This window comes from Benincasa hispida, chromosome 2 (genome assembly GCF_009727055.1).
Source record: "Benincasa hispida cultivar B227 chromosome 2, ASM972705v1, whole genome shotgun sequence".
NCBI classification, from domain to species: Eukaryota; Viridiplantae; Streptophyta; class Magnoliopsida; order Cucurbitales; family Cucurbitaceae; genus Benincasa; species Benincasa hispida.
The window spans coordinates 42,427,038-42,499,126 of NC_052350.1; the positions used below are offsets into that span (position 1 = coordinate 42,427,038).

The following is a 72,089-nucleotide window of genomic DNA, read 5'->3' on the forward strand; positions in this document are numbered from 1 at the left end:
GCATGAATTCCAACGCATGGTCGCATGCATTATTCCACCTAAGGTCCTTTTCTTGTTATCTTTTATCCATTATCCTTTTGAAATTCTCCTTGTCCGATTGCGTTCCTTTGCGATACATCTATGATGGTAAGTATAATTCACTGCATCCACTAACTAAGCATCGCAAGGCTCACCTCACTTTTAATAACTTCTTCAAATTTTCAAAGTCATAAGTTTATTTTGCGCAAACCTTTGCTCACCATTTGTTAACGTATTCCTGTTGATTTTGTTTTTAACTTTGCGGTGGGAACGCTACCAACCTCTAAGTTTGGGGGTGGCAGCGATCCCGGAGAATTGCGTTCATTACATTACAATCATTTCCCAAAAAAAAAAAACTGTCAACAACCCCATTGTCAACGCAATAGGGAAACCCATGTTGATAAAAGTTAAAGTTGTGAAAGGCACTTACCCATAGTTGGATGTCTGCATGACACACGTGGGGGCAAGCCAAAACGAAGGTAAGTCGCCAAGATCAACGCATAAGTGCAACTTCTCTATTGAGCGCAAGCCAAATTAAGCAAGATAAGAGTTGAGTTGAATATGGAATGCAACCGAATTTGGATGCCCGCATGACACACGTGGGGGTAAGCCAAAAGGAAGAGCGTAACCAGGTTCAACGCCGCATTCGAATAAGTAATCGCAAAGTTTTGAATTGTTTTGAATGAACGCATTCTCAAAAGCTAAATGCAAAGTTGCGGGGAATGAATAAAAAGTTTTTTAGCAAAGGCTTGCCGGATTTAAACATAAAAAATATCTTTTTGAAGAAGAACCCAAAGTGGAAGAGAGCGTTGCGGCTATGGTCAGAGGTATGAGTAAATTATATTCTGAAAAGCTAGTCATCGCAAAGGAAAGCCAGAAGGTGAGTTAGAATTTCTTGAGTATAATGCATGCTTGAGGACATGCATGATTCTAAGTTTGGGGGTATGATGACGAGCAGAAATACACATCATCTTAGGCCTTATATTTAGAATTATGAGGGCTGTTAAGCAGAATATGCGACAATTATGTTAGGAATTTATGAGAAAATGAGTTTTCTTCGTTCAGCATTAAGAATCTCGGCTAACCCACTATTATGCGTTATTATGCATTCAATTGTTTATCTTTGTAGCTAACGCAGGAAGCAGATGCATACGTGGAAGTCGGGCTATCACGAAGATGATCGCATAGCTCGAGCATGAATATTGCATCCATTAATCACATGCGGTGATCGCATACCACAGTCGTATAGGTGTTGCGACTGTCGGGGAATGCATCCATCGCATAGGCATTGCGGTCATTGCATTAAGAAAGGCAGTCTTAACGTCCATTTGCCAAATCTCATAATCATAATAAGCGATAATGGACAGGAGGATGTGGATCGACTTCAACATGGCAACAGGCGAGAAAGTCTCCTCATAGTCGACTCTCTTCACCTTGGTATAACCTTTCGCCACAAGTTGAGCCTTAAAGATTTGCACCTTCCCATCGACACCCCGTTTCCTTTCGTAAATCCATTTGCAACCTATAGGTCTTTCCCCATCAGGCTGATATAAAAGATCCCACACTGAGTTGAAGTACATCGACTCCATCTCGAGATCCATGGCTTTGACCCAATCATCCCGGTCAACATCCTTCATTTCCTTCTGATAAGACAACGGATCCTCAACGTCGCTATCAGCTACCATAGCCAGGATTTCTGTGAAACCCATATAGCGAACAGGTGAGTTCGCAACCCTCCCACTACGTCGAGGTTTCCTCAACTCTTGAGGTGGAACTGACCTACTAGATGAACTATCATCAACAACTCTTGCTGATAAAGCATGCCCTTCAACAACTCTTGTTGAAGTTTCAGTAGTTTCGTTGGAAAGCTCACGTAACATGATTTTACTGCATGGACTGTGCTCCCTAATATGATCCTCCTCTAGGAAGGTAGCGTTCATAGACACAAACACTTTGTTTTCTGTGGGATCATAAAATAAACCCCCTCGTGTACCTTTAGGGTAGCCTACAAAGAGGCACAACCTCGATTGTGATTCCAATTTCTTTGGATTAGCCTCAAGCACATGTGCTAGACAACCCCATATGCAGAAGTGACGCAAACTAGCTTTACGCCCGTTCAACAACTCTAGAGGTTTTCTTGCAACACTCTTGGAAGGAACACAGTTGAGTATATACACTGTAGTCTCCACTGCAGAACCCCAAAACGAGTCCGGTAAGAAAGTGTAACTCATCATCGATCGAACTATATCCAACATGGTTTTGTTTCTCCTCTTCACTACACCATTCTGCTGAGGTGTACCCGACACTAAGAGTTGGCAAATGATTCCATGTTCTATCATATAGTCCTAGAACCCCGAATCCAAAAACTCTTCACCTCGATCCGATCGAAGTGTTTTAATCTGTTTATCCAATGCATTTTCAACTTTAGCCTTGAACTCTCTGAACTTTTCAAAGGATTCAGACTTCCGTTGCATTAAATAAACATACCCATATCTAGAGTAATCATCAATAAAGGTGATGAAATACTCATAGCCACCCCTGACTCACACATTCATCGGACCACAAAGGTCAGAATGTACTAACTCTAGAGGCTCTTTGGCTCGATAACCTTTTTCAATAAAAGATCTTTTAGTCATCTTACCCTCAAGGCAAGAATCACACACCAGCAAAGAATTTTCTTCTAACTCACTTAGAAGCTCATTCTTCACCAACCTCTCAATCCTACTGAGATTGATGTGCCCCAATTGAAAGTGCCAAAGTTGGGCATTTTCTTTTGGAGAAACCTTTTGTCGCTTATTTTGAGTTATGACAATTCTAAACATCTCAATGTTATGGAGGGAACTCGTTGCTAACGGCCTTAGCACATACAAGTTATTTTCCAAATATGCTGTATAGATTTCAACTCCATCTTTATGAATAAACACTTTATTCAATTGAAATTAAAGAGTATATTTACACTGTAACAAGCACTTTACAGAAATTAAGTTACTTTTCAATTAGAAACTATATAAACATCATGTAAAACAAGAAATTTCTTCTGTAAAGTCAATTGGACTCCTTTCACTGCCACACCTGAGACAACGTGCCCGGTGCCTACTCGGATCATCATCTTACTAGCCTCCAGCTATCGTTAGGATCCGATCCTCTGACAAGAAGAACAAACATGATTAGTGGCACCAGAGTCAATAACCCAGGCAGAATCATCATTCTCCACTAAACAAGTTTCCAAAAGTAGTAAATCATATTTACCTTGTTTTGCTTTAGCCTTGGCCGCCTTCTTCTCCTTCAACCAGCGAGGACAATTCCTTTTCCAGTGCCCATCCTGGTTACAGTGGAAACACTTTCCCTTGTCAACCGGCGCTGGATGCCTATCCTGCTAGGCGACAGGCTGTGGGTTAGAAGGTGCCTTCCCCTTCCCCTTACCACCTTTCTTCTTCTTCCACTTGATAATGTTAGAAGTAGAAGGTGCAGACTATCCTTGAGATCGAACCTCGATGGAACATCTTTGAAGACGAAGCAGTTTTTCCCGATAAAATGCGAGACCCTTTCGATCCTTCACTCTTGCGGCTTGAGAAATTGAAGAAGAAATTCGAAGTAGTGTACTGGCACACATTCGAATGAGATCCTTCCTGAACGAAACATTTTCCTCACCTCACCTTTTCTTCTTACTTTTCAATAAGGATTTGAATGTCTGCAACTCGTTGAGGAGAGTTTTAAGGGTATAGTACAATTTATTCAGAATTGCATTACTGACAAAGTGCAGGAAGTTATCTGGCAACGAATACAGGACTATGCTAACCTGGCTGCCCTCGTCGATCCTAGACCCATTCATCTCCGTCATATTGAAGTGGACCATCATGTTAAGCACATGTTCACGAACAGAGGTGCCTTCCTCCATTTTGGAGTTGAAGAGGCATTTGAGAGCCTCGTGCTTGAGTTGTCCAGACGGTTGTCCAAACATCCCCCGTAGGGACTCCATGATCTCATGCGTTAAGACTGGCCAAGATATAGGCTCGGGCCTTCTCATTCGCCTGTGTCCAACGCTCATAGACCTCCTGAACATTTCGAGCAGCGTTAGGAGGTGGAATAGAAGGACACTTCTCCATAAGGACAAACATGAGATCATCGATGATTAATATGGTTGTGATCGTGTGTTTCAACTAGCGTAGTTCTCACCAGTCAGTTTATCGACGCTAAGTAGAGCTAATGTGACGGTGGCCATAAATATGTTGCTAAAAACATAACAAACTTAATAAGTCTACGCAAAACCACATTTTAACACCAATTTTAGTTTTAGCAAAATAGTTTCCAAGTATCTTAAGTGAAAAAGACTTCTATTTCGCAATGATGCCCCAGCGAGGAAGGACAAATGTCACTGGTGGGTTGATCAGATGCCCCTTCAAAGAGATGAGACACTCTCAACCATTAAGCAGAAATAACTCTTGTAACTGCACCTAACAGTCACTATTCGTTCGATTCAGAACTGTTAACCCTTAACAATTCCGCGTAAGTGTAACCCCTCGTTTTCGGCCCTAGAGCCCCGCCCTAATGCGCTCACCATAGGGGAAAAGCATATTAAGACAAGAGACTAAAGCGACCTTATCCTATATAGGAGATCAGATAAAGAAACGTGCAAAACTGCCATCCTATAGGGGGCACTCCCAGGGTGCCTCGAGGCGATGTACAGAAACTTTATCCAACCTAACAAGAGAGACCGTGGGAGATGCTGTCACAAGTCCCCCACCCACTTACTATGAACATTCTCTCCATCCACCTTGATATTGACCTACCCAAACACCATCCTTTAGGGGACACTCTCATGGTGCCACGAGGTCGAAGATAGATCTCACGATGTGGACAATAAAATGATAAAAAAAAAAAGTTTAAATGAAGTATCTGATACCCCAAGTACCTCCTACTGAATGTTCTACTAGGGGTTCAATAACTTAAACCATCTGGCTACTAATTTTAATCTAAGTCAGTTTAATTTGCTAAAAAACAACTCTTGTCTTTGAAATTAAACAAGTTCAAGTAGTCACATAAACACTTTAATGAACTATATTCAAATTTCCATGCATGCATCAAATCTATCTAATTCACCTTTCCAGGTAGGTTCCCAAGTAGGGGTGTTCCGTTTCCGTCACCTTAAATATCCCAGCCTAGATAGAATCCGCCTTAGAAAAAGGTCCCATATAGATAGATTTGCTACACTTTAACCTTGTATTAGTCAATTTAATCATATTAAACTTATTAAAAGATTAAGCCCTGGGTTTCTAATCTTATTAGAACCGTGATCTTAGGTCTATCTTCACCAAAACCATGATTCAAACCTAAGTTTGCATGCTTGTCTTTCTTATAGATTTTAGTTCTAATTTCCTTATAACTCTTATAAAAGAAACAACTAAAACCATACACGTTGCCACACAACTAGGTATTTATAACACTTATAAATTTAACCTATGTGTCATGCTTTATGCAATGTCCATTCATTACTATATATAACTTTTATATACATGTAACGAACCAAGAAAACATGCTTCCATACACCAATAACCTCCCACTCAATTGGTTATTAGAGAAAAAGATTTAATTAATCAATAATTAATATTATTATAAATATAAATGATAACCAACTTACCATAATATATTTATAACCTATAGTTTTTAATANTTCTAATTTCCTTATAACTCTTATAAAAGAAACAACTAAAACCATACACATTGCCACACAACTAGGTATTTATAACACTTATAAATTTAACCTATGTGTCATGCTTCATGCAATGTCCATTCATTACTATATATAACTTTTATATACATGTAACGAACCAAGCAAACATGCTTCCATACACCAATAACCTCCCACTCAATTGGTTATTAGAGAAAAATATTTAATTATTCAATAATTAATATTATTATAAATATAAATGATAACCAACTTACCATAATATATTTATAACCTATAGTTTTTAATATTTCATCTCATGAAACATATAAACCATAGTTCTTTTTCTATTCCATGGTGCTTAATGTAAATCTAATTTATATCAATCCTCCACTAGATGTATCTCATACATTATACCACTCATATCATATATAATCAAATTACCTCTTGTCAATTTGAACATTTCAAATCAACACCAAGAACTGATCCTCAACTGAATCCATTGAATCGTCAGGATCTACCATCTATAGTAGTTTACAACACTTGCAAACCTCTACAAAGCGGGTCATATCCGTAGTGTCACAAGGGTTGCAATCATCACAAGATTGTGGCTACACGATGATAACCATAATAGTGGATGAACGCAAAGTTGGTGGAATGGAAACATTAATGCATATCTCGAGAGAATCAAAAGATGATGTTGACATTTCACCTACCATGCCGTTAGCAGCAGAGATTCAGAAAATGACCAACGCACCGCGAATGTCAGAATCAGAGTAGATCCATTAATGTTGTCGACGATCAACCTCTATACATAGAAGCCGATGAGCAGAATTTCAGATCATCCAAGTTTCTACCTTCGGGTGGATTCTTGTGATCCAGACCAAAGCGTTAGAAGAAAGCTTGAGAGTTCTTCATCTCCTTCATCCATTCTGAGTGATGACCGGAGCCTTCGCCAGAGTTAGATCTCGGGAGAGTCGGCTCCATCGCCCTTCCATGGCACCACCGGCAGCCTTGACACACATCTGCTAGAAGTAAAACATTGCTTCCAGCTAGCCTTTTCCATTTCTCTTCTTTTCTTATATTGTATTGTATTACATTTTGGCTTAAGAAATTAATACATTTTGTGATCAATGCATTTCTATATTTCCTTCGATTCCATCTCCATATTCCTTTACTTTGCATCCTTAACATTCATTGCATCACTTAGTGAGATTGCTAGAGTATCACATACTTAATCATACGACATAGGAATATGAAGCATGTAGCAAACTACCGGGAGGTGTGCATTGCGTGAGTGTTGTGAGAACCTTATTTGCTTAGTGTGAAGCTATAGCAACGCCTGTCTATAGGCCGACGCAACGCTTGTCTATGAGTAAAGTCAACAACAACTAACTGCCCGGGAGGGTAAGTGGTTGGTCGTATTAAGTAATGTAAGCAAGTATTCACTAGAGATAGGAATAATCTTACGTCAGCCAAGTTTATGCGGTTACCTTGTCTTATGAGTGCATCATTCATCATTTAGGCATACTTGGAAAAGTAGTCTAAAAACCAAATCTAAGTATCGGGAGAGAGAATTGGATCGCATAAGCAAGAATGGGGAACTTAGGAATAAGCTATGTTTGCTATTACATAGCGTATACACCCTACGGATAGGATATTGCATGTGTCCAGAAGTAGGATACGGTGGTATGCGGTCATCTTGTTTATGTGTGGAAGCACATGAGCAGGAAAAGAGACTTAGAAATAAGGCCTCTCGACACGGCGCATATACATCGCATGCGTCCTAGAAATAGGCTCAAGTATGTGTAGCACGATCGCATAGCCTTGCGTTGGCTGGGGTTGCCCTTGCGGTCAAGCTTAGGGTTGCGATGAAGACATCCTCACATTTTATCTATTCTTCATGCATTTTACTACGCGTCAACAGTTGTCGTGTCTCTACCTCTCATTCATACTTCCAATGCTTTGTCTGTTAGTTAGAAGTAGGAGCAGTTTGTAGCTTAAAACCCTCCATCATTCTTTTATTCATCCACCACAAACAAGTTACAAGTCTCTGAGTTCGACCTCGGATCACCCGAGAAACTTGTGTTTGCATTATACTTGGCGTTAGTGCAAGAAAACTTGTGACAGGAGCGCATAGTTATCGCATATTTTCATTCCAACGCATGACCACCGACGCATGATAATAGGCTTATTGAGTCGACAATCTGGCCACTCAAACCTATACAAATCAAAGCATCTTCTTCATAAGCAGAAGTTCACAACTCACTCAGGATTCAGGTCATACCACCTATGGTCATCCTAGTGAAATGTAAGTCTCTATTATTAACAGCGTTATATAATTAAACTATTCATTTCGTTGTCCAAACTTATACAAACTCTTTTGTATAGAACACCCCCGCTCACATGTCTCTACACGAATGATCAAGATCAGATCATTTGTTGCACTTTACAACAATTGTAACATCTACAATTGGTTCACTAATTTTTGTCACCAGTCAGCTATTCACATACTGTTGGAGCTTCAAGCCATAGGTCCATAAGGTCCCTTTGGTAGCTCAATGGATTCAAGTTGAGAATTAGTTTTTGGGTTAGTTTGAAGTGTTCAAATTGACAAGAGGGAGTTCGATTATATATGATATGATTGAACTGGTCAATTATATATGATATGGTTGACATGATGTATGAGATACATTAATTTGAGAAAAAGGATATAAATATGATTTATATCTAGTGGAGGAGAAAAGGACCATGGTTTATATGTTGCATTTAATGTGATATTAAACTATAGGTTATAAATATAATATGATTATCTTTATTTTTTAATTAAAAAATTATGGGATAATTATTGGCGATTTTTTCTCCGTAACCGAATGAGATAGTGGGTGATTGCATTCAGTTTTTGTAACTGAAGGATAAAATGAAAATGGTTTTCATTTTGCAAAGGAATCAGATATTCACTCACCATTTGAGTACACTACCTATCGCGTAGCAAACTAAAACATACACGACAACTCAAAGTTTACTAAACGATCGTGTACACGCACGCATTTCCTAAACGATCGCATAGAATTTACTCAACGGTCTAGCTTTTTCTAAGCGATCGTATGCCCGAGCATTTTACTAAACGATCGTCTATACGACCAGCCCCTGTTTACTACATGATCGTGTACCTTTACCTAAACGATCAAGCATCCGTCTATACGATAGACTTCCGATATCTCCCACTTGCTTGGTCGTGGTAAACGATCGTTCCTTCCTCTTTCCCTCTACCAAATCCAGCAGAGCCCACACCTCCTGGATTTTCACTCCAAGAATACCGAGGTTTCCAAGTGGTGGTGTCTTCCCTACTGCCTTGTTCGTGAGGAGTCTGTTCGTGGGTAGACGATGGTGAGATTTGGTGGACGATAGCTTAGACGATCTCAGCGATAGCGAGATTGTAAGGTGAAGAAGAGTTCTTCAACTAGTATGTATCTTGCTCTTTTATTGATTAAAGTTTCAAAACATGTTGAAATTTGTTGTTAAATGCATAACTTGTTTATTTGATTGATAATGCGGAATTTATGTCACAATGAGTTTGGAACGATCATGCTTCCACTCAGAGGTGCTCTTTGTTTACTACACTTTTGTAATACAAAAATGTCTCCAAGACAACTTTAGAGGGATTAATGTTCACAGTGCAATCTCCATTGCACATTCTAACCAGAGCATGGAAATGATGTCTAACTTATAAATGATGTGACTATGTCTAACAAAATACTCACCATTAATATGACCAAGTCTAACAAGGTCATCTTCGTCCTTTTTAAAGCACAATTTTATTGAAATTGTATCAAATGCTTAATAAAGTTGATATAATCTCATTTCCTATCAATTAGGCGTAGTACTAAAATTTCTATACTTTTATGATCTAATCATAATATGTCTTGATAGACTTGCCAAATTGATTTGAACTTTAGTCTAATTTCTTTGAGCTCTTCAAAGAAAAGATTTAAGTTACATTAGATAAATATACTCACACATTAAATATTCATCAATTAGATTGATACATAATTACGATGCTTATTTGGCTTTTTCATTTACCTGACCACTTGGATCAAAATGTATAAGTCAAATGTGTTTTTTTGGTCTTTGTGACATTATCCAATAAGGTCCAATGACAATTCTACATGAATGCAAGGTCTTTAAATAGTTAAAGTAATTTAACTCTAACTCTTAGAGAATTACATGTATTAGTCATTTTATTAAAATTGATGATAATCAACTTTAATTGCCAAAGACAAGTATATTTTAAAAGAAAATAATTTATCTTTCTATTCCATATTCAATAATTCTGAATTTATTGTGTAGTATTTGTATGTGTTAAACATTTTAACATATAATAATTCTACTTACTTAAGGTTGAACATATTTTCAAACAACTTTTGGAAATACGCCTTGTTACATAAAACATTCATACCTTATGAATTAATTAGTAATAAAGTCTCTAGGGATTGAATTTCTCTTATGGTGATAAAAGCATCATTTTCAACATAAGTAACAATTATGACATCTCATGTCTCCCACACACACTAATTGAGATAGACTTCCCGGTACCAACATACGAAAATCATTTTACACCATTAAGTATATTCCAAGGAATTACAATCTAATTGTAATGAAGAAAGAAAAATTGATAGTGAATTCTCATTCAACTATCTAGGTGCAAATCTTAATTCTCCACCAAGAATCCAGTAAATCATATTCACTTTCATTCTTATTTTTCTTTCCATCAAGGTATTTCCAAAATTCCTCAAAGTGTGACTCCCCAAGCTAATTTGGAAATAGTTTCCTCATATAACTCTAGTCACATGGTTTATATTCTTGGATCATAATACTTATTCTTGAGATTATTTAGATAATTATCTAAATTAAGCTTGTATTGACTTCAACATCTCATATGTTGTTGTCTTGTCCTTTGTCTTCGAAGCTTCACATCAAATATGTCAATTAGGAGATAAATATAAGTTCTCTCCAATTGTGATTCATCAATCATATGGTTCATGAACAATTCATGAATTGGCAACAGGACTTTGAGAACATTTCTCAATGAAAGACAAATTCAAAATTTACACTGCCATTAAAATAATGTCAATAGTACTTTTCCAAGTAATATTTCTTTTTCTCAAATTTTGACATAACTATAATTCAAAATTAAAATCATGAGAGAAAATTACGTAAATTGAAATATATAAAGTATATTAGTTAATCACATGTAATCAAGTATCCATTCAAATTTAACATTAAATTTTATGAACCTTATAAATTGTATCTAATGCAATGATACTTCAGTGATTTAGAACAAGTGCTGCCATAGAGTAGGATAGGTGCTCCTTCACTGGATTAAGACATTCTCAACCAAATAGTTATTCCTATAACATTTAGTTACCATTTTTCAGTTAGAACACCATTAACAATTTTAATGTGTCCTTGTAAGTGTAAACTACCATTTGGGATTCTACAGTTTTTCCCCAACAAGTGTCGTCGTAGGGTAGGTCAAGTATTGGAAAAAAAACTACAATCCTATCTCTTTTAGGAGTTAACCAAAATATTGATCCATGCAAACACCATCCATAGGGTAACACTTCAAGGGCGCCTCGAGGCCAAACATGAATCTCACATTGTCAACCAATGATTGAGAACGTAGGGCATATTGACACATGTGCTTCTCCCACTTACTATAATATTTTCTCTAATTCACCTTGATATTGACCCATGCAAACACCTATCGTAGGGAGGACACTTCCAAGGTGCCATGAGGCCAAGCATGAGTCTCACGGTGTGGATCTTTACAGAAAACGCAAGAGAGACGACATATCATATACATCTATTATCCCACTAAGTATTTTGAAATTGGGGTTTCATTACTTAGACAAACTTAGGCTAAATCATTTATCCAAGTTTTAATTTTGTTTGCTCAAACATAACTCTTATGTTTGGATAGTTGACATAATGTGAAATATCAAAGTCTATTAAACTCTTTAATAAAATAATGACATTATGTTATAATAAAAGTTTGACTAATTCAATTCTCATGTCAGTTTCCAGGTAGGGATGTTCCATTACTATAAGCTTAAATACACCTGCCTTAGATAGAACTTTAGACAAAGTTCCCTTATAGACAACCTTTTATTATTTAAATTGTTTGGTTTACCCATGTTAAACTATTTAAAACTAAACTAAAGATCTATTTTAATTTAATCTTAGTAAGCATGCAATTTACTTTATTCTAGTCTCATTAGAATTATAATGAAGATAAATCAAAATTTTAAACTATTTAAAATTGAAGCAATTTTATCTTTATCAAGTAAGAACCTAATCTCATTAGGGAAATATACAATCATTTTAATCTCATTAGAAAAATATAAAGATAAACTAAAATCAATTTTATCTTTAACTAAGTAAGAACCTAATCCTATTAGTGAAGCTGCAATATTTTCTAATCTCATTAGAAAGGTATAAAGATAATTTAAAATTAAACCAAAATTATCTTTATCTATGCATGCAATCTTACTTAATTCTTCATTTAATTATCTAATATAACAATAATATTTTAATTAAAGAAGAATCTCTACATGAATCTCTACAACAATTTAAATATAACATTTATATTTAAAACTAAAGAGAATCTCTACATGCATTTAATTAGGAATTATCCAAACAATTTAAATATAATATTTATATTTAAATAAAAGATAATCTCTACAACATGCATCTCATTAGGAATCATCCTAATAATTTAAATATAACACTTATATTTAAAATAAAATGCATGATATGCTTAACCTTTGGTAGGATTTTAATCTAAATGGCATTTTTATGAAACATTAAAAAAATTTAATTTAAATCATACATCTCATACATAATTTAACTAAATTAAATAGCAAATTAGACCGACTTTTGGCATCACTAGAGAATCAAGACAAAATAAAATAAAAACTTAAACAAAAACTTAGTTTTTATAAAATCCTTAAAGAAAGGAGAAAAAAATAGAATTTATCAAAGCACGACAACCCGTTGGGTAGAGTCGTGGCAATGATCTTCTCTTCCCTACCTCTTGTTCAAGCATCGCGATGCTATTCACATAATAACAACATTTCACTTTCGATTTTTTATTTTGCCTATGTTTTTTCAGGTTCTTCTCACAGCGACTCTTTTCACGAATGACACAGACTTACAGGCTCGATTTACAGCAAAAAAAGAATGCCCATGAACATTGGGTTTTACATTGATATCATCAATTAAACTGTCATATAAATGCCGCAAGCCTAAACAGTCACTCGACAAACCACAATTAAAATCACATACATCTCATGTATATATTATAAAAGCAACCCACCATTCTTAATTTTTAATTCGAAGCAAGAGTAAAAAAACTTGGCTTTGATATCAATTGAAAGGAATTGATTCCCAACGAAAGCATGTGATCGCTTTCTTTGACTTCTTGAAACAATTAAAAATAGTAGACAAGAAAAAGATCAAGCAACATGCCTTTGTCGATCCACAATTGTAGCAAAATCTCTTGAATTGGTAGTCTCCTTCTTGAAATTCTTCTAATTCTACGAGATCTTCCTTGCTATGACTCTTCTTCTTGCATAGCAAAGATCTGACTTGTGGGAACCACTTCTTGAAAGAATAGAGGAATAGAGAAAAGAATTTTCTTAGAAAAATGAGAGAATTTCTAGAGGGAGTGTTTCAGAGTAATATTTATAGAACTCTATGGGTTACCCTAACCCTATTAGGATAATCTTTCTTTAGAGATTTTAAATTAAATGTTTAATAATATTCAATATTAATAAATATCCACCCAAACAATATCTCATATTCAATGGTTTAAATTATTTAGATCATATTTAAATATTTATCTCCTAGAGAATCTTTAATTTGAATCTCATCCAAATTAAATACTTAATTGTTTGAATCCAATTCAAATTAATAATTAATTCTTCCTCCAATTATTTAATTCAAATCTTATTTAAATTAAATAACTTAATTATATGAATCTCATCCAAATAATTAATTATTTGAATCATATTTAAATAAATCAATTCTCCCATTATCTACTTAATTTGAATCTTATTGAAATTAAATAATTTATTTATTTACATGGATCTCATCCAAATAAATAATTAATTATTTGAATCATATTAAAATAAATTAATTCTCCATATTATAAAATCATAATTCGAATCTCATTCAAATAAACTTTATAATAAATTCATGTAATTAATTGTATCCAATATAATTAATATTTTCTCTAATACATTTGAACACTACAAATTTTCTTTCAAAGTAGTCGATCTTTGTTGGTCTGTGGTGAGCTAGTAAGGAGACCTTATAGGCCTACAGATTATAAGCTCCAATGATTCAAGATTATAAGCTCCAATGATCCAAGATTAATTAGTTAAACTCTTTAATGAAATTAATCTTCATTCATTAACTACGGGATAAACCATTTTAGACTCGTAATGACGGGCAGAAATGCACGTCATTATAGGCCTTTTATTTAGAATTATGAGGGCTGTTAAGTAGAATATGTGGCGAATATGTTAGGAATTCATGAGAAAATGAATTTGCGTCGATCGACATTAAAGAATCTTGGCTAACCCACTATTATGCGTTCAATTTTCTAGCAACCGTGGAAATCGATCGCATATGTGGGATCCAGGTTATCGCGGAGACGATCGCATGCGCGACCGCATATGCTCAACATATGGATGTTGCATCCATCAACCCCATGCGTCCATCGCATGGATGTTGTGGCCATCAACCGCATGTGTCCATCGCATAGAAGTTGCGGTCGTCAAGTGAATGCAGTCATCGCAGAGAGATTGCGGCTACATAATGATAACCATAATAGAAGGACGACCGCAAAGTTGGTGAAATGCAAGCATGAACGCATACATTGGGATTATCAAAAGGTGATGTTGACATTTCACCTACCACGCCATTAGCTGTCTCTTATACACATCTAGATGTGTATAAGAGACAGCTACTACACAGAGTATGCACCCTTTAAATAGGATATGATGGTATGTGGTCATCTCGTTTATGTGTGAGAGCACGTGAGTGGGATATAGAGGCTTAGAAATAGGCTTCTCGACACTATCGCATATACATCGCATGCGTCTACGTCAAGTGTGTATAGCCTGTCTCTTATACACATCTAGATGTGTATAAGAGACAGAAGTTAGAGCTTGAGAGAGTCTGCTCCACCGCCCATCCATGGCACCACCAGCAGCCTTGACACATATCTGCTGAAAGCAAGACATTGCTTCCAGCTGGCCCTCCATTCCTCTTCTTTTCTTGTATTGTATTACATTTTGCCTTAAGGAATTAATACATTTTGTGATCAATGCATTTCTATATTGTCCTTCGATTCCATCTCCATCTTCATTTACTCAGTATCCTTTACTTTCATTGCATCATTAAGTAAGACTGTTAGAGTATCACATACTTAACATGCGACATAGGGATATGAAGCATGTAGCAAACCACCGGGAGGTGTGCGTTGCGTGAGTCTTGTGAGAAAACCTTATTTTCTTAGTGTGAAGCTGTAGCAACGCTTGTCTATAGGCGGACACAATACTTGTCTATGAGTAGAATCAGCAGCAACTAACTGCCCAGGAGGGTAAGTAGTTGATTGTATTAAGCAATGTAAGCAAGTGTTCACTAGGGATAGGAATAATCTTACGTCAGCCAAGTTTATGTGATTACCTTGTCTTATGAACGCATCATTCATCATTTAGGTATACTTGGGAGAGTAGTCTAAAAACCAAATCTAAGTCTCGAGAGAGCGGATTGGATCGCATAAGCAAGAATGGGGAACTTAGGAATAAGCTTCGTTTGCTACTACACAGAGTATGCACCCTTTAAATAGGATATGATGGTATGTGGTCATCTCGTTTATGTGTGAGAGCACGTGAGTGGGATATAGAGGCTTAGAAATAGGCTTCTCGACACTATCGCATATACATCGCATGCGTCTACGTCAAGTGTGTATAGCATGATCGCATAGCTTGCATTGACTGGGGTTACTCTTGCGGTCAAGCTTAGTGTTGCAGTGAAGACATCTTCGCCTTTTCATCCATTTTTCCATGCATTTTACTACGCGTTAACAGTTATCATGTCTCTACCTCTCAGTCATACTTCTACCGCTTAATCTGTTAGTTAGAAGTAGGAGTAGTGTTTAACCTTCAACCTCAAATTCTTTTATTCTTCACCGCAAACATATCACCGCATAACATTTAGCTACAAGTCCCTAAGTTCGACCTCAGATCACCTGAGAAACTTGCAATCTCGTTATACTTGGTGAGAGCGCAACAAAACTTGTGACAGGAACGCATGGTCATTACATATGAGATTAATGCATACATTCCATTCTAGCGCATGACCACCGACGCATGAAAATAAACGCATAACTTAAGACATGCATCACGCATATTGCAGTACCAAATTTACGTCACCAACCCGTAGTTAAACTCTTATGCATTGTAGTACAAGTTGTATTCATGGATATAATCAATATAAGCAAGTTAATCCTTCACGAGCTGTTCATAATTAAAGCTGGGCTAAATGTCCATTTTACCCTTGTGATCACCTCTTTTCCTTAAGTACCATGGATTTCTCTAATGAACACTTTGTTTATGATCCAACCATAAACTAAGTCCCTCTGGGCCAGTGAGAGGCTAGGTCCCCTTGTTCAAGACCCGAAATCAGCACTTAAGGAACTACTCATCTACTTACTCTATATGGGAAGGAGTGAATTCTATCTTGTGAAGTTATGTTCCCAGCTCCACATTTAGTCAAGTCCTTAAAATGGTAGGTATATTGAGTCTGCAACTTAGGCCACTCCCACCTATGCAAATCAAAGGACTAACCTCAAAGACATGAGTTCATAAATCACTCAAGATTAAGATCAAGTCGCACGTGATCATCTTATGAAATATTAATTTCATCAATTAACGAATTTACAAAAAGAGGTTAAATATTTCATGGTTCGGTCTTACACAAACTCTTTATATAGGATATCTTCACTCACGCACATGTCTCCACATGAACGGTTTGGATTAAACCATTTGTAACTATTATAAAATGGGACATAGTCATAGTGTCACCAAGATAAAAGACCCAACCTTATCCATATGTTATAGACCTTTAGCTTATTTCTCGAACATGATCCATCCATATGTCAACTACATACATGTTCAAGACTTCATGAAATAACCTTGGATTTTTTTGGTTAATGAAATTTATCATTGCATAATTAATGATTAAATTAATCAACTAATAAATTACAAGGCTTTAGGGCACAAATCCCAACATGCTTGATATGCTTGCTTGCTTGTTTGTTTGGTTTGTTATGATGATGAGTTGATGATGCACCCTCTGTGTAATTAGATTTGTATAAGATGATGTTTGAAGAGCATGATCATGATTTTTAGCTCGTGATAATCTATAGAAATACAAGTTATTGTTCTCTTAAAGTTGGAATAATTATGATTAAAATGATGTAAACGCATTCATAATAATGCAAAAGGCATGGAGTTTTATATATGTGATAAACTCATGTAAAAGTAACCTTTAAGTAGAAATTGCATCACTAACGCACTTTAATACAAGAATCAAGAGAATTTACTGAGTATTGCAGACAAAGCCAACACAAGGAGCATGCATCTGATGGAATAAACTCGCATAAAGAGAAAGCTAACATAATCATTAAGTACTCTAATTACACTTAATTTGAGTTCAAAGCATGTTGAAAAACAGTTTTAAAATAGAAAGAGTTTCATCAAGTATACCTTTGAAGAATTCACTTAATCCTTGTTATATATCCACGAAATTGGATCTCTAAATCTCCATTAGACCACCGGGAGGATCTTCTCTACTATTCTCAGCCTTGGATTGAGTGGTGGAAACTCAGAATTGAGATGAATTAAGGTGGAATTGGAGAGGTTTGAGAGCAAAACTAGTTTATGCAGAAAAATCTCAAAAATCAGATTGCATGTAACTAATATTATGAAATATGGAGTATTTATCAAGTTGATTCATGCATGGTCACCGCTAAGGAGATTATGGAGTCGTTATAGGCGATGTTTGGACAACCAACCTTATCAATACGACACAATGCTATTAAATATGTTTACAATTCCCGTATGAAAGAAGGGACCTCTATTAGAGAACACGTCCTGAATATGATGGTCCACTTCAATATAGCGGAAGCAAACGCGAAAAGAGTCAAGTCAATATGATCTTGGAATCTCTTCCAAAGAGTTTCCTAACTTTCTGCACAAATGTTGTGATGAATAACATCGAATACAATTTGAAAACTATTTTAATTGAACTTCAGACTTACCAATCATTGATGAAAAATAAAAACTAAGAAGGGGAAGCAAATGTTATTTCTCAAAAGAAATTTTAGAAAGGATCGATATCTGGTTCAAAACCTTTTGAAAAGAAGTTTGTCCCTTCAAAAGATAAGAGTATCCAAATAAAAAAAGAAGGGAAAAGGGAAGAAAATAGCTTTTGCTAAGAAAAGCAAGACGAAAGTTGCAAAAAGAAAGTGTTTTCATTGCAACGAGGATGTGCATTGGAAACGGAAAACGGAATTACCCTAAATATCTTGCAGAAATAAAAGGCTGAAAAGGAAAACCTAGGTAAATTTGATTTATTTGTAATTGAAACATGTTTAGTAGAAAGTTCTTATTTAACCTGGATATTAGATTCAGGCGTCGCTAATCAGATTTGTACTTTCATTCAGGAAACTAGTTCCTGAAGGAAACTAATGGAGAACGATATGACTTTTAAAGTGGGAGCAGATGAAATTATTTCAGCTCAAGCAGTAGGATATCTCAAGTTATCTTTTGGAGATACTTACATTTTATTGAAAATTTTATATTATGTACCTAATATGAAAAGGAACTTAATTTCTATCTTATGTTTATTAGAACATATGTACAAAGTTTCTTTTGATATAAATGAAGTGTTCATTAGTTCAAGAGGTATTCAAATATATTTTACTAAACTTAAAAATAACTTATATGTGTTAAAACAAACTGAGACAAAAGCTATTTTAAATATAGATATGTTTAAAACAATTGAAACTCACAATAGAAACAAAAATTTTCTCCTAACGCCTTTCTTTGGCACTTAAGACTTGGACACATAAATCTCAACATGATTGAGAGATTAGTAAAGAATGGGCTTCTAAACCAGTTAGAAGACAATTCTTCACCTCTATGTGAGTCATATCTTGAGGGAAAGGGAAAAATGACCAAAAGATCTTTTTCAGGAAAAGATCATAGAGCCAAAGAACCTCTAGAGCTTATACTTTCAGATCTTGGTGGTCCAATGTTAGAACTCGAAGAGGATTTGAATATTTCATCAGTTTTATTGATGACTATTCAAGATATGACTATATTTACCTTATGCATCATAAGTCTGAAACTCTTGAAAAGTTCAAAGAGTATAAGGTGAAGGTTGAAAACTTATTAGATAAAAAGATTAAAACACTTCAATCAGATCGAGGTGGTGAGTATATGGATTTACAATTCCAGAACCATCCAGTAGAACACAGAATTCAATCCCAACTTACTGCACTTGGTACACTACAATAAAACAGTGTAGCAGAAAGGAGAAATAGAACCTTGTTAGACATGGTTTGTTCAATGATGAGTTATGCCCAGTTACCTCAGTCCTTTTGGGGATATGCAGTATATATTTTAAACATGGTTCTCTAAAAAAGTATTCCAGAAACACTGTACGAGTTATGGAGAGGATGTAAAGGTAGTTTACATCACTTCAGAGTCTGGGGATGCCCAACACACATGTTGGTGCAAAACCCTAAGAAATTGGAATGACGTTATAAAGTATATCTATTTGTAGGCTACCCCAAAGAAACAAAAGGTGATCGATTTTATAATCCTTAAGAAGACAAAGTGTTTGTATCAACAAATGCAACATTCTTAGAGGAAGACCACATAAGAAATCATCAACCTCGTAGTAAACTAGTATTAAATGAAATATCTAAATAATTTACAGATAAATCAACAAAAGTTGTTGATCAGGTTGGTCCTTCAACAAGAGTTGTTGATGAAACTAGTACATCACATTCTTCTCATGAATTGAGAATACCTCGACATAATGGGAGAGTTGTTCAACAACTTGACCACTACATGGGTTTAACAGAAACTCAAGTCGTCATACCTGATGATGGCTTAGAGGATTTATTGACCTTTAAACAAGTAATGGAAAATGTAGATAGAGACCAATAGATAAAAGTCATGGACCTTGAAATGGAGTCTATCTACTTTAATTTTGTCTTGAAACTTGTAGATCAACAAGATGGGGTAAAATCTATTAGTTGTAAGTGGATCTACAAGAGAAAATAAGACCAAGCTAATAAGGTACAAACCTACAAAGCTAGACTAGTGGCAAAAGGTTTTACCCAAAGAAAGGGGGTAGACTATGAAGAAACCTTCTCTTCTGTTGCCATGATCAAGTCTATCATAATACTTTTATCCATTGTTACCTTTTATGATTATGAAATATGGAAAATGGATGAAGACAACCTTTTTGAATGGTTATATTAAAGAAAATATTCATATGTCTCAATCAGAAGGATTCATCAAACAGGGTTAAGAGCAAAAAGTTTGCAAACTTAAAAGATCTATTTATGGGTTAAAACAAGCATCTCGGTCCTGGAATATAAGGTTTGATGTTGCGATCAAATCTTATGGCTTTGAACAGAATGTTGACGAACTTTGTGGTTAGAAGAAAATAGTCAACAAGGTTGTAGCATTTCTGGTACTATATGTTGATGAGATCATGCCCATTGGGAATGAAGTAGGATTCCTTGCTGACGTAAAGAGATTGCTAGCATCGCAAGTTCAAATGAAATATTTAGGAGATGTACAGTATGTTTTGGAATCCAAATAGTTTGAAATCACAAGAACAAAATGCTAGCATTATCTTAAGCATCTTATATTAACAAGATGTTGTCAAGATATAAAATGCAAAATTCCAAAAGAAGTTTATTACCTTTTAGACATGAAATTCATTTTTTTAAGGAATAGTGTCCTAAGACACCTCAAAAAGTTGAAGATATGAAAAGAATTCCTTATGCATCAGTAGTCGGAGCTTGATGTACGCTATGTTATGCACACGTCCAGACATATGCTTTGTAGTTGGAATAATTAATAGGTTCCAGTCCAACCTTGGATACAGTCATTGGAACGAGAGACTATATGCTTATGTATGAAGCTAAGGATTTGATACACTGATTCTGATTTTTAAACCGATGTAGCTTCTAGGAAATCTATTTCGAGATCAGTATTCACTCTTAATGGAGAAGCTATAGTATAAATAAATATTAAACATAGTTGAAAGTGGTTCCAACTATGCATATGCCAATCACCCTATATTGTGATAACAGTGGAATAGTTGCCAACTCAAAAGAACCAAAAGTCCATAAATGAGGCAAGAACATTGAACGTAAGTACCATCTCATTAGGGAGATAGTACACAAATGAGACGTGATTGTCATGCAAATAGCCTCAGAAGACAATTGAGTTGATCCATTTACTAAGGCCCTCACGACTAAAGTGTTTGAGGGTCACCTAGTACGAATAAGACTACGAGCTTCATAAATCTAGGGTAAATGGGAGAATCTAATGAGTTAACATTCAACAAGCAAAAGCAATTAAGGATCTAAGCACTCTAACTACATCAATTTTAGTTAATAAGCATGCATGTTCATAGTTTTAAGTACATTAGGGTTTCAAGTGAATACCTTTGATGATTCTCTCAAATTGACTGGTTTCACCACATAATTCTTCTTCTAGCTCTGTAGTAGACCATCACGAGTGTCTTCTCTACTAATCTTAGGCCTTAGATTGAAGTACGGTCTTTAAATCGAGGGAAATTTGAAGTGGTTTTTTAGAGTTGAAGAAGTGAGAAAAATATGATTTTTCTCTTCAGTTTTTTAAATGTTCATATCTTCAAATATGATAAAAAACTTCATAGAAGTTTTCCATGAAAATTAGATTGAACATGATAAAGTCACTTCATATTCCATTAATCCTTAGTGGCTTGAGGTGTTATTCAAAGTGGAATAAGTGGGATTATCCCAATTTCACTAATTTCCAATTTTTTATTTCTTTAAATTGAATTATTTGAAAAACATAAAACTTATTTTTAAAAAATTGAATTTCAAAATCAATTTAAATTAAATAAATTTTATAAATCCAAAAATGAATTAATTCAATTTTATAATTTTGAATTACCTAAATTCAAATTTTTAATAATTACTAAATTGGAAAACTAATTAAACTAAATTAATTAGTTTTATTTAATATCAAATATTAAATTAATATGACATCTTAAATATTTAAATCATATTTAAATATTGTCAATTATTCAAAACCATAACTTTTAATTTGATAATTAAATGTCAATTATATCAAATATAATAATTCAAACCTTAAATCGAGTTTGAACATTTCAAATTCTCTCAACATGCTATTCTAAGGTTTAATTCTTTTATGAGCGAGTAGAGGGACCTAATGGACCTACAGATCATGAGCTCCAACGATTTGAATTGGCTAAACTCTTTAAATCGAATTAATTAATATTGGTTAACTGCCGAGAGACATACCACTACAGTTCAGTAATTGCACTATTCTCACTGTAGATATATTTTTGTCCACTTGATTTAACTATAATCAGTAAGTCAATCCTTCACAAGTTGTTCGTATTCACAGCTATATCAAAATTATCGTTTTACCTCTGTAATACATCTTGCTCCTTAAGTCTCCACTGATCCTCTAATGAACAATTGGTTTATGGTCCTACCAGTAAACCAAATCCCTCTCAGCCACGAGAGAGCGGTGCCCTTTTATTCAAGACCAGGAGTCAGTACTTAAGGGAATAACTTATCTGCTAATCCTAAAATGGGTAGGAGTGAATTCCATCTTGCAGAACTATGTTCTCAGCTATCTATCCGATCTTACTCCTAAAATCGGAGGCTTATTGAGCAGTTATGTTGAACCACTCTCACCTATGTAAATTAAACGATAATCCCAAATAAATAGGAGTTCATAGTTAGCTCAGGATTAAGATCGAGTTACCTTAGGTCATCGAATCGAAATAGTTAGTTTTAACAGTAAACAGTTGTTATAAAGAAAAGTGACTATTTCATGGTCCAGTCTTATGCAAACATCGATACCCTCACTCATATATCTCCACATGAACAACTTTAAGATCACATTGTTTATATCAATATACAAAGGGAGCCGCATTCATAATGTCTCCAGTATAAGATACCCAACTTTATCCATATACTTATAGACCTTTTTGACTATATACTAAAATTTGATCATCTTTTATGTCTCTACATAAAGTTTAAGTATTCATGTTATCGCCATGAGTTAGTTTATTGGATTTAGTAATGAGTGCAATTCAATAACATTTTCAATAACATCTTTATTGAAAGAAATCTCAATAATTGTGAATAGAATATGTTTAATTTTTACAAACTGCTCCCACTTGAACTAAAACTCTAGTGAGTTTAAATAGATACAATTATACAATATTGAGTATGAGAGAATAAATACAAGACATCTATATATCCAAGATAGTTGTATTTATAAGGGAAAATAATCATAATTCTAAATTATTTAGGATTCCATAACTTGAAGTAGTAGATAGATTGCATTTTCTTTTTGAATAAGACATTTTCTCTAATTAAGAAATCCATATTTAATTGATATGAAAATCCACAATCTAGTTAATTTGGGAATCCATATTCTAATTGAATTAGAAATTTCACAATCTAACTAAATTAGAAATTTCATAACCTAATTAATTTAATTTAAATCTAAATTTCTCTTATCAACTCAATTTAAATTAATTATCTTATCTAATTTGGATCAAAACTCCAAAATTAAATAGGATAAAATATAAAACCATAATTTCCCCTTTTCCTTTTTAAATTTCAAATTCTTTTTAATTTAAAATCCTAATTCTTTTGTTTTTGTTTTTTTAATTATTTTATTTATTTTATTTAAATATTCAAATCTTTATCCAAAATAATCCAAAAATTCCAAATCTCTTATCAAATTAATCTAAAATCAATTATCTTCTCCAATTAACTTAATTTTGGCTCCAAAACCAGAATTAAAGGGAACAAACAATCCAATAGTTGACATAATTTACATCATTCCAAATATTTAATCAATTTAAAATCTCACTTTCACTCAAATAAATTAATCCATTTTTCCTTTAAATTGAATAAAAATTCCAATTCTTTGAAAATATTGTTTAAATTAATTATCTTGCCTCCCAAATTAAATTTTTAGACCAAATTTATCAAAATAACGTATCAAGATAATTTAGCGAAAATTACTTGAAAAATCTGGAACATCACAAATATATATTACTGTTATTAAAATTAAATTTTAAAAAGAAAAAGCACGTGGAACGCACTGTTCGCACGAGATTTCAAGAAAAAATTATTTCGTAGAACTTGAACTTTGTATTTATATTAATTTTATGAAAAGTGAATACAATCTCTAATACATATTATTTTGATGCTTTCAAAATAAACTATAGTCTTTAAGCTGGTTGATCTTGGCCTTTGGGCTTGTTGATCTTCTTGGATGATCGGCCTTTGGGCTTGATGATCTTCTTGGACGATCGGCCTTTAGGCTTATTGATCTTCTTCGATGATCAGTCTTTGGGCTTTTTGATCTTCTTCGATGATCGGCCATTGGGCTTGTTGATCTTCTTCGATGATCGGCCTTTGGGTTTGATGATCTTCTTGGACGATCGGCTTTTGGGCTTGATGATTTTCTTAGACGATCGACCTTTGGGCTTGATGATCTTCTTGGACGATCGGCCTTTAGGCTTTTTGATCTTCTTCGATGATCAACCTTTGGGTTTGTTGATCTTCTTCGATGATCGACCTTTGACTTGATGATCTTCTTGGACGATCGGCCTTTGTACTTGTTGATCTTCTTGGAGGATTAGTGTTCACACGAGGCTTCCAGAGAAACTTGTTTCGTGGAGTTGAACTTAAGTTGGTGTTGATGTTGATTTTAATTTGATGCGATGTGATTCGATCTCTAGTGCCTGATCCTCTGGTTCTCTCTCGGTTTGGTGGATGTGCTTGACTTGAAGAAGAAAAGCACCAAACGTTCTTGAAGTAGAAGTCTTGGAAGAGTGTTTGTGTCTTTAAGGGTCTTCTATCTTCTAGGAGTGCAGCTTCAGGAGTTTTGGGAGTCTTCTGCTTGTTGATAAATTATCTCTAGGCTTTCTGAATGTAGAATTGCTTGTATTTTCAAAGAACTTCAGTCTTTTTGTATCTTCAAAGGGCTTCAGTCTTCAGAATGATTGCATCTTCAACATCTTCAAAGGACTTCAATCTTCAGAATGCTTGTATCTTCGAAAGACTCTAGTCTTTAGAATGCTTGTATCTTCGAAAGACTTCAGTTTTCAAGTGTGGTCAGTTCAAGAGTCAAGGAGTCTTCTGATTGTAGAGAATTCCTTATAAACTCTATAGAGTATAGAATTCCTGACATCTCCAAATGATGAGAGCTTCTAGAGTTCACAGGTGGGTTTTGGCTTGGTTGATCCATGGGCTTGGCCTTTAAGCCAAATTAATCTTATCTGATTCAACGGTTATGATAAAACCACATGGCGTCATCAAAATTTGTCTTCAACTTCTATTCGGGACATATGTCAACTTCTAATTAAGCCCAAATTTAATGATTTGGAATTTTGTCATTAATTTAGTAAATGACGTGGCAACTTGTGATTGGTCCAAAATTTCTCATTCGACACACATGTTCAAAAAATTATAGTTAGTCAAAATGAGTATACTTCAACTTTGATACGTAAAATAATCATTTTAAAATTGAATGTTGAAATTCTGTGCTTGTATAAAAAAATAGTTATACAAGCAAGATTTTTACATACGTATCTATAGACTAAATTATTAGCACGATAAAAATTTTCCAACATATAATTTGTTTCTTTGTAAAGAAAATAATTTTATTGTTTTTGTAATAATAAGGAAGCCTTCAAAGTTCAAAGTCAAGAAAAACTTAAAAAGAAAAAAGAAAATAAAAGAAAAGGAAAAAAGAAAAAAGAAGTTAAAAAAACAGAATGTCATTGGTTTCACATCTCTTCCCCAAGCTCTCCGTGCTTCCCCACATTTCTCTCCTCTGCCACGGCCACCGCCTCGGCTTAGTTCGCCGCCGTTCAACGCTCCTCATTCGCCGACGCCCTCCCGCCTCTTTCCTCTCTCCACCTTCACCACTCGCCGGCCACTCTCGCCACGGCCGCCGGAGAGTTTCCATGGACTCTGCTTCACCGGAGGTTTCGGCTTCGGTTGACTCCGTGGCGGAGGGTTTAAAGAATCAAAGCTTGAACAGTGACAATCCTGGCGATGGAGGTAGTAGCGTCAAGCACGAGGCCAAAAAGAAACTCGAAGATCTGAACTGGGACAATTCATTTGTCAGAGAGCTGCCTGGTGATCCCCGTAACGATATCATTCCACGAGAGGTACTATTCCTTTGTTTTAAGCTCTAATTTTTTGTTAATGTGAACAATTGTTTGGAAATTGGAATTATGGATGTTACTTGTATTTCCAGGAAATGTGGACCATGGGGAGTAATGTGTGTAATCAATTGAAAGCTCGAGTAGGAGCTCTTTTATATGCTATAGTTTAATGGTTTTACCTTACTGCAAGTTTCAGTTACTTCTCGGTGATAAGAAGAAAGAATTTGATGTACCCTCTATTGGGTGTATAAGATGATAAAAAGAAGATAAATTCATTGTTTGTATTCCCGTGTTTTCATTTTCATTCATAAGAGAAAGCTCTACCTTTTACTTAGTCTCCAAGATTAGTTTTATAGAGCTTAGTTTTGTTTGTTATGAGTTGTTTTTCTTGCATTTTTTTTGTTTGATAAGAGAACACTTAACGGTTCTGTAGATCTAATTAATTAATTTTTCATGATACGTTTTAATTAATATTTTATTGTAAGCATGGGATCCATTCTCGATGTAGTTAATTGGTTGCGTTTAACTTCCATGCTGATTTTCCTAATTTTGAAAAAAGGGTTGTGCTACCCCTTCATTTTCATCTCCAAGTAGCTCTTCTGTTTCCCGTGGGTTATGTAACATCAGCTTGGATGACTGGATTTGGTTTAATGGGTTATTCTACTATTATGACTGATTAGTTTATCTATGCTATGAATCTTAGGTATTACATGCATGTTATTCAAATGTATTACCTTCAGTTGAAGTAGAAAGTCCTCAGCTTGTTGCTTGGTCAGAATCGGTTGCCGATTTACTAGATTTGGACCCTCAAGAGTGAGTTTTCTTATTTCTTTTGCTTTTTGATAATTGAGATGAAGTATTTGCATTATGTAATATAAGTTATGAATCATGGACATTTAATTTGAGTAGCATCTTAAATATCATCATCTTATGCACTACACCCTCTACTAGGCACTTGAGATAATAGTGTAATTGTAAAGAATTTTTTCTTTTTATCCTTATTGTTTACTTTTGAATGAAGTATGGATATATTTATATATATTGACACAGAACTTTTGAAGGTCTTCTTTCTGTTGATGCAAAATTGGTATACCCATTTCTCACAAAAACTTTACAAAGTCCCAAAATACAAATCGCTCATGCAATTTGGAAGAATGCATAAAACCTTCTTAATTTTGAACACCTATCAAAAGGGGTAGAGTTCAAACTCCTTATCTAAAGAAGTTGACTGAATACAAATCGCTCATGAACTGGAAGAACCTTACAAATTCTAAAGAAGTTGACTGAGAACAATTATATTTTGTATGATTAGAAACCAGGATCCTCATCCATTCCTTAGAAGGACCTTTACAAATCCTCATGTTTCTTTATTTCTATAGATTCCACGGAACCACCTTTACAACATGACTTGCTCATTCTCCTGACTTGAAAGAACATCAACTTTAATATGCCAGACTTCCATTCATCCCTCATAATAAGAAGACCTCCTGAAATCCAAAAGCTTCCACAAAAGCCTAACCAAATCCTTTTGACACCAAATTGGTTGATGAAATGAGAAACAAAAACAGGTCGCTTCATTTCTCCTGAAAGATGATTAGTCTCTTGTTGTTGAAATATGAAATGCAAGCTTCGCCATAGTGCTCTTCATTATAAGTTTCCTCAATAACTGTTCAAAAGTTCCTTTAAGAAAAGTGACCTTTGACCCTGGGATGGAGATGGAAGATTGATGAACCGATGAAGAAGGATGGTCCTTTTTTATGACATATTGACTGAGGGAATCATATACTAACACAATTTTCTTCTAAGAAATTTGGACTAGTATCATGATTAACCATTGACTTAATTATGGCCATTTTCCGAGAGTAACGTAAAGGAAGAGTCTGAAATGATGACTTTTTGGATTCAAATTTCTGGTTGGATTCATTTATGACAGCCTTCTTATTAAATCTACCATTAAGAACTGATTGGGAATTAATTAAGTGTGGAGGAGAGAGACAAGCATCTAACCTTGACGGTTGATCTTCCAAAGAAACCCCATTATTACAAGAGAGAGGATCGTATGAGCTCAATAACTTTTGGAGAGAGAATATCGGTTGAATACTTATCCATTGAACTTCCAATGGACCTTCCAAATTACGAAATGTAGGAGAGAGACAAGCATCTAACCTTGAGAGTTGATCTTCCAAAGAAACCCAATTATTACAAGAAAGAGGATTGTATGAATGCTCACTAACTTTTGGAGAGAAAATATCGGTTGAATACTTATCCGTTGAACTTCCAATGGTCCTCTCAAGCCACAGACTTGGAGCATCCTTTTACTGAAGAGGAGGTTTATATGGCTGTCTCCTCTCTTGGCACAAGCAAATCCTCTGGTCCTAATGGTTTCACTGCTGAATTTTAAAAATTTTTCTGGTCCACCATCAAATCCCATTATTACAAGAGAGAGGATTGTATGAATGCTCATTAACTTTTGGAGAGAAAATATCGGTTGAATACTTATCCGTTGAACTTCCAATGGTCCTCTCAAGCGACAGACTTGGAGCGTCCTTTTACTGAAGAGGAGGTTTATATGGCTGTCTCCTCTCTTGGCACAAGCAAATCCTTTGGTCCTAATGGTTTCACTGCTGAATTTTAAAAATTTTTCTGGTCCACCATCAAATCCCATTATTACAAGAGAGAGGATTGTATGAATGCTCATTAACTTTTGGAGAGAAAATATCGGTTGAATACTTATCCGTTGAACTTCCAATGGTCCTCTCAAGCCACAGACTTGGAGCGTCCTTTTACTGAAGAGGAGGTTTATATGGCCATCTCCTCTCTTGGCACAAGCAAATCCTTTGGTCCTAATGGTTTCACTGCTGAATTTTAAAATTTTTTCTGGTCCACCATCAAATCCGACTTGATTCTTTTGATACAAGATTTTTATTCCTCTGGGGTTATTAATGTTAAGCTGAATGACTTACCTGTGCTTGATTCCTAAGAAGGTGGATTCTAAATCTGTTTCTGATTATCAGCCTATTAGTCTCATTCCTTGTGCTTATAAGATTGTGGCCCGTGTTCTCTCGAATCACCTCAAGTTGATTCTCCCTTTTACTGTTGCTGCCAACCAACTCACTTTTGTGGCAAACAAGCAAATTCTTGATGCTTCTTTGATGGTCAATGAGTTTATTTTTGAAAAGGAAACGATTCATTGTATTAATAAATAGAGAGGAACGAAAGCTCTAAGTACAAGAGAGTTGTACAAAGAGCAAAGCGAGAATACAAGTGCTTGTAAAAGGATTAGGAGATGCACCCGGACGTCTCAACTAGGTTGACACTCCCTTAGCACCCTCATCATCTCCAATTCTAACCCATAACTGGGAGATAAGAGAACAAGATTACAAAAAGAGAACAAAGCCTAAAGAGACAACAAAAGTGAAAAACTAAGGATAAAGCCAAAAATGTGGCCTGAAAATAATGGAAATATATAAAAAAAGTTCAATAAGTGTTGTTGAATTCTGGAAATCTGGAGAAGTTTAGTGCTGTTCGATAGGAGGGGTTGAGATAAAGGCCTCCCAATTGAGGTTAAAGTCTGAAAGGCTGTAGGCACGGAAAGGGTCGGAAAGGAGGCACCAGGAGGAGGCTTGACGACGGGCGGTTTCAAGGCGGTCTTGGCAACTAGTGGCTTTGTTATGGAAAATTCTTTGATTTCTATTCAAAACAAAGGGTTTGCCAAAAGGTTTTACCAAGCATCTCACACATAGAACAAATGCGATGGATTTGCTGGAGAGAGGGGCAGGCAGAGAGCTGAAACACGTTACTTTTGAAATCATTGCACAAGATCTCGGAAGATTGAAAAACACAGCAGTTATTCCAGACATTGATAAGGGCATGTAAAGAAAAGGTGAAGGCAGTCCTCACTATGAATGTAGGCAGAGTGGCAAACTGTGGGGAAAGGGAGATGCGGTTGCTTTTTTGAAGGCTTTACATTTAGCTGATCGAAAAGCATAATCCAAATGAGGATGTTGACTCTTCTTGGGCTTTTTGTTTTCCAAATAGCCGAGAAGATGGGCTTTTCCAAAGGGGAGAATGGTGTTAGGTGGCTTTTGAGGGATTTAACGGTGTATTGGCCATTGGTTGAGATGGACCACTCTTTTATGAAAAGAGAGAGAAGGGCTTCTACTTACAATTTTTCTCAACAAGTCTTGGAAGGCCAACACTTCTTCATCTTTAAGCGATCTTCGGAAAGTAATGGACCACGAAGCTATGTTATTGTCCCAATGATCGGCAACTGAACCATTGGGGAGCATGGTGATTCTGAATAAGCTAGGAAAAAGGATGCTGAAGGGGGAATTTCCTTCCCAAGTGTCTAACCAGAAAGCAATACGACTGCCATTACCAAGTTTGAAAGTGGCCAAGGATTTTACCTTCAACCATGTCTTTGAGATGATGACCCATGGACTTTTTAGGCTTCTACCTCCTTTCCCTGTCGTATGCCAATCAAAAGCATCCATACCATGAATGCTTCTAACAACCTTGCCCAAAGAGAGTCCCTCATTGAAAAATCTCCACCCCCATTTAGCAAAGAGTGCAATGTTCATAGCTTTGAGCCCCCTGAGGCCTAGACCACCATCTACTAAAGGTTTTTGAACCAATTCCCATTTGACCAAGTGATTCTGCTTGCTGCCCTTATTACCTTCCCAAAAGAAACTTCGTATTAATCTTTCCATTTTAGTTGTTACCCTTTCGAGCATAAGGAAGATAGCCAAATAGTGGGTTGGGAGGTTTGAAAGGACTGAGGTACAAAGAGTGGCTCTTCCACTCCTAGATAGATTGAATCTTCTCCATTTGTCGAGTTTACCTTGTACTTTATCTAGGACCGCTGCCAAAAGGAGGCTCTTTTTGGGTAATCCCCTAGAAGCAACCCTAGATAATGGAAGGGGAGATGGTCAGCCGAAACATTTAAAGAACCTGCTGTAGTATAGAGCTCACTATCATCCACATTAATGCCGTAGAGTGCTGATTTATCCCAATTTACCTTCTGCCCAGAACACCATTCAAATAGCTCCACTGTATGCTTAAGTTTTGACAACATAGTGCTGTTATGTTTGCAAAACAATAAGGTATCATCCGCAAATGGGAGTATAGAGACTTGGACTTGCTCTTTGCCTACTAAAAACCCTTCAATGATGCCGGATTGGTTGAGTTTGGAGATTAATGCACTCAAAACTTCGCTGACTAGAAGATAAGAAAAAGGGAGAGAGGATCACCTTGTCTAAGCCCTCTTGAAACGGCCACTCTTCCCCTTGGTCTCCCGTTAATGAAGACTGAGTAAAGTGGGTTTTTGACACATCCCAAGATCCATTCTATCCATTTCTGATTGAAGTTCTTGGCCTAAAGCACTTTTTCTAGAAAATCCCAATCAACTCGGCCAAAAGCTTTCTCCATATCAAGTTTAAGTATCCAACCCTTCTTTTTTGCTCTATACTCTTCCACTGCTTCATTGGCTATAAGTATGGGATCCAAAATTTGTCTTCCTTCTATGAAAGCACATTGGGATGGAGCAATGATGTCGGATATAACCCCTTTTAGTCTCTCGGCTAACACCTTAGCAATGACTTTGTAGATTAATGAGGTTAAACTAATGGGTCTATAATCACTTACCTTGATGGCTACTTTCTTCTTTTGAATTAAGCAAATGAAATTCTCTCTTATACACACATTGATCTTGCCATTCTTGTAGAAGTCATTAAAGGTATCTTGGAAGCTTGTCTTGAGAATAGGCCAAAACTTTAGCAAAAATTCAGTGGTGAAGCCATCGGGGCCTGGGGCTTTGCTTTTGCCAAGGGTTTTTATAGCTGAGAGGATTTCTGTGGCTGAAAAATTATTTTGCAGGAGAAGATTCTGATTCAAGTTCACACAAGGCCAATCTAGATTTAAAGGGAGGTGCCTCTGCCCCGGAGATTTTAGGTAAAGGTTGCTGTAAAAGTTGAGTATTAGGTTTTCAATTTCTGCACTCGACTTTGTTGGGATCCCTTGTTCATCAACTAACTCATTTATAAAATTTCTCCTCTTTTTTGCTGCTAAGAATCTGTGGAAAAAGCTTGTGTTCTCATCTCCTTGCTTAAGCCAGTTTAATTTACTCTTCAGCAATAGATTAATTTCTTCTAACCTATATAAGGCCATTAGTTCTGATTTTTAAGAAGACCAAGTTGCATAATTAGTGCTGGACAGTGGGGAATTCTCAGCAAGTGTACCCCATTTTTCTATTTCTGCTAGCAACCTCTCCTCTTTCTGTTTTAACTCTTCCTTATTGCTGAGATGCCACTGTTTTACTGCTGTTTTCACATCTTTCAGTTTCTGATTTAATACAAAACCAGCCCAACCATGTGCTTTGCTGTCAAACCATGCTTTCTCTATAATTTGGATGCAATCTTTGTTGAGTAGCCAACTATTGCAAAACCTGAACGGCGAAGGACCCCAACTAAATGATTCGGTTTCTAATAAAATTGGGTAGTGGTCTAAAAAAATCCGGACTTGTCTATTGGTTCTAGAATTTTCAAATAACTCATCCTAACCTTTTGATATGAAGAAGCGGTCTAGTAAGGATCTTGAAACAGTGATGCCTTCCCTTGACCATGTAAACTTCCCATTACTCAACTGGATTTCTATGAGTTTTGCTTGCTCAATGAACTCATTAAACTTTCTCATGCCTCTAGTGCTTCTACCCAAGGGAAATCTTTTGTGTGCCCATCTTGTGATATTAAAATCGCCACCCATACACCAAGCGCCTTCACAATAAGCTACCAAGGACAGAAGTTCTTCCCACACGAATTTTCTTTCTTTGTAATCGGTTGGCCCATATACATTAGTAACCCAACAAGCTTTTTACAATTAGTGTTGCATTTAATTGAGAGAGAGTAACCGCCTTTGAGGGTTTCTATTACTGAAATTAGGCTTGTGTCCCATATTGTTAACAACCCACCCGAAGCACCAAAAGATCCAACGAATTCCCAATCAACATCTTTAGAACTCCATAAAGATTTAATGAAACTTGCATCAAAATTTTCCTTCTTGGATTCTTGAATTAACACAATTGAAGGGTTAATTTTCTTTAAGAATCGTTTAAAGGCCAATCTTTTATTAATGTCTTTGAGACATCTGGTGTTCCATGATACAATCTTCATCTTTTCGAGAACAATTATCAATGCCAACCAAAGGTTAGTCCAATAATAAGCTGCATTCAGTGACTAAGCTCAGAAGGTGTGGTGGGAGGTCAGAAGGGGTTGAAGGAAGGGCTGGAAGGGCAGGTTTGGGGATTTTATTCTCGGTAGTAGGATCCTCCCCTGTTTGAAACAGGGTATTTAGGTCAGCAAACATGGTTTCTTCCAGATTTGACTCATTTTGATCTTTTGAATTGCTAAGCCACTTGTTTTCCTCTGAACTGATACTAAAGGGGGAATCAGGAGGGCAATCTCTCTCACTGATTGAGTGAAGTTTAGGGGTGAAAAAAGGGGTTTCTTTTGGTGATGGTCCAATCGGGTTGTAGGGGGGAAGAGAAGATGGAAAATCTGACCTGGAATTAAAAGGCTGCTTTGGAAAAGAGGGGATTTTGGCTTCTTGGAGCTGGGAGGAGGCTGAGCTGAGGGTGAGTCCGAGGCTTTTGGGATGTTCCCTCAGGTGCTTTCTTCTGATAAAGTGTTTGGGAAAGGTTTTGAAGAGGCAGGAGGGGTGGCGGGCTCTCTGGTTAGCCTTTTCTGGTTTGTTTTGCTAGTTTTAAGGGCAGGTTTAATGTTTAGGGGAGGAAGGGGAGGCTTGGGGAAAGCAAAGACAGAGGAGGAAGATGCCTTGTTAGGACAGGGGAGAGCAGGGTAAGGAAGGGACCGGCTGTTTGAGGGTAGAGAAGGCAGGGAGGCCGATTGGTCTGGAAAAACAAGGAGGGCAGGGGAGAGGAATTGAGATAGAGAGCAGGGGAAGAGGAAAACTGATGAGGAGCTTTGGTTTCGGGCTTGGCTATGACATGTTTGATCGAGGAGGAGACTGAGTGAAGCACTACATTGTAGGGGACACAAAATTTTGCTTTCTTTTTTCTTTTTCGCATTGGTGGCTTTTCAACTTCTTTCTCTTTCATTTTAATGGCAGCAGATGAATTAATATCTATTCGTGGAACACGAGGAGCCTTATCTGAAACAGCAAATAAAGCAGGGGACTTTTCAGTTTCCTTTGATATGCCAGATGGACTTTCAAATGACTGCGGCTGCAAGGGCTTCTTGGCTTCCTTTGAGTTAAGAAAAACTTTTTCAGAAGACTGCGGCTGTGGGGACTTTTCAGCTTCCATATTTAAGTGATTTACTTCGGCAACCTCATTAAAAAAGCAAGATGGCTTTTCGACTTCCCTTATTTCTCCCATATTGATGATTGAGGTTTGTGACTTTTCAACTTCCCTTATTACTCCCAGATTGAAGAATGAATTTTGTGGCTTTTGGATTGCATTCAACTTTTCTGCTTTTGCTCTTAGGCATCGTGAGAACTTAGGCTTAGATTTATTTGACAATAGGAAAGATCAATTGGATAAATCGATTACATCAACTTGGGATGAGGCATCTTCATCCTTTAGAGCATCATGTACCCGAACTAGGTCTATTGGATTGGAGAAGTCTTTAAGCAAGACTTTAGTGGGTAGTTTTGAAGGTTGATGACAGCAAGTAATATCACCAAAGTGTAAGTAAAAACTTCCACCAATATCATCCTTAACTTCAATGGTGGCTGGCATAAATCCACATAAATTCCTCGACTTGAATTTTTGCTTCTAAACAGTTGGTGAGATTAAGAGTTTCTGAAGCAATAGCAATTAATCCACCAAAATAAGCCCCAATTGCTTCAAAAGTTTTCCTACACCAATAATCTAAGGGAAGGTTTTTGATTGTGATCCAACCCCCATAACCTTGCATTACTGAGGGCCTTCCATGACTGTTTGAATTCCATTTTTCCAGATGAAGGTGAAAAGGGCCGAACTTAGTCCATTTACCCTTAATTGACACTTTTTTGTTGAGATTTCCTTGGCTTAGTTTGACGAGGGCTTTGTCTGCAAACAGAGGATTGATGATGACATTGGTGCCTAGAAACTTGCTTAGTTCTACCGCAATCTCCTTCCACCCATTTGATGCCATTAGTCTTGAGATAATCCAGAGGTTACTAAAATTCTCAGACAAGACATCATCATTCTTCTTTAACCAGATAGCAGGGATGCTTTGTTTCTTCACATGTGGAGTAGGGGAGGATGGGAGGGCAGAGTTCTCACAGGGAGGTGGAGTAGGGCTGGTACGACCGGCTGGACTAAGCTTAGAAGAGGGAAGAGATGAAGAAGAACTAACCTGGAGAGCAGGGGATTTTTTGAAGTGTTGGATGCAGCTATCGATCATCTCCTTGAAGTCTTGCCAGCCTGCTTTTTCGTTGCCAAACGGGATGTGGATATTCCTTCTTCCTCCTGTGATTGGCCAAACAACATATTCAACAAACCAACTCTCCTTTGCACGAAATTTGGCAAGCCTCATGAAACTTTGATCAACTCTTTCCTTTAGAAGGAAAAACTCAAAGGTGGAACCATACAATAGTCTGCGAAAGCTCTCAAGAAGCCAAGTAGTTGAGGTTAGAGAGAGAAGAATGGACTGTCCTTTTTTTATGTCTTTTAAAAGGAAGTTCGATCCTTCTCGCTCCAAATGAAAGGCGTGGTCAAGGATACGGCAAGAGAGCGAAGTCATGGCTGGAAGTAGGGCAGAAATAGAGTGAGGGAGGGATGATGGAAGCCGGAGGAAGGTTGGAGGGAGAGGGGTGAGGGAGGCGGTCAGAAGGAGGGAAGTTTAGGGAGGGCATTGGTGAGGTCCAGTGAGGTGGTCGAAAGGGTGGGGGGGGGGGGGGGGGGGGTGGGGGGGGGTGAGGGAGGAGGGGGAGTAGGGAGGATAAGAGGAGAGATGGGGAGAGTCATTATTTTTAAGTGTTAAAAATATAAGTTAGTCTGATGGTCAATGAGTTTATTGATGATTGTTTTTTTCACCAAAAGCCTAGGGTGATTCTAAAACTCGATATGGAGAAGGCTTTTGACACAGTTGATTGGGAATTTCTTGACTACATCCTTATGATTAAAGGTTTTGATACTCTTTGGCGTACTTGGATCAGAGGTTGCATCATTAGTGCCAATTATTCCATTATTATTAATGGCCGTCCTTAGGGAAAGCTTATACGTACCCGTGGCATCAGACACGGTGATCCTCTCTCCCCTTGCTTATTTATTCTTGTTGCTAACTGCCTGAGCCATCTCCTTGCTCATAGCTCCTCGATGGGTCTCACTATTGCCCACCCTATTAGTCATTCGTCTTTTCTCTGAATCATTTACAATTTGCTGATGATACATCATTCGTCTTTTTCTCTGAATCATTTACAATTTGCTGATGATACATTGTTATTCTCCACTATCGAGCAACATGCTTTACAGAACTTGTTTGATGTTGTCCGTATTTTTGAATGTGCATCTGGTCTGAAAATTAATTTGGCTAAGGTGAGCTTCTTGGTATTCATGTTCCTTATTCTGAATTTGATTGGTTGATTAACTCTTTTGGTTGCAAGCGGGGTTACCGGCCTTCTACTTACCTTGGCCTCCCTTTGGGTGGTAATCCGAGTTTTGTGACTTTCTGGCAACCGGTGATGGAGAGAATTCAACACAAGCTTCATAATTGGAAATATGCTTATATTTCGAAGGGTGGCAGACACACTCTCATACAGGCTATCCTTTCTAATCTCTCTACATATTACTTATCTTTGTTCAGGGCTCCCTCCTCTGTTATTAGTTGCCTTGATAAGCTGGTTCGAGACTTCTTTTGGGAGGGTCCTCATGATGATGTTGGCATGCATAATGTGAATTGGGAAATATCTCAGCACCCTCAATTGTTGGGAGGCCTTGGTATTGGCAACTTTAAGCATAGAAATTCTGTCCTTGCAAAATGGACTTGACGATTTCTTTTTGAGCATGATGCATTATGGAGGTCTTTTATTATGGCCATACTATTCTATCAATTGTATATGGCCTATTCCTATCTCTCGTGCCTCTTTTAAGGCACCTTGGAGGTTTATTTGCCAAAATATTGGTCTGGTGGCTTCTTGTATTTGTCGTGGGCTTGGTGAAGATTCTTCTACTTCTTTTTGGCATGACTCTTGGTTTAGTTGTGGAACTCATCTTCTCATGCTTGGGATCTCAATCTTCGCCGTAATCTTATTGAGATGGAAATTGCGAAATGGACCACTTTGTCGTTTGTCAGGTTATGCTCTTCCCCTGATTCCTGGATTTGGCCTCTAGATCCTTCTCAGGTCTATTTTGTTAAATCCCTTATGGTTGACTTGATGGATACTGGGACTTTGGCCTCCTCGGATCTTTTACTGGATGATTTGGAAAGACTGCTACCCTAAGTGGATCAAAATTTTTCTTTGGGAGCTTAGCTTGGGTGCCATCAATACTGTTGACCGTTTGCAACGTCATCTTCCTTATATGTGTATCTCTCCATCTTGGTGCCACATGTGTCATCAACAAGCTGAATCTTCAGTTCATCTGTTTTAACATTGTTTGTTTGCTGCAAATTTTTGGGATACTATTCCTTCTTCTTTTGGGTGGTACTTTATTTGCCCTAATTCAATCTCTAATGCTCTAGCTTCTATTTTGGTGGGTCATCCATTCGGTGGTACCAAGAAGACGGTTTGATTGGCTATTATGCATGCTTTTTTCTAGTGGTTGTGGGGAGAAAGGAATAATCGTCTTTTTAATGACTTATCTTTCTCCTTCCATCGTATTATGGATACGGTTTTATTTACTGCTTTTCTTGGTGCAAAATAAGCACCCTTTTAGTCATTTCAGCTTATCCTTTTTAGTGAGCAATTGGCAATCCTTGATGTAATTTTTCTCAGGGGTCTTATCCTTGTTTTCATTTTTCAATGAAACGTTTCTTTATTTAAAAAAAAAAGAAAAAGAAATAAAAGAAATGTAGGAGAGAGAGGTTTCATAAATTCAATGCTTTTTTTTTTTGGGGGGGGGGGGGGGCGAGGGTGTTCTATGGATACTTTTTTTTTTTTTAGGGATAAGAAACCAGGTTTTTCATTGTGAATGATGAAAGATGTGTAAGGACATATAAAAACAAGCCCAAAAAAAAAGGCAAATACCTCATGCCCAATCACAAAAGGGTTCCAAAAGAATAAGACCAAGCTAATAATTACAAAATGTTCTATTAACAAATGCCCATGAATAGGAATTGAACCTAATGAAATTCAAATCCCACAAATCCTCTCCCGACATTTCCACACCACAAAAAATTATAGAGTTCCTCTCAAGCCAAATATCCCTCTAACATAACAAAAAATAAAATGGTCAAAAAGCTCTTCCTTTGTCACGAAAAAGAGGGTTCAAGAGAACCTCCTCGAACATTGAACAACACTGGCTATTACGAGTCGATGCAGCCCCAAAAGTCTTAAAAAACCGAATCCACAGAGAGCTAATAAAATCGCTATTCCAAAGTGACTGGTCCAAATTCTCTTATTGTCTCCTACAAAGAACACTGAACACACCATTGAGGCCATAACACCATGGAGGAAAGCCTTTGGACTTGTTCTTGTGTATTCGCTCTCCCATGAAAAACTTGCCAGGCAAGAGTTTCACACTTTCTTAGGCATTTTAACCTTCCAAAGAGAGGAGAATGCAAGGCTCCCTGAGGAGGAGATAGGGTGCAAAGAAACCGCAAGAAAGAGCTATTGGAAAAGCTTTTGGAGGGCTTTGGAACCCAAGATCTAAAACCCCTTCTCCAGGATGAATAAACTGAAAAGAAATAACGGAGAGGTGACTAACCACCTCACCCACAGTTAATAACGGGATGATGAAAACTTAGAGAGAGAAAGGCAGAGCTATTGGAGGAAGGAAAAACATAAGCTACTGAATGTAGCCTCTATAGATGATAAAGATAAAAGTACAAAGCACACATGGGTTTCTCTTCACCCATAAATCCTCCCAAAAATAAGTATTCGACGGGTCCTTGATAGAGCATTTAACAAACTAAGAGAACATAAGAACACCTGAGCCAATAGCAAATTAAGGGCTTTTACAAGAATCTTTGAACCTACCACCCGAGACCCATTCAAAAGGTGAGGTCCATACTTACAATAATCTTCTGCTACAAAGAATGAGGTACCAAGTAGAAACGCCATAACCATTCACCAAGAAGCCTCATTACGTAACTGTAGATTCCTGATGTCTAAGCCTCCACTCTCTCTCCCAATTAACTAAGTGGGCCCCTCCCCCTCATCAACCCTTTTCCGCAAGAAAACCTCATTAACCTTTCAATGTTCTTACTAACTGAGATGCGCACCCTAAAAAGGGAAAGGAAGTATAACAGAATTCTACTCAACAACGACTAAATCAAAGTCAATCTTCCCCTCTTAGGGAAGAAAGCCCTTTTTCATGATGATAGCCTTTTCTGAATTTTTTCCACACCCGGTTTCAAAAACACACAAATCTGGGTTATCACCCAAAGGAAGGCCAAGACAAGCATCGGGAAGCGGGTGAACTTCACACCTCAAAGATGCCCAATAACTTAACTTAGCAGGCACAATTCACTCCAAAAATGGTGTTTTTCTGGCGATTAGTTTTTAAACTTAATATAGCTTCACAAAAAGACAAAAAGCCATTAAGGTTCCTAAAGGAGTTCTCCTTTTCAGAAGAAAAAAGGAACGTCATCAATGAATTGAAGGGAGACAATTGAACTCCTTTAGAACCCACCAGAAAACCCTTCATCACACCCCCCTCTACACCATCATACACTGACTTCTTGAGAAAGTCCAGCACTTGATTGAATAGAAAGGGAGAATAGGGTCACCTTGCTTAAGACCTCTTGTCACAAAGATCTTCCCCCTTGAGCCATTGTGGAGAAGTTAGTTAATTGAAGTTAATTCTGACTCCAAGCTCTACACTTAAACCCAAAACCTTTTTTGCGCAAACCTTCATCTAGCAAGCCTCAACCCACGTGATCACAAACTTTCTCAAAATCCACCTCTAGAATCACCCTTTTCTTTTTTTCTCACGTTATAATCCTCAATGGCTTAATCATGATACCCTTGGGCATTCAAAATAGTACTAAGGAGCACTTAGGCCTAAGGTCTTCGACCAATAGCTTTTTCTTTCTTTTGGAATCAGACAAACATAAGTCTCACTTGTAGCAACAACTATAATCCTCCTTGTTTCTTATAAAAAAAGAGCAACGACTATAATCCCTCTCTTGCAAAACTCATTAAAGACTTTCCATAGGTCTTCCACTTTACATCCTCTTGATTATCTTGATAAAATGCCATAGGGAAACCATCCCACCTTGGCGATTTATTCCTATCAAAATCTAAAACGACCTTCTGGATCTCTTCTGAGGAGAACGGGGCCTCCGGGACCGCCTTCGTGCTAATAGAGACAGGGCTCCAATCCAACTTCTCCAAACAAGGCCTCGAGTTTCAAAGAGAAGAAGGAAAGGACCTTTTGAATCTCGCTGTCCTTCACCATTTTACTCATCCAAAAAATCCATAAGATTTTTACTACTCCTTCGTGCACATGCTTGAAAGAAAGAGTTATTGGCATACCCTTCCTCGGTCCACTTCACCTTAGCCTTTTGATGTCAGCTAATACCATCAGTTCAAATCAAGGACTCAAGCTCCACTCTGAGACCATCCTTCTCCCTCTCTAACCTCATATATGAGAACAGGCTCCCTTCCATCTCCGGATCATCTAACCCCTTCATCGACTACACTGCCTCTTTCTTACGCTTCAAGTTCCCAAATACAGACAAGTTCCAACACTTTAATGTCTCCTTGAGAGCCCTGTAGATACGATTTTAGTGGCTACATGTCTAGCAATTGGATTTTTGTAAGCTCTCTTGTGGACACACCTACAGGACTTCTTCACCTTGTAACTTTCCACTTATCAATGGAAAAGTGTGTCAAATTTTCATTTTTTTTAAAAGAAGATAATTTAGACTCGTATGATTGGTCAACATACGAGTGTTCTAATGATAATTTTCTCTTTGTATTTCAATCTTATTCTACTGTAGTCAATTAGATGTCTATGTATGTCCACTCCCTTAGAGTTATTTTCTTTTTGCAAGAGCTGAAGGGTTTTGACTGGGATCTTTGGGAGATAGAGAAACAATAGAGTGTTTCGTGGTGTGGAGGGAGGCCATAGTGAGGTTTGGTCTTTGATGCGGTTTCATATTTCTCTTTGGGCTTCGGTTTTGAAGACCTTTTGTAATTATTCCCTAGACAATATTTCTCTTAGTTGGAAATCTTTTACCTAGGGATTTCTGTGGGCTTGGTTTTTTGTATGTTCCTGTATTCTTTCATTTTTCTCTCAATAAAAGCAGTTGTTTCTATTAAAAAAAAAAAGGAAAAAAAAAAGAAAAGAAAAGAGAGAGCTGAAGGGGTTTGCTTTTGTTATTGCAGATTTGAAAGGCCAGATTTCCCCCTCTTGTTCTCTGGCGCAACTCCATTAGTTGGAGCGTAAGTGTGAAATACTTTGGTTGACAGCACGAGCATTGTCATTTTCATCATACCCTAGCTGCTGATATTGTGTATTACAGGTCGCCTTATGCTCAGTGTTATGGAGGCCACCAGTTTGGCATGTGGGCTGGACAGTTGGGTGATGGCCGAGCAATAACACTTGGGGAAATAATTAATTCACGATCTGAAAGGTGGGAGTTGCAGCTAAAAGGTGCTGGGAAGACTCCATACAGTCGGTTTGCTGATGGCTTGGCCGTGCTACGAAGTAGCATCAGGGAGTTCCTTTGTAGTGAAGCAATGCACAGTCTTGGAATACCAACAACTCGTGCACTTTGTCTTCTGACCACAGGAACATTTGTTACCCGAGATATGTTTTATGAGTATGTAAACAAAAAAATATGTTCAAGATGGAAGTTATAGAAAATTTATTGTTATACACAATGATCCTATATCTTCCTGTGCATTTGAATAGGGTTTTCTCATAAATTCAAGAATTCTTGATCTCATAACATGGTTTATTTTCTTTATCTGCAAAACCCTTTTTAACACAAATAATTTCTTTAGCTAAATATCTTGTTTTAACTAATTTTAGGTCAGGGATTTTTTTAATACATACATATGTATGTGTATATATATAAAAATTGAAATCTTTCTTTCTTGAATACTTATATGTAGGTACTTTTATGGTAGTTTTGAACATGTAAATTAACTATAAAATATGAAGAGACATAAATTCATGTTGGTTATGACAATGCAATAATAAGTTCCGATTGTTTCAATTTATAGTGGGAATCCAAAAGAAGAGCCTGGTGCAATTGTATGCAGAGTGGCTCAATCCTTTTTGCGTTTTGGATCATACCAAATTCATGCCTCCAGAGGGAAAGATGATTATAAAATTGTTGGGGCTTTAGCAGACTACGTGATCCGTCACCATTTTCCACACCTAGAGAATATGAGCAGCAGTCAGAGTTTATCTTTTAGCACAGGCAATACAGATAGTTCAGTCGTTGATCTCACTTCAAACAAGTATGCAGGTAATCATTTCTGTTAAAAAAAAATGTATATGACGTAGTAAAAAATAGTTTGTGACAAGAAGTACAGGTAGTGAAAAGGCTACTTGAACTTAACTGTGTGTAGGCTGGCGTGCATTGCTATTTCACGTGAAATTTAATTAATTGGTACGTGGAAGAAAAAAGTAAACTAATTCTCCAATTTTCTTTTTCTTGAGTTGCGGTAGGCTGTAAGGGGATGATGGGGCAATACTTTTTTTCCAATGTGGTTGTTAGCTAAGAACCATGGGCATAGCCATAAGATATGAACACGACATGACACGGATACGATGAAATGTCAATTTTTGTAAAGATAGGACACAAACATGTGGGAGACACATTTTTTTCCAATAGAATACATGTGTATAATATTTATACACATATATTCTATTGTAAATGATGTATATGTGTATATTGGTATATTAATATTTTTTTTTTAAAAAAAATTAAATTTAACATAAAAAGTACTTCACTGAAAACATACAAAATTTAGTCAATTAATGATATTTGAAAACCTAAACGATATAGAAAGATTTAGTTGGATCCGAATGTTGGAAGAAGATGTCTTCCTAATACTTTAGGAATGATCAATATATAAGGATTAGAGTCGATAAGAGAATCCCTGTTTTTGCTTTCTAATTTTTAGATTATTTTTTTTCCAGAGCCATGTCCAGGTCGTCTGAAATTATAAAAGAATATTTAATTAAAACATGTTTCTTAGCATGTCAGACACATGGTCGGAGCATGTCTGGATGTATCCAGGTTCGTCAAATGTCCATGCTTCCTAGGGTGCCAGGTCATTCCATCCTTAGCAAAGCTAGGTTATTATTTAGATGATGTGAGGCAGTGCTAAGGCTATATAGTTTATGATCCTTCATTGTCTGAATTTGAACATTCTTATTGCCACTGTTTTGTTTCTCTGTTGTTACTGTTTATCAAAGATTGGTTTTGTCATCACAGAGACGTGCAGTGAGCACAGAGCAAGCTATTCTTTTTCCTTTATAAAGATTGCTTTTGTCGTCTTAAGATCAAAATGTTACTCAAAATGTAATCAAGTCTTCAATTTTTCAGAGGCATGGGTGCAAATCTTAGGATGGTATTTTTATTTGAAATTTATGAAGATGAATAACTTGCCTCGTGCTTCCTGAATTTATGATGTTCTGCATGTATCTTGCTCTTGAACTGCATTAAAGAAGCTGCCTCAAGTTTAGCAAAACACGTGTTGTTTGCCTCTTTCAAATACTTTAACTACTCTACTTGATACAAGCAAGATAGCGTAATTGATGCATCATGGGCTTGTGCTTTGCGCCTTTAGGCTCGTTTTATCCACTGTATCTTTCATATGCCTTTTTTGTTCTTTAATTTTAATCAGAAACAAACTTTTAAATTTTTATTGATGATTGAAAAGTTGCAAGTTTGTTCAATGGTGCAAACTCCCGTAAGGATTTAGAATGGGAAAATGAGAGTGGGTCTTTCATAAGTTAAATGAACAGTTTTTGAGTTTGACAAAAAATGGCTCTGTTTCCTTCCTTGGTTAGACTTACTAATCTTATTGGGATACTGTTTTGTGCCTATCATTAAGCAATGCTTTCAATCGTTCTTCTCTCTCTCAAGATATTGGTCTAGATTCATATTTAACTTTTATTCCTTTGCGGCATTTGGCAGCAACTAGGAATTTGTTAGGAAACCAAGGATAGCATGACCTATGTGATGAATCCTGGTTCACAGCTTACTTCTTGGCTTGTATGTTAACTTTTGTAGCCCATCGCATGGGATCTATTTTTATTTCTATTAATTTATATTTTTTTGGTAAGAAACCAAGCTTTTGTTAAGAGAAGTGAAAGAATGTACAACTGCATACAAAATTCTTATTGCATGGTTGATGCAGATCTCCTTTTAGTTGTATTCAACTTTCTGTTTCTTAACCAAAAAGGTTACACATTTGCTTCTGTTTTCATTGCCTTTACATGGATGATGGTATCAGCGTGGACTGTAGAGGTTGCTGAGCGAACTGCTTCCTTAATAGCAAGTTGGCAGGGAGTTGGATTCACACATGGGGTACTCAACACTGACAATATGAGCATCTTGGGTCTAACCATTGATTATGGTCCCTTTGGATTTTTGGATGCTTTTGATCCTAGTTTTACGCCTAATACAACTGATCTTCCGGGCAGAAGATACTGTTTTGCAAATCAGCCAGATATAGGTTTATGGAATATAGCCCAGTTTGCCTCAACTCTTTCAGCTGCTGAATTAATTAATGACAAAGAAGCAAACTATGCCATGGAAAGGTGGTTTTACTTTATCGGAGTTTTTTCTTTTCTAGAATTGTTAGTCTTCCGTTGCACTCATATTATGACATTTCCCCTCTCTTCTTACAGATACGGAGACAAATTTATGGATGACTATCAAGCCATAATGACCAAGAAAATTGGTCTGCCAAAGTACAACAAACAGTTAATCAGCAAGCTTCTCAACAACATGGCTGTTGATAAGGTTGATTATACAAATTTTTTTAGGTCACTTTCCAATATCAAAGCTGATCCCAGCACTCCAGAGGAGGAACTGCTGGTCCCTCTGAAGGCAGTTCTGTTAGATATTGGCAAGGAGCGTAAGGAAGCTTGGGTTAGCTGGGTAAAGACCTACATTGAGGAGGTATAGTGATATGAAATACCTAATGGTTCTTTGGAGTCAGATTATTACAATTTTTTAATTATTTTTTTTATGAGAAACAAGACAACATATATTGATCAAAAGAGAACACAACAAATTTTATCATCGTCATCCTCTTCAGAAGGTCTTTTGTCCTCTGAGGTAGAAATAAGGCAATCCCGCTCTTCATCTCTCTATCAAGAACCCCTATTCTATTCAGATTCCACGCATCCCCTTTGAAAAAGTAACAATTTCTCACCGAAAGGCTTTTAGCGTTAACAATAGTGTAAATTAAGGGAAACTCCTGACTAGACGGTCTGTTTGTGGCCCAACTATCTTCTGAAAAACGAATCTTATCCCCCTGTTCCCAACTTATAACTGGTAATTCTTTGAAAGAAATTGTGAATTTGGAGCTTTCCTTGATCTCAATAGGAAACCAAATACCATTTGATTGCCTAAATTTGCTTCCAATAACCGATTTCCAGAGGGCAGAATCCTTCTGACATCTGAGTATATCTCCACAGCCATTTAGAGAGTAAGGCTGTATCTCTTCTTCTCAGATCTCCAATCCCCAGCGCACCATCAAATAAAAGGCACCGAGACCTTCCAACAACATTTGGAAGGTGTAAAACTCTTAGGTTTGAGAAAGAATCAGAATGTTTTATTCATTCACTAAAGGTATGAATATATACAAGAGTACAAAGCATAAAAAAGGAAAATATCACAAAATATTTACAAGAATGGAAAACCCTAATTATAGAATTATAACACTCCCCCTCAAGTTGGAGCATATATGTTAATCATGCCCAACTTGCTACATAGATAATCTATACGTCTTCCATCCAATGCTTTTGTGAAGATATCTCCTAATTGTTCTCCAGTCTTCACATATCTTGTAGATACCAACCCTTGTTGAATTTTCTCATGTACAAAATGGTAATCAACTTCAATATGTTTAGTACTTTCATGAAAAATTGGATTAGAAGCAATATGAAGTACTGCATGATTATCACACCACAATTTTGTCGGTGTGGTGATTTCAAATCCCAACTCAACAAGAAGTTCATATATCCAAATCAATTCACACACAGATTGTGCCATTGCTCTATATTCTGATTCTGCACTTGAACATGACACCACATTTTGCTTCTTACTCTTCCAAGAAATCAAATTACCACCAATAAAAACACAATACCCTGAGGTTGATCTTTTGTCTTCTTTAGATCCTGCCTAATCGGCGTCTGAGAAACATTCAATATTAGTATGACCATAATCCTTATATAATAAACCACGCCCGGGAGAAGCTTTCAAATAACAAAGAATCTGTTCCAATGTAGCCCAATGATCAACTGTAGGGCATGACATGTAATGACTCACAATACTTACTGAATAGGCTATGTCGGGTTGAGTCACTGTAAGGTAATTAAGTTTTCCCACTAACCTCCTATATCTTTCAGGATCTTTTAGCAATTCTCCATCTTTTGTGAGCTGTAGGTTGGGCATCATTGGGGTACTACATGGCTTAGCCCCTAGCTTTCCTGTTTCAGTCAACAAGTCAAGTACATATTTTCTCTGTGATAATACAATTCCTTTCTTGCTTCTTATTACCTCAATTCCTAAGAAGTATTTCAACATGCCCAAATCTTTTGTATGGAATTGACTATGAAGAAAGGTCTTTAGAGACTGGATACCTAAAACATCATCACCAGTAATCACAATATCATTTACATATACGACTAACAAGATGACACCACCCTTAGATCTCTTAAAAAAGATGGAATGATTTGACCTGCTCTTCCGCATTCCAAAGCTTTCAATCATCCGACTAAATTTACCAAACCAAGCTCGTGGGCTCTGCTTTAATCCATACAAGGATTTACGAAGGCGACACACCGTTCCATTCTCCCCCTGAGCAACAAACCCTGGTGGTTGCTCCATATACACCTCTTCTTGAAGATCACCATGAAGAAATGCATTTTTAATATCAAGCTGATGTAAAGGCCAATGATTGATTGAAGCTAATGAAATAAACCACCTCACAGATGCCATTTTTGCTACAGAAAAAAAAGTATCAGCATAGTCAACGCCATAAGTTTGTGCGTAGCCTTTCGCTACAAAGCGCGCTTTTAACCAAGCAACAAAACCATCAGGATTGACTTTAACTGCAAACACCCATTTGCAACCGATAGCCTTCTTTCCTGCAGGGAGAGAAACTAAATCCCAAGTACAATTATCATCTAAAGCAGTCATCTCCTCCACCATTGCGACACACCAACCAGGATGAGATAAAGCCTCATGAACAGTTTTCGGGATGGATACAGACTCTATGGATGCAATGAATGAACATGTGGAAGGCGACAAAATGGTTATATGAAACAAAAGAGGAAATAGGATGAGCACAAGTACGTTTACCTTTACGAAGAGCAATAGGAAGATCATCACCCGTTTCTGGATCCAGTGACGAAGAAGACTCTGGTATCGGGCATGGAACTGGAGGAGGTTGTCGTCGAGTAGACCTTAATGATGGGAGGAGTAGAGGTAGCCACTGGTAGAGATGACTCAGGAAGAGGATCGGAAGGAGAAATAACTGTGTAGACAAGGAAATGATTCTCTAATTCCTTTTGCTCCCCTCGACTCTTATTCGAAGAGAAAGACGGTGATGAAAAAAATGGGGTATGTTCAAAAACGTGATATCAGGAGAGACTAAATATTTATTTAGACTAGGACAATAACACCGATACCCCTTTTGGACACATGAATAACCAAGGAAAATACATTTTAAGGACTTTGGATCCAGCTTGGTATGCTAAGGCCGAACATCTCGAACAAAGCAGGTACAACCAAATATTTTGGGTGGAATGGGAAACAAATGTTGCTTGGGGCATAAAGTACGAAAAGGTATCTCACCCTTAAGAATGGAAGAAGGCATACGATTTATTAAGAAACAAGCTGTGGAAACAGCATCAGCCCAAAAGGATTTTGGAACATGCATCTGAAACATCAAAGTTTTGGCTGTCTCAAGGAGATGACGGTTCTTTCGTTCTGCAACCCCATTTTGAGATGGAGTATCAACACAAGAAGATTGATGAATGCCATGGGCATCTAAATAACTCGAGTGTATGAGAGAAATATTCCTTAGCATTATCACTCCGTAGGATTTTAAGAATACCATTAAACTGAGTTTGAATTTCAGCATGGAAGTTACGAAAATGAGAAAGTAACTCAGAACGACTTTTCATCAAATATAATCACGTAACCCGAGAATAGTCATCGACAAATGTAACAAAATACCTAAACCCTCCTTTGGACTCAACAGGACATGGACCCCAAACATCACAATGGATTAATTCAAAAGGAGCACTAGCTCGTTTATTGACTCGAGGATACAAACTCAAACGATGAAATTTAGCAAACTGACATGACTCACAATCGAAAGAAGACAAATTTTGAAGTTGTGGACGAAGACTCTTCAACACAGAGATAGACGGATGACCCAAACGACAATGCTCTTCAAAGGGAGACGACACGCTAGAGCATGTGATGGCCGTAGGTGTTTATGGTTCAAAGATGTAAAGACCTCCAAATTCCCGCCCTTTACCAATAGTCTGTTTCGTCGTAAGATCTTGAAATAAGCAATAACCAGGAAAAAAGGAGACACAACAATGAAGATCACGAGTGAGTTTACTGACCGAAATCAAATTAAACGAGAAATTTGGTAAATTTAAAATTGATAACAAAGAAATTGATTCAGTGAGATGGACGGTTCCTGATCCTAAAAGGGGGAGTGGAGGTTCATCAGCTATAGTGACATTAGGCGAAGAGGTAGATGTATAAAGGGTAAAGAATAAACTGGGGTTACCTGTCATATGGTCTGTAGCGCCAGAGTCAATGACCCATTTTGATGTGGAGGAAAGAAGGCATTTAGAAATGTTACCCGTCTCTGCGATGGTCGTAATGGGAGTAGAAGATGATGTCCTTATGCCTCTTGATACTGCTGAAAATTTAGCAAACTCCTCTGCAGAAATCGTAATTGACTTGTCAAGATTATCAGGAGTAGAGGCGACATGTGCAGAGGGTGATGGCATCCTCTGACCCTTATTCAGCAATCTTTTTGCATTCATGTTTCGTATGGCCATGTTTATGACAATAATAACAAACAACACCTCCTGGATTTGATCTCCATGAATAGTAGTTGGATCCATTCAACTTGTGTTCAGTTACTTTTGACACCATAGGAACAATCTCAGACATTACTGGTTTCTTATCAGCCATTACCTAAAAAAATAGACACTGGACAGTAAAGAAACAAACCCTAATTTACTGAAGAGATGTCTATACAAGCAGTGAGTATATCTATATATCCCAAACAAACACACCACCAACAAGAGCCAACAACACTGACGAAACCCACAAAAGACGGATGAAAAACGACGGTGCATGCGCCTACACGCGCCCGCGTGTGGACAGACGCAAGATAGAGCAACGGCGCGTGAGCTTCACGCGCTGGTCAGATGGCAACCGGACTTTGGGGTTTTGTAGATCGGCGGCTGGGCTCCTCGTTGGACTGGGCAGTGTCGAAAAAACAACTTTTTTTTTTTTCGGCGGCGGCGGTGGTGGCTAACGACAGCGAACGAACCGAAGACGGCGACTGTGAACAAAAGTGTAAACTCACCTCTCCACAAAACCCTAGACGTATCACAAATGGGTTCTAAATTCTCAAACCCTAAGGTTCACAAAACCCTAAGTTTGTTTAGAGAGTTCTGATACCATGTAAAACTCTTAGGTTTGAGAAAGAATCAGAATGCTTTATTCATTCACCAAAGGTATGAATATACAAGAGTACAAAGCATAAAAAAGGAAAATATTACAAAATATTTACAAGAATGGAAAACCCTAATTATAGAATTATAACAGAAGGGATTCGGGAGAAGATGAATTCACCAAAAGCATATTGCCACCTTTTGAGAGGGGAAAACCTCTTCACTTAGCATGTTTGTTCCTGATTTTATCAACAACCGGATCCCAAGACGACACCTTCTTAGGATTGTCACCTGGAGGCAAACCAAGGTAGTTAAAAGGCAGGGCTTCCACTTTACAACCAAACAACAGAGCCTCTTTTCTAACCTTGGTTTCTTAAGGAAAGCTTTGTTTCTTATAAGAAAGGGAAAAACCAGAGCCTTTTTCCTAATGCCTTTCCTTTGGATTATTACAATATTTCCTCTAGTGTATCTATACATTTGGTCATTCAACCACTGATTGGATGGGGTTTCCACGTTTCAGAGGGCTTTTATTTCCATTCATCGTTGAACCTTGTTTCTTTCTTTTCTTAAAATAAATATCTGGGATTTAATTTTCTTTGACCATTGCCTACTATATATATTTCTACTTCTGCTCGGGTGGTGTTGGCTTTCTTGACTGTAGCTTGCAAACTTTGTTATTCGTTCCTAGAAATTGATTGACCTTAGCAGGAGAGAATTGGAAGTCCATAGCTTCCAATGGAATAACGTTGTGCAGCCATTAGCTTCAACTTAACTCAAATCAATAGTTAAGGCCCCGATTAGCGATTGGTAACCATTTGATTTTTTATTCTTAGTTTTTGGAAGTTAAGCATATAAAGACTCCTTCCACCTCTAAATTTATTGCTTTGTTATTTACTTTTTACCAATGTTTTAAAAAAAAAACCAAATTTTGAAAACTAATGAGTTGTTTTTTAAAACCTGTTTTTGTTTTTTGAATTTGGCTAAGAACTCAACTCTTCAACTCTTCAACTCTTCAACTCTTCAACTCTTCAACTCTTGTACTTAAAATGAGATGCAGATCATTGTAAAAAATTGAGAGGAAAATAAATTTAATTTTCAAAAACCAAAAGCAAAGAACGAAATGGTTCCCAACCAGAACTTAAATAATTCAATTTGTAATTGGATGGGAGGATTCAAGGCTTTGAGGTGGGCAGGGATAGAATTAGTATTACCCACCTACAATTTGCAGACGATACCTTACTTTTCTCCACCTATGACCAAGCTCTTATCAAGAACTTATTTGAGGTGATTGATGCTTTTGAGTCTTGGTCGGGTTTATCTATAAACCACCAAAAATCCGAAATTATGGGTATTAACCTTCCTTTATCAGAGCTACAGTACATTGCGGATTTATATGGTTGCAAGGTTGGTTCGTGGCCTAAGTCCTACCTTGGGCTTCCTCTGCATGGCAAGCCAAGAACTTTATCTTTTTAGGCCCAGTGGTTGAGAAGATTGAGCAAAGAATCAAGGCTTGGGGAGCTTCATATATTTCTAAAGGAAGGAGGTTAACTCTCATTCAAGCATATCATTGAGTAGTCTGTCTACATACTATCTCTCCCTTTTCAAACTTCCTAGCAAGGTGGTACAATCTATTGAAAAGCTCTTTAAAGACTTTCCTTGGAAAGGGAAAGAGGATGGCTCAAATTTGCACCTAGTCCGCTGGGACAAAGTTAACCCCTCCCCAAGCTTTTGGTCGTTTGGGTATCACCAATCGCAAACTACAAAATGAGGGCCTTCTTGCTAAATAGATTTGGCGTTTTAGGGTGGAAAAATCTGCTCTTTGGAGAATGGCGATTGCCGGAAAATTTGGCACCTCTAGTTGTGGCAACAGTGCTGGTACCAGTTCATTGTCCACCGCAAAAGGGCCCTGGAAGGACTTGTCCTACCTCCAATCTTGTGTGGATCAACATGTTGTTACTTTGGGAAACGGACATTCTATTTCATTTTGGTCTGATTCGGGGGTCAGCATTGGTCCTTTGAGGAGTGCTTTTCCCAACTTATTTGAGTTGTTGCTTGCCAAGAAAGCCACGGTCTCATAGCATTGGAACTCGTTAGAGATGGGGTGGAACCTCCATCCCCGTAGACACCTCAATGAGTTAGAAACTGAGGAATGGGCTGTCCTCTCTCATTTGCTTGCCTCTTACCAGCCCTTACAAACCGAAGACAAATGGTCTTGGAAGCTTGAGCCAGCTGGGACCTTCTCTACAAAGTCTTGGATTGACAACAGTTTTGATAGGGTTCTCTCCTATGAGGGACCTACTTGCGCTATTTGGTCTGAGACTCTGACCATTATCCCAAAAAGATCAAGTTCTTCCTGTGGGAACTTGCTCCGAAGGCTGTCCTCACTTATGACAAATTGCAGCGTCGTCTTCCCACTATGGCTATGTCACCCAATTGGTGTCCTCTTTGTAAGAATGATTCTGAAACCCAAAATCATCTCTTCATGTTCTGCTCCTACTCCAGTTTCTTTTTGAACCACATTCTCAATGCCTTCAATTGGTCCATGGTCTTTCCTGGGGATGTTACACATTTTCTTTCCCTTATTTTGGAATCCCCCTTCAAGGGTAGAAAGGGCCTCCTCTGGAAGCAGCTTGTTAGAGCCCTTTTATGGTCGATTTGGCTTGAACGAAACAACTGTCACTTCAACAGCAATGCCCAGCACTTAGACGTTTTCTTTGGTCATGTGATTCACATTTCTATCTCCTGGTGCAAATTGTCTAAGCATTTCTTTTCCTATACTTTTGATTCATTATTGACCAATTTGAGATATCTTTTGTAACTCCATTGGTCCTCCAGGGTTCCCTCCTTTTGTAATTTCATTCATCAATGAAATTGTTTCTTATATAAAAAAAAATCAATTTGTAATGCTCATTTTCTTTTGAATATCAATAGTAAAATAGATCTTCTACCAGTTTATAATTTCATTTTTTCCCTTCTGTTTTGAATCTATTGAGTTATTATTATATCTATATGACTATAACAATCTGGAGTCACCATCGAGGAAAGCTACCTTTTAAGGTATATACATTCTTTACCAGTTCTCAATTTGGATGGGGAAAATGAAAACTGTCAAACTGATATGGTTGCCATTTGCTAAAGACTTAACCTTTTTATCCTAGTTTGAGGCAGTATCTGGCATCCAATCATAAAACCTCCAGGCTCCAACCAAACAGCTTAATGGCCCATCTAATGGTCCTGGTTGCATTGTCCAGAAATCATGCCCAATATTGGGCTTAGTTCAAATTTCCGAAAACTCTATAGTGCTGCTAGATGCTTTTTCTGTTAGTAGTTGAATTTTCATAAAATAAATTCTTCATTTGAGAAATGTTGTTGAATGTTTTGAATATGAAGATAAATTACTTTTTCCTTTATTTAATCCATTCTTCCATTGCTTTTGCAGCTGGCTGGAAGTGGCATTTCAGATGAGGAGCGGAAGGCCTCCATGGATGCAGTAAATCCTAAATATGTTCTGAGGAACTACCTATGCCAGACTGCCATAGATGCAGCTGAACAGGGTGATTTTGGAGAGGTTCGTCGGCTGCTGAAGATAATGGAACGACCATTTGATGAGCAGCCCGGAATGGAGAAATATGCACGGTTGCCCCCTGCGTGGGCTTATCGACCGGGTGTTTGTATGCTTTCTTGTTCTTCATGAGTTGATATCTTGCTCTACTTACACAAAAAAAAAGCGAAATTATTTACTGATAGAATGTTTGCTATGTATATAATATTGTCAAGTCAGTGTTATGATCTCGAACAATAATGTTCAGTTATTACTTTTCTTTATGGCATGACCTGAAATTTAGACAGTTATCATTTCCACTTCTACGTTAATGTATATGCTTTTTTTGCACTTTCATTATTGAGAGAAAAAACAGTGACAGACTTGGAAATTTGGAATAGTGTTCATTTTTGGCAGTCATTGGATCTTCCTTATAAAGTTCTATAATGTCCATATATGTATAGTCTCGAGTCTTGACAAAGAGAAGATCCAATTGCTTCTTTATTTTTTTATTTTTTATTTTTTATCTTTTTCCTTTGTATTTGTATTTGGACACGCCTAGGATTTGTTCGCAAATTGAGTGAAAAAACTGATTTTCATGGTTTAGAACATAATCCATTGAAAAGATTAAGGACTATTGAAATATATTTATAGATTCTTTTGAAAATTACGGACTTTTTAATTTTATTTTATCTTGTGTTTTGGGTCGATGGTTTCAAGTACGTAAAAGAATTTCAACTTTTTAAAACTATCTGATCAAAGTCAAACGGTTGTTTTCTGATGCAAGAAATTAACCTCATGAAGCTTAGCAACGTTGTTAAAAGTAGTAGGGCTTTGTTCAAATGATTGCAAAACTTCAAGTAAATTGCAGACTCTCTTAATCTACTTCGACAGATTTCGTTCTTTCTTATATTTCATGTTTTGCTCCATTTCTCTATCTTGTTAGTTTCAATTAACAAGAGATTAGAAAGATTAGTTCATCTTACAGAAGATTGGCTCCTGAGAATTTATTTTTGGCATTTTGTAGTAGCCATGGGACATATTTTTCTGCATTGATGTATCTTAGAAACCTTGAAATTAAACGGTTGGATGATATAATTAAATTCGACTTCATCATTAATTTAAGTTTTTGGGTGAATTGGTGATTTAAAATAAACAAGATTGGATTAGGATGACAAATTTTGGTGATTTCATTTTTTGAGGGAACAACTTGATTTTTATTGAGAGAAAAAATACAAGGACATACACAAAAGGTAAAACTCACAAAAAGGAGTACAAAACAAGAGCCAAATGTCAAATGGTAGAAAAAAGCTCTTGTCAATAAGCCAAGCGAATAATTATAAAAGAGCATGTTAACAAGACCCTAGAGGGAAACAAAGAATCTAATAAGGGATCAAACATCATCAAAAGAGCTACTACAATTTCTAAAGATTATATTGTTTCTCGCCGCCAATCCCCCACAAAATAGAACACACGCCAATCTGCCATAAATTGTGAAAGAGCGATGGAGGATAAGCTCCTTCAACACTTGACACCTGTAATTCTGAGTGCTGACAAAGGTGAAATCAAACACCTCAAAGAAATCGTGCCAAATCACAATTTCACAAAATATGATTCAATCCAAGAATTTTGTTGCTCTTCTGCAGAGAATAAAACAATGTGACCCAACCTCGAAAGATCCTTTGACCGAGATTCGATCTAAGTTGTCAACTCTTCCATGTGACACCTATTATTCAAAGAACTTCACATTCTTAAGAATCTTCACTCACAAAGAAGAATTGGTCAAACATTCTAATGAAAAAATTGGAAGAAAAACATTTAGAAGAACTTGGACTCCAAAGGTGGATGTCCCCTTCTCTGGACAAAAGTGAAAAGGGGAGAGAGAGAGAGAGAGAGAGAGAGAGAGAGAGAGAGAGGACGAAAGAGACAAAATATCTGAAGTTTCCCTAGCAGTCAAAGGATGGCATAAACCTAAGAAAGGAGAAGACGACAAGTTTGCCTGATTGAGGATTGAAGCAACAATGATTTTGAGAGAGGATAAATGATAAAAACAAGGGCATAAGGATCAGAGGGGCCTATCACTCAACCAGTTGTCCTCTCAAAAGTGATATTATTGTGGGGCTAAGATACTAGCAATAGAAGTTGAAGCTTTGGAAGAAAAGTCTGATTGATTTTTGAAGTTAGGAACCGTCATCATTTCTCTTTGTTATTACTTCATTAGTGAAGACTCTTAAGAGGGGCAGGTCTAGGGGTTGTCTAAGCACCCTTTCCACTGCTACGTATTTGTGATAGAGATTCTTTTAAGCTGGGGAATCTCATTGTTCCTTGACCTCATGGCTAATGTTTTAAGGTGGAGTCTTTTTCCATTGGAACTTTTGGGAAAAACACTAACTAAATGCTTCCTACAAAAGCATTTGAACCGTTTGTCTTAAGCAATAATGCAATTCAACACCATGAAAACTTGAAACTATTTTTAATTAGTCAAAGACATTTCTCTCTCTTCAAAACATACTATACTTCTTGTTCTGTAAACATGTTGCTGAATAGTGAACTAAGGAAGTTATAGTACAAATTGCACAGAAGAAACTTCTCAGCAGGAGGAGGTGAATGGGCAGGGATTTGGAGGAATAGAAACAGGAACTATGCCTTCAAGCATAGGAATGACCCGTTTCATTGTGGGTCTTTGAGATGGGTCCTCTTGAATACACCAAATTGCAACCATCACAAACCTTTCTAACCTTCTCATATCATCAATGGCCTTCAAATCTCCTTCAACTAGAACATCTAATCTTCCTTGCTGAAAGCAGTCATAGGCCCAATCTACCAAGATTTCTCTTCCTTCTTCAGAAACTTCCATATCTCCATTTCTTCTGCAACATATGATTTCTAGCAGCAGGACACCAAAACTATACACATCAACCTTGGTAGTCACTGGGGTTGACTTGAACCAATCTGGAGCAATATACCCTGTTGTTCCTTTGATATTAGTTTCAATTCTATTTCTACTTTGATCCATTTTCAATAGCTTTGCCAATCCAAAATCAGAAATTTTGGGATTGTAATCTTCATCAAGAAGTACATTTTGGGGTTTTATATCGCAATGGATGATTTGGATGTTGCATTCGTCGTGTAAGTACAAGAGTCCTCTTGCTATTCCATAGATTATTTTGGTTCTGAGATCCCAACTAAGCTTTGTATCACCGAAAAGAAAGCTTGCTAGGTTGCCATTGCTCATAAACTCATAAATCAAAATGCAATTCTTATTGTCATCACAACATCCGAATAGTCGAACAATGTTTTTGTGATGTGTTTGGCCAACCACATTCACTTCGGTTTTGAATTCTTCCTCACTATCTTCAGACACTTCGTTGAATTTCTTAACAGCAATAGGGCCAACTTCAATCACCCCTTTGTAAACAATGGCACAAGATCCTCGTCCTAGTTCTTCTTTAAACCCATTTGTAGCATCTCTAACTTCTTTAAATGTAAACTTCTGCATACTAGTTCCAAAACTTCCTCTCGGTAGGAAATCACCTGCATGTTTCTTTCTGTGGTGGAAGATGAAACCTCGAGATATCAAACTAACCAAAACGAGAACGATCAATAGAGAGCTACCAAGCAATATAGAAAGCACAATAACTAATGTGTTCTGGTTCTTTCCTTTAGATATTGGAAGATCAAAGTCTTGTCCAATAGAACTAGTGTTTCTTAGTTTTAAATAAGAAACAGCTTTTTCACTGCTATCTTCCCTCCCATTAGAGAGTGGTAGCCTCTTTTTCCAACAACTATTATCTCTATATACAACTACTACACAGAAGCAATCAAGCAAGCAAGCATTCTTGCACTCTTCAAATGTAAAAGGCCCGAGTAACTCATAATCATGCATTGGCCAATCAGTGTTTGGAAGATCTTGTAGACTATATAGATCATTGGTTAAGTTTTTCGCACCTTCACATATTTGCGGGATATTTGGCATGCAGTCACCATACTTATTGTTCGGGTCGATTAATGAATAACCAGGTGGGCACTTACAACTTGGCCTTTGATCATTGTTTAATGTGCAGATGCTATTGTATCCACAAACTCCAGAACTCAAGTTTCCACTCATAGCAACGCATATATTATTTGGTATCTTCTTAAAGTCCATCCATGTTGCATTAAAAGCTGAGGGATTCCTTGTTTGGTGACTTACAGTGATCACACCATCAAAATTGAGAGTGACTTGGTAATAATGAGTGTCAGCTGGGTAACCTCTTTCTGGTTCACTAATATTTACTCTCCTACCATTTCTTTGCATTATATACAAGAAACCATCTTCGTCAAAGACAATTTGGTTACCCTCAGAGGATTGTATGACATAGTAAGGTTCATAAGTATACATGGTGGGCAAACTTCTGATATTGAGCACAAGATTACCTTCAAACAACCGAAGTTGGAACTTCCCTAATGAGTGAGTATTTCGTGATTTGCGCGAAGAAAGAAAGTCATTTACCTCCATTTTTTGAGTAGGAAGCAAAGTGTCCACAGGTTGTTTGAAACTCTCCCATAAGGGATTAGAATTTGAATCTAGAAGCACCAGATTTCCTGTATCATATATTGTACCAAAGGCTACCACACCTGAAATGGGACTTGATTTCCATGGTTCTCCACCTTGGGAGCTTTGAAGCAATAAGCCATCTGAAGCAGTTACTTCCATCTTTGAACCCTTTGGGACTGGATTTTGATCATGTTGAGCAAACCAAACTATAGTTTTTTCATCTATTTTTTTGTACCAAATACAAAGTAAGAAGAGCCCGTCGTCGACTTCCCGAAATCCAAATGCAAAGTGATCGGCCGGAGAAATCCATGGAGAAGCAGAAGCATCACCGGCAATAAGAAAGCTACCAACGTTTAGCATGCTATTACTTTGAGCATAAACCACTAAAGGCAGCAAGAGGAGAATATGGGGAATCATACAAGCCATGTAAATTTTACTCTTTGCACAAATAGAACTGGAAATATAAAAGATACCATCAACAGGAAGAAAAAGTGGGGATTGCCTGCAATTTGTGCTCCTAAAATTTGGTTTGCCCGACTCTGATGCTAGGAAGGTGGTGAATTTGATTAATACCTACTCCGTTGACTTTATGCAGTTGATGAAATTCAAGCTTTGACGAATCATCCTGTCTCTTTCTCGTATTGTCCTTGTATTTGACTGAATGATATCTTCCCAAGTGTTGGTGCAATTTTGGACGATGGGTTGCTGCAGATAGTGGAAATGTCACTAATTTTACTCATATTTGTTGGGTCCCAGCCACCGACTCCAAAGGAATTGTCTTTAACCTAATGCAAGTAATATTTTGCATTTTCAAATCATTAGTCTATGTGAACCTGCTTCCACGAGGAAAATTTTCCATCGACTTGAATTACAAATTTGCTCTGTAAGTGTGAATGCGAATGAAGTTCCCATTTTTTTCCTAGCTTAGAATATCTGTTCCTGTAAACATGTAGAAATTTCCCCATTTTCTCCTCCCTTGCATATCTTTCTCTCAATTTTCCACTCTCCAAAATATTTTAATGAGATGAAAATTTCACATTCTTTTTGTATATAATATTGCTTAGAAGAAAATTGGAGCCCAACCCAAATCCCATTTGTTTTTCTTAAACCTTAAGCAAGCTTAACCCATAACAAGCCCATTTGATTGGTGGAATGGGAGGTGATTAATGATTGATAAGCTAAAATGGGTGGCAGACATCTTTATATATACCGCACAAATTAGAAAGAAGAATTACAGGTGAGCTGTGAGTTTTTTCTTGCAAGGAGAAAGCCGTGGGTCCTGTGTATCCGGCCGAACCAGAAAATTGCCGTCAAGACGAGAGTGATTTTTCTTCGGTTATTCACTGTGAACCTTTTTTCTTTTATCGAGAGTTTTGTGAGCTTTGTAAGAGTGGTTCATGAACCATTTTCTAGAGAGAAAATTTGAGAGATCATTTTGGAGTATTGTAAACTCTTGTACCACTCTTCTAGACTATTTTAGTGAAACCTACATTGATAATAGAGAATTGGACATAGCTTTACATTGGATGAACTAGTATAAACTGGGATCTTTCTTCCCTTAAACTTGATTTATTATCATTGTTGTTGCTTGAAAGCTTAGGTTGGTTTATCTATTCTTTTAAGCTATCAAATTACGAATTGTTTATTTCGCATAATTTGGAATACAAATTTGATATGGGATTATTGAATAATATATATTGTCTGAATTTAGTTGATTAATTTAGATTGATATATTATTACCCTTATCAAGTGGCATCAGAACTGATTGAATTGCAGAACGATGTCAGAAAAAGATGAAAGATTGGTTATTTTTAATGGATCAGATTTTTTCTTTCTAGTAGTGTTAGATATTAGATTACTTGCATTCTAAAGAATTGGATTTGCCATTGGAAGGAAAACTTGATGACATGGGAGAAGCTGAATGGAAGAAATTGGATAAAAAGGTGTTGGGGACTATTTGCCTGACTTTGACAAAAAATGTGAAAAGTAGTGTAGCAAAGGAGACGACCACAACAGGACTATTGACGACTCTATCTAACATGGAAAAGCCTTCAGTAAACAACAAGGTGTATCTTGCAACCAAATTCTTTAATTTGAAAATGGTGGAAGGTACATCTGTCACTGCTCATTTAATGAATTTGATCTGTTGATAAACAAATTGGTTGCTATTGAATTATAATATTCTGATGAAGTAAATGTAATATTGTTGTTGAGATCATTGCCTAATAGTTGCGAAACCATGAAAGCCACACTTTCTAATTCATGTGGTAAAGAGAAATTGTAGTTTTCACAGGTTAGAGATTATGAATTCGTAGAAGAGATTCGCATGTGTTGCTTCTACTTCTAGTTCAACATTGAATGTGGATAGAGGAAGGAGTAACAACAAAAGTCATGGCAACATAGGTAAATCGAAAAACAATAGGAGCAAATTGAAAAACAACAGGTTTGAGTGTTGAAAATGTGGTAAGACTGGACATTTGGAAAAGAACTGCAAAGATTTAAAGGGGAGCGAGGAGAATGAAGTTGATGTAAATATTGCTATAAATGAAATTTAGGATGCTCTGACTTTGGCAGTTGAGAGCACTCATGATACATGGGTGTTGGATTCAGGTGCATCATTTCATACTACTGGTCAATGTGACATTCTAGAAAATTATGTTACAGGAAACCATGTAAAGGTGTATCTTGCTGATGGAGAATGGACATCATTGGGATCGATGACGTGAATATAAAATTGGCAAATGGTTCAGTTTGGAAAATTTGCAAGGTACGCCATGTTCGAAACATGATGAAAAAATTGATTTCTATAGGTTAATTAAACAATGAAGGATGCGACGTGTTTTTTGGTAAAGGAAACTGGAAGGTTACAAAAGGTGCTATAGTAACCGCTCAAGGATGCAAGTTAGGAACTCTTTATGTCAACAACAGTGACAGGAATATGTTGGCCATTGTTGATAGTTTGAATCAGACTGATTTGTGGCATAACAGATCATATGAGTGAAAAATGTATGAAAATTCTTCACTCTAAAGGGAAGTTACAAGGACTAAGAGCAGTTGAACACAAACTATGTGAAAGTTGTGTATTTGGGAAGCAGAAGCGTGTTAGTTTCTCAAAGACAGGAGCAACGCGAAAACCAAAAAAGTTGGAGTTAATTTACACAGATGTGTGGGGGCCTTCTGAAGTATCTTCTCTTGGTGGTTCCAGATATTATGTGACCTTCATTGATGACTCAAACAGGAAGGTATGGACTTATTTTCTCAAATATGAATTTGAAGTTTTTTCTGTTTTCAAAACTTGGAAGGCTATGGTTGAGAACGAGACAGGTCTGAAGGTTAAGAACTCGAGATTAGACAATGGTGGTGAATATGTTGATGGAGAATTCAAAAAGTATTGTGCAGAAAATGGAATTGTGATGGTAAAGACCATTCCAAAGACACCACAACAGAATGGTGTGGCTAAAAGAATGAACATGATACTGAATGAACGTGCTAGAAGCATGTGATTACATGCAGGATTGCCTAAGATGTTCTGGGTAGAGGCAATCAATATGACGATCTATATAATCAATATGAGCCTGACCATATCTTTAGACTTGAAATTTCTTGAAGAAGTTTGGAGCGGTAAATAGGTAAACCTTTCTCATATAAAGGTTTTTGGTTATGTCTTACATTCACATTGATACTGCAGACATGATTAAGTTAAATGCCAAATCCAAGAAATGTTATTTTATTGGATATGGTGGTGCTAATATGGGATATAAGTTTTGGGATGACCGAAACAGGAAGATATTTAGAAGCAGGAATGTAATCTTCAATGAGGAAGTTTTATACAAACACAGAATAACAGTTGATTCTGATACAGATAAAAGTAAAGAAGAAAGGACTCAATATATAAGTTTTCCTGGGATTGAGACCAAATCAACAGAAAGTGAAGATCAGAGTACAATTACTTCTGAAGAACCAGTATAAGAGTATAAAGAACCAATTCTAGAACCTAAAGAACTAGTTGTGGTACCGATTGAACCAGTTGTTGAGTCTGAAGAAGCTCAGAGAACACCACCTATAACAATTAGGAGGTCTAGCAAGATTATCAAACCACCACAGAGATATTTTCCTTCTTTAAATTATATATTATTGATTGATAGATGTAAACCTAAATGTTATGATGAAGTAATTCAACTGGAAAATTGTATCAAGTGGGAGTTAGCCATGAAAGACGAGATGGAGTCTCTTTTGATGAATCAGACATGGCAACTGACTGAGTTACCAAGAGGTAAGAAAGCTTAGCATAATAAAAGGGTTTACAGAATGAAGCAAGAACCCGATGACAAAAAAAGATACAAAGCAAGACTTGTAATCAAAGGCTTTCAATAGAAAGAAGGTATTGACCTTAATGAGATATTTTCTCCTGTAGTTAAACTAACTATTATTAGAACCATATTATTGATAGTGGTAGAAGAGAATCTGTTCCTGGAACAGATGGATGTAAAGACAACATTTTTTCAAGGTGATTTAGAGGAAGAAATTTACATGGTACAACTACAGGGATTCACAATACAAGGGCAGGAAAAAATGGTCTGCAAACTTCAAAGAAGCTTGTATGGTCTCAAACAGACTTCCAGATAGTGGTATGAGAAGTTTGATGGCTTTATGAGCAACGGTGGATTTCAGAGATGTCAGGCAGATCATTGTTGCTACATAAGATCTCAGGGTAACTCTTACATTATTTTATTGCTATATGTTGATGACATGTTAATAGTAGGTGCATACAAAAAGGAAATTATGAAGACAAAAGTTGAGTTATCTAAAGAATTTTATATGAAAGATTTAGGAGTTTCCAAACAAATCTTGAGAATGAAGATTGAGAAAAAAGATGGTACGTTGACACTGTCACAAGAAGGATATTTGAAAAAGTTGTTGAATCGATTTCACATGGAAAATGCAAAACTTGTGAGTACTCCTTTAGCTTGTCATTTTAAATTATCTAAGGAACACTCACCCACTACTTAGTAGGAACAAGATCACGTGGCTAGAGTGCCATATGCTTTAGCTATAGGTAGCCTGATCTATGTCATGGTTTGCATAAGACCGGCCATTGCACATGCAGTGGGAGTTAGCAGTTACATGAGTAATCTGGGCAAGCAACATTAGGAGGCTGTAAAGTGGATTTTCAGATATCTGAGAGGAACAACTGATTATGCTCTGCATTTTAAGAAGTTAGATTTTAAATTGTAGGGCTATGTTGATACAAATATGGCAAGTGATAAAGATGAAAAAAAAGTACTACCGGGCATGTTTTTACTTTGGGGAACATTGCAATTAATTGGATTTCAAGACTGTAGAAGATAGTAGCTCTTTCTACTACAGAAGTTGGGTATGTTGCAATTACTGTGACAAGTAAGGAGATGATATGACTTCAGTCTTTTTTAGAAGAATTTGGCTTGAAATTAGGAATGGGGTCATTGCATTGTGACAGTCAGAGAGCTATTCATTTAGTAAAGAATCCAGTGTTTCATTCGAGAATGAAACACATATAGGTGAAATATCATTTTATTCGATTAGTTTTGGAAGACGGAGCGTTGGTGCTTGAGAAAATTCCAGGAAATAAGAATCTAACAGATATGTTTACCAAATCCATTCTTGTTGATAAACTGAAGTTGTGTGCAACTTCAATTGGACTTCTCAATAAGTAAAGACAGGAGTTGCTACCATTGCAGGGAAGACATATTACTTGTTTAGTGTCCAAGTGGCAGATTGTTAAGAAAATTGGAGCCCAACTGATGCGTTCATACCATGCGATGAGATGAATAATGATTATGAGGTTATAACGCTTTGTTTTTCTTGGTAGAACCCAAGTGTAAGTCCAACCAGGGTCCTGGTAAGTCTAGGGTCGATCTCAAGGATTACTTACAAGTGTGCGATGAGACTAATACTTTGATCTTAATGCAAATGAAATGTTCACCCAAATGGTCGACTTTTGGTATTATTCTAACCCTAAACTTTATGCGATGAGGGTTATGCTTTAAGTGGAATAGTGTGAGTGGTAGGTGTTGGATACTGATATGCGATGATAGGGTTGAGAAGAATTTTCACCAATACTTCCAAAGTAACTATATGAATCGTGCGTTCAAGCAATGCACTTGATATTACGACCAACACTTTTCCATGTATCTAGCCACACTATCCTATCTCTATGATTCATGCGATGAGTGCAATATGTAAAAGATGTACTTATTTCTAAGGAGCATATCCTCTTTTTTTATGAGTTCTTTCAAACCTAGATTCAATTTACTTAAAATAATCTTTCGATTCATTCAAGTGACACAAGTTGGCATACATAAAACAAGTTGATCACACAGTTCTTTTGTTGCTTAGTTCGTGCTGGCTATATGCTTCTCAACCCATAAAGTAATTTAGCTACTCATGATAATGATGAAAAAAATGAACAAAGGATGGAATAAATATGTATTCATATTGTAGACTTTGAACTTTTCTAATGGAACATAAAGAACGCATGCACAGCGGAAGTGATGAAATCGACAACATTCTAATTGCAATAAAAACAAGAATAAGCATGCAAAAGGGATAGAGAATACAACCTTTGAAGACTCCATCACAATCCTCCTCCCCCGAGCTCGATCGACACCACCAACGGTAAATCCCGCTATTCTCCGGTTGAAGAACACGGTTGTGGGACCGTTATAAATAAGGGAATTTCACTATAGAAAGAAGGAGTAAAGAGAAAAGAGGTGGAAGATTTTAGGTTAAAAGTTATGGAAGCATTAGTTTTGCAAAATTAAAAAATAAAGCCTTTTGTAGAGAAAATACATGCAAAATCTCATTTTGCAAGTCTTCCACCTCAAACTCCATTAGCATGTAATCTCTAGATATCAAGCTTGGGAAATGCCGCTCCAAAGTCCACTTAGTTAGTGGGAAAATCCAACAATTAGATTTTTCCACTAACTAATTTTTTAATAAAAAAATGATTTTTTTTTTCAAATTTTGAAAATTATTTAATCAAAACAATTTCAATTAAATAAAAATAAACAAATTTAATATCACATATTAAATTGTTTAAGACACATAGCTTTGATTAATCACATTAGTCAAGTTTTAAAAAAAACTTTCATGCTAGTGATCAAGTATACTCTAAAAAATAGTTAATTAATAAATTAATTATTTAATTATAAATTATATCTCATATAAAATACAATTTTTCCTAAAATCCGAATTTGAACATTTCAAATTCTGACTTCACCTAGTTCTTCAATTTTTTCCGTATTAAGCTAGCAAAGAGACCCGATAGACCTACAGATCATGGGCTCCAACAATCCAAGACTAACCGGTAAAACTCTTTAACCTAGTTAATCAACATTCGTTAAGTAACAGGACTGTCCACTATAGCCTGTAGTTGCACTCCCCTCACTGTAGATATATTATGTGTTCATTTGATATAACCGTCATCAATAAGTTGACCATTCACAGGCTGTTAGTAACCTCAGTTAGGTCAAATACCAAAATACCCATGAGTTACATCTTTCTCCTTAAGTACCATTGTCCCTCTAATGAACAATTGATTTAGGATCATAATCACTAAATCCATTCCCTCTCAGGCCAACGAGAGGATGAGGCCCCTTGTTCAAGCCTGGGATCAACCCTTAAGGAAACAATCTTTCTACTATCCCAAAATGGGTAGGAGTGAATTCCATCTTGAAAATTCTTCCATCTTACAAATTCTATGTCTCCGGCCATTTACCCGATCTTATCCCTGAAATGGGAGGCATATTGAACAGCGATGCTGGGCTTACCCTCACCTATGCAAATCAAGGGACACTCGCGAATAAACAAGAGTTCATAGACAGCTCAGGATTCAGATCAAGTTATCTAGGTCATCAAGAAATGAAATTAATCAATGTTAACAGTAAACGGTGTTAATACGTAATAGTGATGATTTCGTGGTCTGTCTTACACAATCTCATCGTGTAGAACACCCCCGCTCATATGTCTCTACATGAACAAACTGATCACATTGTTTACGATACTTTACAACATTTGTAACAATCATAAAGCCGGCTATATTCAATAGTATCTCCAGAAATAAGTACCCAACCTAATCCAAGTACTATAGACGGTTTAGGCTATTTTACTCGAACTTGATCAAGTTTATGTCTCCACATAAAGTCCAAGTATACATGACAATAGCCAAGGGTTCATAGTTTATTGGATTTAGAGTTATTAAATAATCAACAATACTTGTCTGAATAAACTTCATATATGTTTACTGTTTACAAAACTATGAGTTTTAGGACATACAACCCAACAAACTCCCACTTGGACTAAAACTCCTAGTGGGTTACAACAAAGTTGAGTGCTATGAGAGAAAACTAAATACAATAAACTAGGGCATCCCATACCCACAATTTCTCCCACTTTCCCTATTTATTCTACTCATAGTCCTAAACTCTTTAGGTGACCCTCGAAAATCTTAGCTAGGAGGGCCTTAGTAAATGGATCAGCAATATTGTCCTCAGACACTATTTGTCTCACAATAACATCTCCTCTTAGCACGATCTCTCTGATGAGATGATATTTGTGCTCAGTATATTTTTCGTGCTTATGGCTTCTAGGTTCTTTGGAGTTCGCTATTGCCCCACTGTTATCGCAATTCAAAGTGATTGGTAGTCGCATGCCTGGAATAACTTCCAGATCATTTAGGAACTTCCTAAGCCATACTGTTTCCTTGATTGCTTCACAAGCAACAACATTGCTGCTTCCATTGTGGAGTTTGCAATGCAGCTCTGCTTAATACTTCTCCATACTATTGCTCCTCCATTTAGAGTGAACACCGATCCTGAAATAGATCTCTTAGAGTCTATATCAGTCTGAAAATCAGAGTCAGTATATCTCGTAAGGATCAAATTCTTATTTTCATATATGAGCACATAGTTCCTCATTCTCCTAAGATACTTGAAGATATTCTTAACAGTAGTCCAATGTTCATAACCAGGATTGGATTGATACCTACTGACAATCCCTACTGCAAAGCATATGTCTGGACGAGTACATAACATTGCATAAATAAGACTTTCGACTGCTGAAGCATAGAGAACCCATCTCATATCCTTAACATCTTGAGGTGTCTTAGGACATTGTTACTTTGACAAGTGTATTCCATTCCTAAATGGTAAAAGACCTCTTTTGGAATCCTGCATCTTAAACCTAGACAACACCTTGTCTATATAAGAAGTTTGAGATACGTTCTGTTCTTTCAGTTTCAAACTATTTGAATCCCAAGAACATACTGTGCCTCTCCCATATCTTTCATCTAAAATTGGGTTGCTAGCCAATTTTTAATGTCAGTTAGGTATCTTACATTATTCCCAATAAGTAGGATATCATCTACATAGAAAACTAGAAATGCTACAGTGGAGTTGATGATCTTTTGTTATACACACGGTTCATCAATACTCTGTTCAAAGCCATAAGATTTGATCGCAGTATCAAATCTTATATTCCAGGATCTGGATGTCTGTTTCAATCCATAAATAGATCTCTTCAGTTTGCAAACCTTTTGCTTCTGACTCTGTTTAATGAACCTTTTTGGTTGGACCATGTAAATACCCTTTTCAAGATCTCCATTTAGGAAGGAAGTCTTGACATCCATTTGCCAAATTTCATAATTATAAAAAGTGGCAATAGACAAGAGTATCCTGATTGATTTGATCATAGCAACAGGTGAGAAGGTTTTTTCATAGTCCATCCCCTCAACCTGGGTATAACCCTTTGCTACTAACCGGGCTTTATAGATCTGTACTTTCCCCGTATGGTCTATTTTATGCTTATAGATCCACTTACAACTGATAGATCTTACCTCATCAAGTTTATCTACAAGTTCCAAGACTGAATTAAAGTACATAGACTCTATTTCAAGGTCCATGGCTTTGATCCACTGATCTCGATCAACATCATCCATTGCCTGTTTATATGTTAATGAATCCTCTAAGCCATCATCAGGTATGTTGACTTCAGTTTCAGTTAAACCCATATAGTGGTTAAGTTGTCTCACAACTCTCTCACTACGTCGAGGCTCTCTCAACTTTTAAGTAAGATGTGATGTACCAGACGTCCTTGATCTATCTACAACTCTTGTTGATGAGCAAGGCTGATCAACAACTTTTGTTGATTCATCTGTAGCATTATTTAAAATCTCTTTTAATACTAGTTTACTGCAGGGTTTATGATTTCGAATGTGGCCTTCCTCTAGGAATGTGGCATTTGTTGATACAATTACCTTATCATCCTGAGGATCATAAAAGGGTAACCAAAAAATAGGCATAATTTTGAACGATGTTCCAATTTCTTAGGATTTTGCACCAACACGTGTGCTGGGCAATCCCATATCTGGAAATGACGTAAACTAGCTTTACGTTCTATCCATAACTCATAAGGTGTTTCTGAAACACTCTTAGAGGGAATGTTATTCAAAATGTAAGCTGCAGTCTCTATTGCATACCCTCAGAACGAGTTAGGCAACCGAACATAACTCATCATGGATCGAATCATATCCAACAAGGTTCTATTTCTCCGTTTAGATACACCGTTCTACTGAGCGTTCCCGATGCACAGAGTTGTGACTAAATCCCGTATTCTATCATATAGTCCTAGAATTTCAAGTCCAAATACTCACCACCTCGATTTGATCGAAGTGCTTTAATATATTATCCTAATTGGTTCTCAACCTCGGTCTTAAATTCCTTGAACTTTTAAGAGCTTCAAACTTAAAATGAATTAGGTAAATGTAATCATACCTTGAATAATCATTTATAAAGCTAATGAAATATTCATAACCTCCCAAACGACTTTAACACTGATCGGTCCATAGAGGTCCGAATGCACGAGCTCTAAGGTTTCTTTCGCTTGAAAACCTTTTTCAGAAAAACATCTTTTTGTCATTTTTCCTTCGAGACATGACTCATATGGCGGTAACGAGACATCTTCTAACTTGTTTAGAAGACCACTTTTAGGCAGTCTCTCAATCCTATTGAGATTAATGTGGCCAAGTCTTAAGTGCCAAAGATAGGTACTCTGAGAAATGCGTTGCCATTTTCTTTGAGTTTCAACTATTTTAAACATTTCTGTGTTATATACAACTTCAACTTTAGATGGTTTTAATTTATATAAGTTACTTTCTAGGTTTGCAGAACAGATTTGTATACCTCTTTTTGTAATGAACGCTTCATTAAGACAAAATTTATTTTGTACAAATCTTCCAACAAACAGGAAATAGATATCAAATTTCTTTTAAGAAGGTACATAAAGAACATTTTCTAAATACAGATATCTATTTCCAAAAGTTAACTTAATAGCTCCCATTGCTTTAGCTGAATGTAATATCCAGGTAGAATCTTCATTCTCCACTATGCATGTTTCAATAACCAGTAAATCTAATTTACCTTATTTTTCTTTTTCAGCTTTTTGTGGAGTTAGAGCCTTCCCCTTCCCAGTTTTCTTCTTTTTATTTTGAATACCTCTATTCTTGGAGAAAGAATGGTGAGATTTACTCCCATAAGACGATTCTTTCTGGGGTTTTACCTTTAAGGTGGAAGCACATTTGCTTCTGCCTCTGAACCTTTATTTTTCAATAAATATTTGTAAATTTGGAGTCTGTTCACAGATGTGGACTGTTGTCCAAAAAGGCCTTGCAAAGAGTCCACGATCTCTTTTGCAGCAGCTAACTTCTTGTGTTTCTTAAACAGTACATCAGATATACTGGCTAAGATATAAACCCGAGCCTTCTCATTAGCTTTGACCCATCTGTCATATGCTTCTTGAACTGTTATGTTTGCATTGGGCTAGGAGATGGAGGACACTCCTCCATTAAAATGAACTGGAGATCATTTATTACTACTATCGTGTTGATATTCGATTTTCAAGTTTCGTAATTATCGCCATTAAGTTTTCAGAAGCTAGCAGTTGTATAATAGATGATGACATTGCTGAAAAAGTAAACAAATTTTTAGATAATTGATTTCAACTCTTTTTAATCCAAATTATTTAGAAAAAATAATGTACCCATTCTCATTATTATTTTGCTACGATACTTCAGTGAGTCAGAATAGCCCCCACCAAAGGGCAGTTGACTACTTCTTCATTGAATCAAAACTTGACTAAATACTAATACCAGAATAACTCTTATCCTTATAGTACTTAGTTACCGTTTATTTGGTCAAGATCTTTACTGACACTTAGTAAGTTTTGTAAGTGTATACCCGCCACTTTCGAATTACAGAGATTGGAATAAAAACAGTCCTCAAAGGAGACCTAACCAACCCTATCCATTTCTGGAGTTTACGGTGTTCCGAATCCTATGTTACAACCCTTTGAAGGGATAGCCGTCGCTAAACGACTAGTAAAGGGTCACATAAAGCCAACCAGCAGGCACAACATAGGAATCTCACGGTGTGACCTAATGGAAGAGATCGTAGGATGTGTGTCACACACCCTTCACCCACTTACTATGAACTACTTCCCCGATTCACCTTGTTATTGATCCATGCAAATACTTTCCGAAGGTAGGTTGTCGCTAATAGAAACTCGAAGTTGAGCATGGATCTCACGGTGTGAACTCTTAGAGACGTGAGAGCTAAAAATAATATATCTCATATACTATTAAACTCCCACTAAAGTGTCCTATTTTATAAAAGATTGGGTATTTACTTGGTTATTAACTAGCCAGTATTTAACAACCTAAGTCTAGGTGATTTTTCCTAGTATAACTCTTATACCAGGATTAACCTATGATGTCTAGGTGATAAACCAAGTTTATTACCTTACGCCACTCATGCATGCTCATAAAACCAGGGTTATTGACTTAGACGCCAGTTTAATCTCCAGGAAAGAGGTGTTCCGTAAACCATCAACTTAAGTACCCTCAAACTTAGACAAGATCTCCCCGGATAAGTAAACAACTATTGTTTTACAAGTAATCGACCTATTCTAACTCTTAAAAAGGCGATTGAATTGCACCGGTTAACCCTAGGTGAGCATGCATCTTATCTTTGTTATAGATTTTAAAAGTCTAGGTTATTTTATTACAATTATAAAAAAAATTATAACATTTATAACCTTAGAACATTCATCTATAACATGCTTCCTTAAACATACATGCTTTAATATAACACTTATATTAAAACCTAGCATGCATACTGTACATTATAACACTTATAACATATAACAAATGTATGCCACATGCTTATCCTATGGTGGGTTTTTAAAAAAAACTATATGGCATACTTTATGCATACATAATCAAACAATATTATACATCACATGCATAATAAGTAAACAACACTAAAGTGGACCAGTTTTGGCATTAAAAACACACAACTAAATTATTACAAAATTCAGCAACATTGCATTAAAAGCAAGGCTTCTCGTCTTTTGAAATAGATATCAAAGAGAGTCAAAATTAAAACATGTATGAAGAGTGAAGAATGCTCAGAATAAATGCAATGTTGTATTGACATCTCTCAAATCTTCTGCCAAAGGAGATTGATACTTTGATAGTGGGAGTTTTAGACATATGAATGGTGAAGTGAGTGTGCCAAACGAGATTGATACGTTGAGCACTATTTATGAAATATGTAATAGATGGGTAAGTTTGGGTACCTTATTCTGGTGACACTACGGATACACCCGCTTTGTAGATGTTACACGTGTTGTA

General features: G+C 36.7%; 2 protein-coding genes across 2 annotated transcripts; one reads left to right on the forward strand and one right to left on the reverse strand.

Annotated features, from left to right (window-relative positions):
- Positions 1-25,842: 25,842 nt before the first annotated feature.
- On the forward strand, positions 25,843-54,220 carry LOC120070980 (protein adenylyltransferase SelO). Its single transcript, XM_039022950.1, has 8 exons — positions 25,843-26,284; positions 26,985-27,094; positions 41,771-41,827; positions 41,908-42,207; positions 42,614-42,861; positions 44,861-45,167; positions 45,258-45,531; positions 53,728-54,220. The coding sequence occupies exons 1-8, from the start codon at positions 25,886-25,888 to the stop codon at positions 53,980-53,982; spliced, it is 1,950 nt and encodes a 649-aa protein (XP_038878878.1). The 5' UTR covers positions 25,843-25,885; the 3' UTR covers positions 53,983-54,220.
- Positions 54,221-56,285: 2,065 nt separating this feature from the next.
- On the reverse strand, positions 56,286-59,790 carry LOC120070886 (G-type lectin S-receptor-like serine/threonine-protein kinase LECRK3). The gene has a single exon (XM_039022783.1). The coding sequence runs from the start codon at positions 58,790-58,792 to the stop codon at positions 56,420-56,422; it is 2,373 nt and encodes a 790-aa protein (XP_038878711.1). The 5' UTR covers positions 58,793-59,790; the 3' UTR covers positions 56,286-56,419.
- Positions 59,791-72,089: the final 12,299 nt, after the last annotated feature.

What these genes read in the sequence shown, in the direction of transcription:
- LOC120070980 (XM_039022950.1), top strand. Translation starts at nt 25,886, where the DNA reads ATGTCATTGGTTTCACATCTCTTCCCCAAGCTCTCCGTGCTTCCCCAC. An exon ending in ACGATATCATTCCACGAGAG is followed by an intron (nt 26,285 to 26,984) that starts GTACTATTCCTT and finishes TATGAATCTTAG; the next exon opens with GTATTACATGCATGTTATTC. An exon ending in GCAAACTATGCCATGGAAAG is followed by an intron (nt 45,168 to 45,257) that starts GTGGTTTTACTT and finishes CTCTTCTTACAG; the next exon opens with ATACGGAGACAAATTTATGG.
- LOC120070886 (XM_039022783.1), bottom strand. Translation starts at nt 58,792, where the DNA reads ATGGCTTGTATGATTCCCCATATTCTCCTCTTGCTGCCTTTAGTGGTT.